General features: G+C 42.5%; 3 protein-coding genes across 3 annotated transcripts in view; all 3 read right to left on the minus strand.

The window, feature by feature from the left end:
- Window positions 1-5,100, minus strand: part of LOC125296403 (inactive all-trans-retinol 13,14-reductase-like) — a 16,611-nt gene extending 11,511 nt beyond the window's left edge. The window contains exon 1 of the mRNA XM_048246303.1: window positions 4,702-5,100. Coding sequence (XP_048102260.1) covers window positions 4,702-4,867 — 166 coding nt within the window. The 5' untranslated portion in view covers window positions 4,868-5,100. The remainder of the gene's footprint in view (window positions 1-4,701) is intronic.
- Window positions 5,101-7,935: 2,835 nt separating this feature from the next.
- On the minus strand, window positions 7,936-44,534 carry mpp2a (MAGUK p55 scaffold protein 2a). Its single transcript, XM_048246527.1, is given in 15 exon segments — window positions 7,936-11,528; window positions 11,738-11,866; window positions 12,143-12,345; window positions 12,667-12,828; window positions 13,139-13,207; window positions 14,200-14,299; window positions 14,721-14,852; window positions 17,026-17,211; window positions 17,213-17,254; window positions 19,526-19,684; window positions 22,100-22,221; window positions 28,212-28,238; window positions 33,506-33,613; window positions 37,451-37,499; window positions 44,472-44,534. Coding segments are annotated over 14 exon segments (1,647 nt in total). The 5' UTR covers window positions 37,482-37,499; window positions 44,472-44,534; the 3' UTR covers window positions 7,936-11,351.
- A 3,789-nt stretch (window positions 44,535-48,323) lies between these two features.
- pyya (peptide YYa) lies at window positions 48,324-55,144 on the minus strand. The gene is made up of 4 exons (XM_048247023.1): window positions 54,983-55,144; window positions 54,207-54,394; window positions 50,523-50,606; window positions 48,324-48,784 (listed from the first exon to the last, which is right to left on the minus strand). Exons 2-4 carry the CDS (start codon window positions 54,392-54,394, stop codon window positions 48,760-48,762), a joined length of 297 nt encoding a protein of 98 aa, XP_048102980.1. The 5' UTR covers window positions 54,983-55,144; the 3' UTR covers window positions 48,324-48,759.
- Window positions 55,145-72,089: the final 16,945 nt, after the last annotated feature.

Genomic DNA, 72,089 nt, shown 5'->3' on the forward strand with positions numbered 1-72,089 from the left:
AAACAAAAGCTGTATCGCCATTGAGATCACATAGAAAGGAGCTGGCTCAAGGGTTATAAAAGTATTTTGCCGTGTTGTATAACGAGAGCACAGTTTTTACGGCTATCCATGTCTTAATTTCTGGCTCCTTAGCTATCATTTTGCTATAACAAGCTAAAAAAAACACACACACTTACATCATCACTGTCATCACCTCTCATACATACATACAGCACACTGCTTGCTACAGTAAGCCTCCTCTACATACTTGCTGCACACTGCCCCCTACATACACACAGCACATTGTCTTCAGGGTCTTCTCCAACACACATCCTCTACATACTTACAGCACACTGCCCCCACCTACCTACCCACACACACACTACACACACACACACACACAGTCACTGCTCCACTCCCTCCCGCCCACACACACACACACATCTTCACTGTAATCACTCGCATACATCATACACACAGTCCTCTGCTTGCAATAGTAAGTCCCTTCACCATACTTGCAGTACACCCCCCCCCCCCCCCTCTCCCCTACATATACAGCACATTATTTCATCAGAAAGCTTCTCCAACACACATCCCCAACATACTTACAGCACACTCCCCAATACACAGCACATCGTCTCATGAGGAAGCTTCTCCAACACACATATTGCACACTGCCCTCTCCCCACATACACAGCACACTATCCCATCTCCCTTGTCATCCCCCCAACACACACACCAAGACCCCTGGCAGTTGGGTTAGCCCCTTGAGCCGTGGATCTGCCCAAGGTTTTCCTTGCCCCTGTTGCTCTTGGGTGCTCCTTCTTGGTGCCCCCCCACCCAATCCCATCCTCCCCCACCTTTCTTATGCAGCTCTTGCCACTTAATCTACTAAACCCCTCTTCTACTGCACTTTTTACCCCCCATAAATGCACAAATAGGCTGACACCAGACATAATTTCACTGCATTTCTTACATCCAGTAACTATATGCATGTGACAATAAACTTCCTTGTATCCCTTGTAAGCTATTTGACGTCTTTAGAACACTAAACATATCGGAAGTGCCTAATGCTGAGTTACTCCAGACAGTCTAGATGTTTTGACTTTAATCACTCCTATGATATTTGCTATTGTCTATCCAAAGCAAGGGGCCCGTTTCGAAGCTAACTGATGGTCAAAAACTCAGATACTCCCGATTGTTTGTGAAAATCATTCCCCTTGCATTTTGCGGTGAGGTCCATGGCATGGCACGTGCCACAGAAATATTACTTAATTTTGCGAGTGAGCGGTCACTCCCCCCACCTGCGATGTGTTGTCGTCCCCCCCACCCCCCGCCCCCCCCCAGTTTGAGAACCACTGCCTTAATAGATTCCCTTTCAATGTGCAATAGAAGTCTAAAGTGTCAGGCAGGAATGGAGTCACCTCACTCAGCTCAAGCTTATTCTGTTCAAAAGATGTGAACCATCAAATACATCTTGACCATTGTAATACATAATATTACATGTGACAACTAACCCCTTAGGCAGTGTGACAAGCAACCCTAACTGAGATGTTTTTGAGTTGAGAATAACAAACACACGTTGTAGTGTAGCTAAGAAAATACCAATCTAAATGGTAGGTCTCCCTTCATACTTTTGTTATGTTAAGAATGGTTTTGTTATATGGACCCTTTCAAGAGAGTTCCATTATCAGCATCATAGTTGGCCCCACAAGACTTCCTTTTTAACATTCCATATGTCATCATAGAGCAGAGGAAGTAGATTGGGGCCCAAATAGAACGTTCAAGCATTGTTTTTGTTTTTTATTGTTGAAAGGGTCTATACCCACTGTGTAAAAAAAAACTAGAAGAGACACCCCAAAGTGCTTCACATTTACATATTCATATGAAGAAAATTCAGATCCTCTCATCTCAATGTTATGCCTCTTCTTACTCCTGAAATATCCTTGTTAGACAAGTGCTATTTCAAGAAAAAGTCCTTGTATATGGCTCTAGAGGCATTTCAACAGGACTTTTTATCATATTTAACATGTGCTGAATCCAACTAGCCCTGTTCCCAAGCAGAATTTTGAGTTTTTGACCATCTAATTAGCATCAACAAAATGGCTGCCAAAATGGCGATTTTGGCCACTTTCTTCAGACGGGCATCATTATACCATGTAAATAAATTAATATTGTTCACATCTGTGCATCTCAGAAATCTCCCGTGGGCAATAAATAAAAAGTAAAGGCTATGAAAAATATAAAAATGCAAAAAAACTATTATGCTAATTAGCCTTATTATCACCTCATGAACCATACTCTTGACTATGTTTACGGTCCTCTTTAGCAAAGAGTTCCTTAACTAATCACGAACAACGGTTAACTAACAAGCTAGCATCATATCCTTGATTCCAAATGGGAAAGATGGGCAGCAGTCACATGTTTCATTTGATTAGATTATTTTAGATTATCTGGTGACATGCTCCACCTCAGTCCTGTTGATGAGGATGGGGCTTTGTGTGCTATTTGACTTCCTGAAGTCCACAATGAGGTCTTTGGCCCTCTTGTTGTTGAGAGCCAAGTTGTTATGTGCTGGACCTCCTCCCTGCAGGCGGTTTCATTAGTGTTGCTGATGAGAGCAATCACAGTAGTGTTGTCTGCAAACTTGACAATGGTGTTAGAGCCATATACAGGTATGCAGTTGTAGGTGAAGAGGGAGTAAAGGAGGGCTCAGCACACGCCGGTGTTCAGGGTGAGGGTTGAATAGGTGATGTTATCTAATCTAACAGACTGCGGTCTGTTGGTTAGGAAGTCCAGAATCTAGTTTCAGAGGGAGGTATTGATGCCCAGTTCACTGAGTTTGGTGATCAGTTTGGAGGGGATAATGGTGCTGAACTGAAGTCAATGAACAGCATTCTCACATACGTAGGTGTTGCTATTGTCAAGGAGGCGGAGTGAATGCAGTAAAGATGGCATCCTCTGTGCTCCTGTTCTGGCAAATTCTCTTGAAGCATTCTAAACTGCAAACAAAATCTACCTCTGGGTACAAATAAAGTAACTTGAACTTGCACTAGTTATGAAGTTATTCATCTAGCTATTAATTCACAGGACATTCAATCATTTTACTAACACAAAGGTTATGAAGAAATATGGGTAACACTTTATGGTAAAGGTACATGAATCATCATGATTTCATGCATTAATTAATTCATGATTTATGCATTACTTCATTCCTTTATATCCTACGAATCATCAGGAATTGACAGGAATTCATATACTCTCATTCATGATGACCTCATGTATGAACAACACATCAACTAAAGCATTAGGTGTGATGGGTATATCATTATGATTTATGATTTCTTAAGCATGATCATCATGATTACATGAATTTTAAGTCAATTGGTCATGCATTCATCATGTCTGTGGCCCCTCAACTAAAGTAGCGAATAATGGCATGTGTTTAGAGAACTCCAAAGTTATGTTCAAATCAGAATTTGAGCGATGACCACATTTTTGGCAGAAAAATAAATAGTTATGATCATGCTTAATACATCATAATTTATAATGATGTGCCCACCGTACCTAATACTTTAGTAATGTGTTCATGTATGAGGTCACACTCACAAATGACAAACTATGAACTCAGTAAAGTCCTGATGATTAATTAGATATTAATGAATGAAGTAATACATAAATCATGAATTAATTCATGCATGAATTTATGATAATTCATGTACCCTTACCGTAAAGTGTTACCGAAATGGGTAAAGGCCTATGTACTCCAAGACTACATACATTACCAACCTAATTCACTTCAATTATGTAAAATGTAATGTAAATCAGGTTTTATGGCCAAGTATACTTGCGTATACAAGAAATTTGGTCTCTGCATGTATCCCATCCGTGAATTAGTGAACACACAGGTCACACATTGAAGCACATATTTACCTGGAGCAGTGAGATGCCTTGCTACAGTGATGCTCGGGGAGCAGTGAGGGGTTAGGTGCCTTGCTCAAGGGCACTTTTTTCCCTACTGGTCGGGGATCGAACCGGCAACCCTTTGGTTTCAAGCCCGAAACCCTCAAAAAACATAAGTCTCATTCGTCAAATACCGTGTGCCTGCTCAGTTACACAATTTTAACAATTACATTTTTCAAAGTTTTTTTCAGGTAATTAACATAGGCATAATATAGATTGTTTTTCTTTTTTTCACAGCCTGTATCCTTGATCTATTGGCCAAGGGAGATTTCTGTGAACAATATGAATTAATTTACATGGTATAATGACATCCCCCCAAAGAAAGTGCCCAAAATCACCATTTTGGCAACCATTTTGTTTATGCTAATTAGATGGTCATAAACTCAAAATTCAGCTTGGGAACAGGGCTAGTTGGATTCAGCACACCTTAATTATGTTAAAAAGTCCTGTTCCCAACTTTTACTAAAAAATGCCTCTAGGAAGCACATATCTCAAAAATATATCCTGTCTATGTGGATGAACTGTGACCCCAATAGCCTACTGAACATTTCTGTATGGTTTGTAACAGCACCCTTTAGTAAGTGAGATCTGATGAGTGTGACAACCAACCTCGGTCTCCCCTACGGTAGGCTACAGATTTTGCTCCTAGTGCCTCTCCAATTTTGTAGTGGTGTTAGGCTTATAAATTGGGTATACCACATTAGGCTACATGCCACAATCAGAAACAGCAGACATCCTACAGTGCTCTCCTAGTCATACCTTTCTTCAGCACCTGGTCTCTCTGTTTCTGGTCCATCACAAGAGGGGCAGGCGGCCGAAGACACTCCTGAGTGAAGATGGGGGGCTTTTTGAATAACCTGTAAATGATAAGGGCCGCGCCAACAGCTACCACAGCGGTGAACGCGGCAAAGAAGAACAACCACATTCTCCACGCGCGGCAGGAATCGGTGATGTAAGAGTCAGCACGCTCACTTCTCCAGACCGGTCTTTGGTGAGGCCAGATGAACAGCAGCTGTAAGACTAATTAAATGTATTAACTAGATACACCCCCGATAAAGAGTGAATTTGAAGTGAAAATTGCAGTTTGTATGCAAGACGTAGACTAGTTTGCGAATTGATTTTCTAAATTCATACGTTTTCCCAGAGGCTCGGGTGAACGTGTTGAGTAGAAAGGGAATGAGAGAATATGCATGGGGTCCTTTTATGTCCCATCCACGAACACGGATGAAAGGCTCGTCTTACAACACTGAGGGAATTGTAACGATCACATTGGCGGGAGAGACGTCACGAATCCAATTCCTTCTCGACACAGTGGTTTCCGGCCGACTGGCTTAACGTATTGGAAGTCATGGTGGGGGGACAGAGGGGCTTTTTGGTTAGATGTGAATAATAAAAAATCAATGTTGAGTCTGTCGTTAGCCCAGTAGCCTAGGCCATTATACCGAGCAAAATCTGAATCATGCGTAGCACGTCCAAAAAGACCTAATTTAAACTTGGAAGTGTAGCATAAATGAGAAACTCATTGCCTCAACATGAAGGCTATATTATGCCTTTCTATGATGACATTTTTCATGGTATTTTAACACATTCAGGCATCAGAATGGACACCCCCCTACTATATTTATTTTACTGTGGTTGTATGCATTGATTGTATGATTCATATAGCCTAGGCCCTATGTCTATGGTTTTATGGAATGTCACCTGGGGCCTCAGGGCAGGTTGGGGAATCTGATACTAGGCTAGTGACAAATGGTCAGAAAGGGCTTTAGTTTTTGAGATACCCCTACCGGAGGTAGAACTAAACCCATCTCTAAGGTCTTTCATATATGAAATGGATTCTTGGCTAAAAATATTTTACTGCTAAGATTGTTAAATTAACAGATATTGTTATACACCCCAAAACCAAAAAAGGACTAAAATATAGCCTGTCCGTATTGGAGTTAAGGCATATAAATTAGTGCAGATCAATCACACAAGCTCTGAGAGCTTTGAAACTTGGCAAGTTCATTGTCAGGAAGTTGCTTTACCTACTAGAAAAGACTGGATGTGAATATCTTGATGTATGGAATGAATAGAGACATGTAAACATACACCTAAAATAAGCGGACATGCAAAAAATGAATATCTATGCAGAATGTTTTCATTTACTTTGTAGCTGCTTTACCAGGGATTATCATAGAAACACATATGATGGCTTGTTGGAAAGGTGGGGTTGTTCTGAATCCAACAATACCAAATATGTAAATATAGTATGACAAATCAGGGTGTTCTGTCACTCAATGTATGAGGTGTCCAAAATGAAAGAAAATGTTGACAAATTCATTGTTACTGCAAGGTAAGTGCTGCTCTATATTTACATTTAATAATGATACATTTCATATGTCCCAGTATTAAACAATTCATATGAAACACAGATCCAACTGAATCAGGTTAACATTGGAATGGAACACCTTTATTAAAATATTTATATTCACTTTGTTTTGGTCAAGTCATTACTGAATAATGGAAAATAATATTGTTAGCTTTTGTCTGTCCAGACCAGCAGTGGACACAGTGGCCTACAATGCTTACTTCACCCCTAAGTAGCTAAACAGTTAGTTGTAGAAACTACTTTCCCTAGCTATGAAAGTACTTAGCCCTCTGACCAATGTTGCACGTGTAATTCAACTTGATTTGCATTTCAATGAAAATTCTGAAATGTATATCATTTTTCCTTTTCACTAGTCTTTTGAATTATGGAGAATGTCTTACAGGCATTGGATCCAAAGCTTTGTATCATTTGTGGGAAACATTTTGAAAAGGGCAAGAAAAAAGATCCCTATGTCCAAAACTCTACAGTAGAAGGCCTCCAACGCATACTTACCCTTGCTCAGCAGAGAGACAGATGGTGATGTCCATAAAACTTTGGCTCCATATACAGATGATATTTCCTCCATTGGTCAGAGGGCTAAGTACTTTCTTAGCTAGGGAAAGTAGTTTCTACAACTAACGTTTAGCTACTTAGGTGTGAAGTATGCAGTGTAGGCTCTAATGTCCACTGCTGGTCTGGACAGACAAAAGCTAACAATATTATTTTCCATTATTCAGTAATGACCTGACCAAAACAAAATGCAAGTGAATGTAAATATTTTAATAAAGGCGTTCCATTCTAATTTTAACCTGATTCAATTAGATCTGTATGTTTTGCATGTCCGCTTATTTTAGGTGTATGTTTACATGTCTCTATTCATTCCATACATCAAGATATTCACATCCAGTCTTTTCTAGTAGGTAAAGCAACTTCCTGACTATACACATGCCAAGTTTCAAAGTTCTCAGAGCTTGTGTGATTGATCTTCACTAGTTTATATGCCTTAACTCCCATACGGACAGGCTATATTTTAGTCCTTTTTTGGTTTTGGAGTGTATAACAATATCTGTTAATTTAACAATCTTAGCAGTAAAATATTTTTAGCCAAGAATCCATTTCATATATGGAAGACCTTGTTGGGTTTAGTTCTACCTCCGGTAGGGGTATCTCAAAAATGTGGGGCCATTGTCACTAGCCTATACCTGATACCTCAGTTGTAGGAGTAAGGGCTAAGGAGTAAGACAGTAATGATGCTAATCCCCCAACATGTGTCCAGTAGGCCCAGGCTTTAGGATTTAGTCAATCCTATGAGCCAATCCTACTATTTTCTGACAAATGACAAACAAGCTGATGTTATTTTGTAGAGTTATAAATAAAGCTGCTCTATTTTGAAAGTCCTGCTTAAGCCTATCATTTCTCTGGTGTGAGAATAACGCAGTATGGTCTACTGGAGGGTCATGTGATCATTTCTTTAAAAATGTGTTTCATTAGAAAATGTCATATCTTATTATTAAATTAATAACAGATTAATAATAACTTAACTAAATAAGTAGCCTATAATCATTTATTCATTCATTCAGTCACGCCACATCAGGACTGTACAGAGCTGGAGATTATATCAGAAATGAGGATTCAAGAGTAAGTATGTTGAAACAGTTTATTTTTTAGACATCATGATCTGTACAGCTTGATCGCTTAAAATCACACACTGACAATATATCAGAGTAAAATCGTAGACTACACACGTATGTTATCTTCACTTTAGGTATACAAAATGTGAATGACTTAAATAAAGGCAATGTGTTTCTAGAAATGACCTCATTCAATCAATAGCTGCCAATATTCAAAAAATATGGTAATCAGTAGTAACTCGCGTACGGGGAATAGCCTCAGATGTTAAGGTATGTCCATTGTAATTGTAGGCAACCAAGGTGTTGAAATGTTGTGGATGGAACGAGAAGCTCACAATAACACTTCTCTAGTTATTTCTATCAAAAGGTTTGGACTAACTCTACTCTAAGCGAATGCGGAATGATCAACAAAGTCCCAGAAGAATATTAAACCGTGTGACGGTATAACGACTTCTGTGAGAACAGTCGGTGGATGACACAAAGAGAAGTAGATAATGAGACCCGTGCTGCATTAAAAAAGATGAAATGCTTCAGACACGTGCAAATGCACCAAAAGACACCAACGTAGGCTACAGTATATAGGGAGCCGACAAGCGGCCCACTGGAACCCATATTAGCACAGACATATGGCACTTTCTCTATGGCACTCTACATATATAGAACCTCTCATCCAAGTTAAATGAGGCCGATCTTAAACATGCCAGATATCATGTCACCATGAACATTCAGGCTCATGCCTTCTCTTCTTCATCTTGTAGAGCAATTCAGCGGGAGTGTCGCATATCAGCAATGGCCAAAATTAATACTGAATGATCTTTCACAGCATGCAGATTTTAAGCTAATGCCATACATTCAAATTGTGGGGATCCACAGAGATTACTGCTAGGAAAACCATATGTGACAGAAAAACAGCCACGTGTGATACACTGACAATACATTTCAATGTTCTGTTTCCAGACACCAAATGAAGAGTACTTGAGCATTCAACTTCAGACATACTGTACAACCTTTGTATATACCAAGCGCAAGATTCAACTAATTTAAACATGTGTCCATATAACTATGCCTATCTACACAAATGGTGTCAACTCTAAGCATCTAATCCAAAAACCTACAGTACTGTCCCCTGTCTTATGGCACCAAGCATGTGGTGAGCTAAGGTTTTCCAACCCCTCCTGAATAATAACCATAAAATATTCTATCTGGTGGCTGAACTGCCCTTGAGCTGATATAACCCACACAAAAACACCATTGTAAAAATAGAATCTGATTAACAGTTAGCGTAACGTATGTTCTTTTCCCCTCAGCAAGCCAACAAAGTCTCAATTCAAGCAATTTCAAATGCACTGCTTAAATCATCCAATCCCCAGATGCTGTTTCTATGAACGTATCACGATAACAAAATGTAAGAGTTATTGTGTATCGCATATAATATAGCACTGTTACTGTATGTGGCCATTCCCTATTATCGACTGCAGAAATCCTCGATTGTATTGAATAGTATAGTACAGTGTTGTAGTATTATATTACATGCCTACATTGAGTGGATACAAGCTACAGCCCCATAAGACTGAATTCCTATCTGGTTTCACAGCACTGTTTAAAAACCAAGGTGACTGAAAAAGAAAAGTGGCAGTGTTACTACGTGTTACTACGTAGCAGAACCGTTTAGGCCGAGAGAATACATCAGAGTTTACAAACCCAGGAAATGTGTGTGTTTACATTGGCCAGTGCTCAGAAAGTCGTGAGACTGGCTGTGTTAGGGTTAGGTTCTAACCAGTGCGGACGTTTCAGCCGTTTGCCAGAACATTCACTGATGCATCACCCCCATGATTGAGCTGGTTCGGTCGCCATTTGGGCCAGACTCCCTGTGCGACACTTGGGGACCCGTTAGATGAGGTGGTTATGTGCATCCACTGTGTCCCATTTGCAGGACATGAAAGGTAAGAGAGAGAGAGAGGGAGTGAGAGAGAGAGAGAGAGAGAGAGAGTGTGTATTCTGGCTCAGTGAGAGACGTAGTGTTTCGAGAGAAATAATGTGTGTTTTCTGAGAATCTGAGTTTTGTCCAAAGACGACAGACGGGAGCACAAAGGCGTCCAATCACAGCAATATCGTGATGATGACAGCAGCCTGTGGACATATAGGATGACTTTTGTCACTTCAGGGAAGGTCGAATGCTACTGAAAAGTGATGTGCTCCCTGTTACTAATAGTATTTTATTGATCAGCGGATTTGCAAAAAGGAGTGTGTGTGTGTGTGTGTTTGCCTGTCTGTGTGTGAGGGAAACCATATAAGGAGTAGCCTATTCTATTTTTGTGCATATTTTATGGCATCTCATCTACTCTCATCCCAAGAACTGTAAAACTATTGCAACTCCCATTTGAATATGGTAATATGCCCGTTTGGAAAATTTGGCCTCGTTCCTTTGTGATGTAATTTCACATTTCCCTGCTGTGCTGCCTATGCTTCTCACAGACACTGAAAAACATTTCAGGCCGAGACAATAATCTCAAACTCCTCTGCACTGTTTTAGGTTGGCCAGGCTGCACTTTGCTATGCCAACATGACTCAATGGCTCACTGTGACTCAAATGCTCAAACACCAACCATCAATCGTCAATGTAGACTGCAGTAAGAGTGTGTGTCTTCACACCACTCCACTTTCTCATTATCATCTGTGTGTCAACACACATCACCACTTCATCTGTCACAGGTGCAAGTGTGACTGTGAGGAGAAGATGGAAGGGAGGATGAGATTGTTTCGATGGGGGATGTATCAGGCAATATTCAGGCAAACATTGGTGTACCATCCTTTGTTAGAGCCAAATAAATACAATCATTCCTATACGTCATGAACACATTTCATATGTGGTTTGTGTTTTCACAGGTGCGTGCAAGAGTTGGCATTTTTGTTTTGTGTGTGGGAGAACATCAAGTATGGCACTAAGTGATCATATCCTTCTGGCATTTGTCAAAAACCTATATGCTTCAATCTAAACTATTTTCCAAAAATATGACAGTCAAAATATTGCCAGCATAAATAATACAAGTCTGTCATGTACACACATCATATCTCTCTTGCGCGCTCTCTCGCTCTTTCTTACTGACAAACACACACACACACACACACACACACACACACACCCTCACACTTTCTAAAATACACACATGCATACAGAGAGAAAAGGGGAGAGCGAGAGATAGAACATGAGAGAAAATACAAACAATTTGTTACATTGTTTCCTTTCTCTCACTTTCTTTATCCCTCCCTCCTCTCCTCCTCTCGCACTCTCTCTCTCTCATATACACAAATATCAGGGCTGGGAATGTTAAATATTTGGTCACCAAAAATAATAATGAAAATACCAAATAAATAACACACACTTACTCTCTCTCTCTCTCTCTCTCACTCTCACTCACACACACCCCTTAAAAGACCCATCCCACCGGAACCCACTGTTGAGTTCCATTCAGCTTCTGCAGCGAGGATTTGAGAGTGCGGTAGGTTTCGTCCAGGTTCTCGTTGACAATGGTGACATCGAAGAGGTGTCCGTATGCCTGCTTGAGCCGGGCACTCTCCTCCACAGTCCTCTTCAGCTCCAGATCCTGCAGAAAACACAGAAACAACCATCAGAAACAACCACTTAGCTAGCCCATGTCAAACGCACATACAAAATAGATGTGTACACATATATACAAATATAAAATTATATATATATATACATATACATATATATATATATATATATATATATATATATATATATATATATATATATATATATATATATATATAAAGACATGTGCTCTCTTACCGTCAGCTGCTTGGTCACCACACCGGCCTCAAGGGCTGACTTGTTCATGGCCTTGAGGACCTCGAAATCTGGGGCTTCGAAGAACACGACATATGGCAGAAACTCTGACGTCCTCAGAGCCTTTAAAGCCTGCAGCACACAGAGGCATGCAGAAGGTCATCTCTTAATGAATAGGTCAGCTTGGTCCCAATATAACAATTCAAAATATCCAAGCTATTGGCCTGAATGTATAATACAAAATGTAATTTCTGAGTCTAATGTGAACAAATAACTAGAGTATATCTCTGTTCTTCAGCATTGTATTGTTTTTGTCATTCACTTGGAGCACATTTTCACATTGTTTCGCAATCCACTTCAAAGCTTCCTACAGTACTCGTGCAATCCACCAGAGGGCATCCTGCTCACCTGTGGGTTGACGTCCAGGATGCAGATGCGGCCGGCCTCCACCACCTCGTGGATGGAGTCGATCTTGGTGCCGTAGAGGTTGCCGTCGTACTCGCCGTACTCCAGGTAGCGTCCATTCTTGATGTCGGCCTCCATCTTGCTGCGCGTGGTGAAGGCGTACATCAGGCTCTCCTTCTCGCCAGCCTTGGGTTTCCTGGACGTGTCTGTGGACAGAGACACGCAGAAAACATACAGTATTAAGTCATGCACAATGTGCATGTGTTTTTGTGTGTGTGTGTGTGTGTGTGTGTGTGTGTGTTGATTGTCTGTTGATTGTCATTTTGTTAAGTCCAGCCATACATGGCAATTCAGTAAAAATACCAAAAAAGCTGACAGCTCTGCTATATGTACAGTCTGATGGCTGATAGACGTTGTCTATTCTGACAGCTGTTACACACACACACACACCGGTGATGACGTGTGCATTGACACACAGTTGTGTGTGAGATGTTATGAGTGAGGCTGGTGGCATGTGTGTGACTCACGAGGGATGGTGGTGCCATAGTGCTGTGGGTCGGACACCAGCAGCTTGTTCTTGAGGCTGCGGCGACCCACCCCCTGTGCTCCAATCAGAACCAGCGTCTTCCTGCGGAACGGAGGCACCTTCGCCACCTCCTCATAAATCAGCAACTCATGCCTGTCAAACTCTGAGAGAGGGGGAGGCGGGGGGGGTTTGGAAGAGGAAGATGGAGATGAGGAGAGAGAGAGAGTGAGATGAGGGGAGAGAGAAAGAGTTTAGGGAATGGAGAAATGTCAGAAAAGTTTTAAAGATTAATAGGAAATCATAGAGAGCACAGAAGTGGGAGAGAGAGAGAGAGAGAGAGAGAGAGAGAGAGAGAGAGAGAGAGATCACAGCAGATTGACAGACAGACATAACGATTTGAGAGATCTAGAAGATTAAAGAGATTAGAGTGAAGTGAGGCATTCAAAGCGAATAGGAGCAGCACTAAAGTCCACCTGCGTTCCTGGTGGTCACATACATCATCTTCTTCTTCTTCCTCCCCCCTATCCCATGGCACAGCGCACCTGAGGGAGACAGGTGAGCTCCGTCAGAGACTTTCTAATGAGGAGACACAGCAGTCAAAGAATCTCCCATGGAAATGTGTGGGGTTAGTTCATAACGCGAACGTGTTTGTCGTCTACACGTATTCCGCACCTTCCGCCGACAAAAGTTGACATGTGAATATGTTGTGTCAATCATGCGGTATGTTGTGAATATGTTGTGTCAATCATGCGGTATGTTGTGAATATGTTGTGTCAATCATGCGGTATGTTGTGAATATGTTGTGTCAATCATGCGGTATGTTGTGAATACATCGTGCCAATCATGTGATCTCGCAGCTGGAGCGAGGTTGGTGTGTCGTGATTCATGAAGCATTGCGCACGCGCAGTTCTACCCAAAATAGATGCCAGATAAGTGCCCAAAAAGCATTGCAATATGGCCGCCGAGTGGAGGGACTTTGGGACTTTGGCTCCGTCAGCATCCACATGCACACCTGACCCCACCAGTGGCCTGTTACATCACCTAATCCATGTGGTTGTTGCAAGCATTATCCGCAAACAAAAAAAACTATTGCTTGTTTGCCGTCATTCTATTTAAACTTTTTGACTGTCAGCCTTTGTGAAACTTTTTATGAAACTAATGCTGGTTGTTTCTTCATTTGTTGTTTTGACAACATAACTTTAGCGCCAACACAGAATGCTTGCCTACTTCAACTAACTATTTAACAGGATTTTTCTCAATATAAAAAATAATTTCACTTTATTCTCCACTAGATGGCAGTATGTACAAGCCAGACGTTTACCAACACTCTTTATAAAACTAAAACTATAAAATGCTCATTAGCCTTTGGAGTACTGTACCTGTGCAGCCCTCTACTAACCCCATAAATGCACAAATAGGCTGACACCAGACATAATTTCACTGCATTTCTTACTTCCAGTAACTATATGCATGTGACAATAAACTTCCTTGTATCCTTGTATCCTTGTATCCTGTGTAAGGAGAGCACACTTACCTGCTGAGAGCGCCACGTCCGTCTTGACGAAGGCCTTTCTCTTCTCCTCCAGGAGCTGACTAGGGATCAGCCCTGTGCATCCTCCCTCCACACGCCGTGCCTGAATCGGATACAGCAAACACTGACATGAGCACAGCGTGGGACGTCCGAGAGCTCTTGACCCACTCAAACACTTAACCTCGGGAGAGTTATAATGGTGATGGTGATGATTCTGCTCTCACTTGCTCCAAATGGATATGTGCTCTCATTTTCAAATGAGCTCAAAGAGGGGTGAGAACCGTGCTGAGAGGATGAAGCAGACACATGTGAGGGAAACAGGAGGGAAGAGTTTTGTGTGTGAATGTACTTTTTTAAGTATAGTTTTTGGGCTTTTTGGCTTTATTTGTATAGGACAGTGAAGATTGACAGGAAGTGAGTGGGAGAGAGATAGATAGGGTGGGATCGGGAAATGGCCACAGGTTGGATTTGAACCTGAGAGGACTCTGAGAGGAACGAAAAAAAGATGAAAACAAACTCCCCACCTGCCACCAGTTCACATCTTCTTGATTGACGATCAGGAGGATTTCACCGCAGTCAAACTTGAGGCCGGCCTCCTTACAGGGGATCAGGTTGTCATTGGCCGGGTCATAGTCATAGTGGCACTTCACAAAGACCTGGGGGGATAAGCACAGTGGACCAGGTCATGTTAAACACAACTGCATATTTCCTGACGGGTCGTACTCATGAAAGCACTGGATGTTGATACTGAAAACACCTTACAAATAACAAACAACCTATGAGCATTGAAGGTTTTTATTTTCTCCTGAATAGCAACAGCTTCCATTCACAGAATCATAAAGAAACAGAAATGGAACGCAGATTATAACGTCATGAAATGAAATGGGGATATTTTGAGAGAGGCATCATGGCAGGGAAGGGTGAGCATTTTTTCTCCTCACGTTCTGATTTAACATAATCCCTCTGGACCACACCACCTCTGGAGGCACGGAGCTCACGCACATCTTCTGACGTCTTCATCTTTCTCTCTTTCCCTCCTTTTTTCTCTCTCTCTCTCCCTCTCTCTCTCTCTCTCTCTCTCCCCTTCCTATGTGCAGATATCCGCCCGAAGAGCAAACGGAAAGCCCAAAAAGGAAAACTGGGATTGCTCAGCTCCCAGAACTGGTATCCATGACAACAGAGGAGAGAAAGTGAGATGGAGTGAGACGGAGAAGTGCGCTGATGCGTTCAGTGACATCACAAACCGTATCCGTGGGGATAAGAGCTGGGAGCTCTTGGCTTTAACCTCACGATTCTCAAGGTCTTCAGACTGTTAAATCATTAAGGTCTGTGCCAAAAACTAGAGTAAACAAGAGCGTTTAATTTAGGTTGGATGTGAATCACGGGCATCCTGTTCTCAGAGAGAATACCTCTCTTTAACCCTTAGAACCCTAAGCTGTTTTTAGGGCATTTTCACTACCTTATTCATAAAGATTTATTCTGGTCATTGTGAGTGCCACACACACATATTATATATTGTTTTTTTCAGCAGAGTCTAGGCTATCCAGATCTGCCATCATGTTATGTATTAGTACTAGCATTGATTTTATTTTGATTTTTAAAGAATTAAAATATAAAAAGTGTATTATAAAAAATCTTATATTTCGACATGTATCTCACCACAGCAAGCTCATAGCTCTAAATGCATTTCATGTTTGTGTAGGGCTGACTGTCCTGAATTGGGCAATATAATTGCCATGTTGGAGGGATACTCTGGGGCTGAGCAATTTACAGAAATATGTGGTGTGTGATTTAAGGAAATAAATGCCATTTTTTATTTAGTGATGAAAAATGACTTTTCTGCGCTCCATATCTGTGACACGAACTGATCTGACCTGACTTGACCCGAGTTTACATGTTTTAGCCTGTGTGTGCCTATGGTGTCTGCACTCATGATTCTCTACAACTTTTTACTGCATTGCCATGAACAAAGTAAAGGCAAAAAGGTGTTTCTTTGTTAAACAAATTGGGATGCAATGTGAGCCTTGAATTGAATGCCATGCAGGAATTTGCTAGGATCTCAAAACCGGATAATGAACATGCTTTTTTCCATAGAGAAACACACGATAGCGCTGGATTATAAACATGTTTTGCTACAAAAACAGACAAAAACGTGGGGTAAGTCCAGCTATATGAAGTTATTATTTCGCTGTCACTTCGTCTGTTTTATAACCCAGAAGGATGTATTTGGTATCAAATGATAGCTCTGTGTCTCCTCTTTCATTTGACATGCGTAGCATATCTATCCGATCACGGGTCCGCGAGTAATTCAAACGAGAGTAATGGATGTGCAGCGTTGGTTTGTGTACCTGACGTTATTATTTTGCAGTCACTTCGTCTGTTTTCATAAGCCAGAAGGATCGATATAAATGGTACCAATGGATAGCCGGGAGTCTCCTCTTTCATCTGATATGCTTGCCATATCTATGCGATCACGGGTTTTGCGTCAATCGGGTTCTAAGGGTTAAATGGCCAGGGGACAACATAACACATGGAAGCCTGTGTGAAGTGCTCACAGCATCCTTACATTAAACATTAAACACAAAAAGTTTAGAACTTCACTCCTGAGTGGCCAGGTGGGACCACAATCTCCTGTAGGATCACCTGTTAAGTGCATTTGTGTGTGCATGTGTGTATGTGTGTGTGTGTGTAGTACTAATTTATTTGCACAATGTGGTTTCCTGGTAGCTGGGCAGGACATTGAGCACCACGCTGGTGTGTGTGTGTGTGTGTGTGTGTGTGTGTGTGTGTGTGTGTGTGTGTGTGTGTGTGTGTGTGTGTTCGGGTCACCTGACGCGGTGGGTGGGCCTCCTGGTAGCTGGGCAGGATCTTGAGCACCACGCTGCCACTGGCCTCCTGCAGCATCTCCTGCAGCACACGCGGATCGTTGTCCACCTCGCGCCCGTTCACCTCCTTGATGATGTCGCCCGTGTGCAGCAGGCCCTGCTGGTCGATCATGCCCCCGTGGAGGATCCGTCGCGATCACCAGCTCGCCCTTCTCCACGCGGAACGTCACGCCCTGAGGAGGAGGTAAACAAACAAACAAACAAATAAACAAACACATCAACACACACGGGCCACCATCCTGCTGGTCTCTACGTGGGAGTCAGCCGATACAGAGATTATATGTACACACAAACACACACACACACACACACACACAAACACATATACAAATATGAAGAAAACACATAATACACACACATACTGTACACAAATATAAAGAACACACACAGACACACACACACACGTCACACTCAGCAGGAAGTGAGGAAAATAACGCACATGAGTGGCAGATCAGTTGGATAACGATGCCTGACAGCACAATGCATGATGGGATACCTGTGTGAGATGCCTGTTTGTGTGCATCCTTAAAGGACTTCACTGAATCCCCAGGGTAAAATGGCCTGTCTCACTTTCAAGGCAAGTTTGACTTGCACTCCAAACTCTGCAGGCTCTCAACACGCTCTCCAGGTCGTGACAGTTTTGTGGATATAGAATGTAAGAAAGATTCTATTCAAGTATATTTTGAGGGTGTTTAAAAAAAAATGGAAAGAGACCTCCTGTGAGTTTTTCTGAAAGTTTTCCTACTGTTTAGAATAAAGAGAGTTTATTTTGAAATTGCTGAAAGTCACAATGGTACCCATTAGAGTTATCATTCAACAATCATTATTTATCCGAGCGAGTCAAGTGGGGAGCCAAATAAATTGGCAGGTACCGGCCTCTGATGCCGCCTGATGCGTGTGAGCATAATGCCTAACTTTAATGAACGAAGCCTGGCGTTAGAGCCTTTGTGGTTTTCATCAGGGCTAATTTCTCCAAACAAAAGCCTAGTTCCTCATAAACACACATGGCATTTGACACACCAGCAGCCACTGAAGTACCCACCTGCAATCACCTCACCTGCAATAACGGACGACTAGACTAGACCAGACTTCTGCTTTATAACCACCTTACCTGTCAGTGAAGCTAGGTGTGCAGGTGCCTGTCCCAGCTTAAGTTAAGTTTTAAAGCAATGTCCCCTTTGAGTCTTTGGATATCACAAATTCAAGATAATTGCATCATTATTTATTTTCTACGCATAAACATATCTTGCATAACGGCCCTGTTAGTTGTTGATGTAATGATCACACACTGACTAGAGATATTGATCTCCAGACATTCCACATAGACCAGAAGAATGTGGGTTACTGACAAAATATTACAACACTGAAAATGAGCCATCAAATAACAGATGGTCTGATGCACAGTTAGGTATATTAGGTATAAAACAGATGGTCTGATGCACAGGTAGGTAGATTAGGTATAAAACAGATGGTCTGATGCACAGTTAGGTATATTAGGTACAGTATAAAGATATAATGACAGAGCAGTCTCTACTTTTTTGTGATGATGACATTTCACTTCCGATTCAGTAAGTGTGACTTTACTTAACTTACAAAATTACTTTATGTTTTACTAAAGTATTTTATATTTATTTAGCTGATGGCTTTATGCAAAGCGACTCAGAGAGATCAGTTGCAGAGACAGTACCCTGCCTAGAGCAACTTAGTGGGGGGTCAGACTCTCCTCTGTTTCTTAACTACTACATCATCAGATGGGTTCTTGGGTGACTTGGGTTGCACTTCATTTGGGACAGCATGACCTACTCCTACATGGTAAAAGTTCTACCTTACAGCAGGAGTATTATTTTCATTTTCAAGCCAAATGTATAGATGTGCCACACACACACACACACACACACACACACACACACACACACACACACACACACACACACACACACACACACACACACACTAGACTTGACTCGTTGTCAACTAATAAATTAATCACAAACTATTTTGGTAATTGGGTAATATCTTAAAATTCTCTGATTGCAGCATTGAATATTTTCAGCTTTACTTGCTCTTCTATGACAGTGAACTAAATATGTTTGGGGTGTGGACAAAACAAGGTGTTTGAGGACATAATCTTGGGTTTCTTCGACCAACGTTTTTTCACCATTTTCTAGCATTGTATAGATCAAACAACTACCGTAATCAATTAATTAAGAAAATAACCAAAAATGAAAACAATCGATAGTTGCAGCCCTAAGACATAAACACACACACACAGACACACACACACACACAGACAGACACACATACACACAGACACACACACACACACACACACACACACACACAGACACACACACACACTCGCACCACACAAAGAGACAATCGTAGAGAAACTGACACACACCTCAGGCAAAGCACTCTTTAAATAAAATAGATCCCAGCCTCACCAGGTGTTCTCCTGCCACCTTGCGGATGCCCACCATCCTGATGGCGTCGGCGGGCACCGGGGGCAACGTGGTGACGGGCGCCTCGATGAAGGCACACGGGCTGGACGGCGGCGTCTCACACGTCTGGGCTGCCACCGAGTCGTGAGTCTCCAGCAGGGACTGCCAATCAAACACCACACCACACACAGTCAGCAAGGACAAGGCCAAGTGGTCAACATGGGGAAGTACACTACTAACTGGCCATAGGCAGCAAGCACAAGGCGGGGAAGTGCACTACTAGATATAGATAGATAGCAGTGGCGCAAAAAGTATGCTTATATGCGATAGGCAGCATAATAATTTCAAAGCCATGAAAAAATAATAATAATAATAATAATAATAATATATTTGTATATTCTATATGTAGCTACTGTTGTAATTTTTAAATTATTTCTGCATTTCCTCAATGTTAAATAACATTTTAGAGGACTAACAGGCTAGAGTAGGTTTCTATCTCATAAGATTCCATCATAGAATTTATAGGAAAGGGGGGGTCGTGGAGCTTGAGTGAGCAGATATGAGTAGTGAGTTTTCGTCTCATGGAAAAAAATGGATACAGCAAAAAAGCTCATACTGAACTTTTAATGGCAAACTGCCAACGGAAATGTCACGCTAGCAACAACTCATTACATGTTTCCATTTCCTAACAAATCTAATATTAATAGCTTAATATTGTGCTGATAATGTGGCAAACAAAGGCTAGAGTTGGATCAGCCTTACCCTTTTATTTGTGAACAGCTGGCAAAAGGACGTTAGGAGAACCGTTTAGACTCTCTTAAAGTGACAATGCACCATTTAACAATACTCAAGTTGAATTTGGCGGAATTTTTGTTTTACTCTTTAGTTGTTTTGTTTTTTTTTGGGGGGCTAATTTGTTGTTGTATACCCCTCAAAATGGGTAGAAGCTGATAGCCTGATAGATAGATAGATAGATAGATAGATAGATACTTTATTGATCCCCAAGGGGAAATTCAAGGTCTCAGTAGCATACAGACATCACACACAACATGCACTTACAGCAGAAAGGGTAAATATAAGTATATACATATAACAAGACTCCACTGTACAATAGAGACAGTAGAAGATAAGAAAAACTAACAAAACCAAATACTATATAAATAAAATCAAAAAAATCCACAGTGTGCTTTGAGGATGATCAAGCATGAGACCCTTGCAGTGACAGGGCCGGGACTGGCCTTCTGTGTGCATGGTAAGGTGCTCAAGAGAGTGAGTGTCATGGTGAAGGTGCAAAAAGTAGTCCAAGTGTGCAACAGTGCAAGAATAAGGTCTAGAGGGGGGAGCTGGTGACTACACGAGTATAAAGACTTGAGATCTTTTCCATATTGTATGTCCAATGTCTGTACTTAAACGAGGACACTAGGTTTTGAATGAATTTAATAACTACAAATAGCAGAGAAAGCTAAAAAGTGAGCTAAATATAGCATGTGGCATATCTGTGTGGACTATAGCAAAGTGAGCTAAATATAGCATGTGGCATATCTGTTAGCAAAGTGAGCTAAATATAGCATGTGGCATATCTGTTAGCAAAGTGAGCTAAATATAGCATGTGGCATATCTGTGTGGACTATGTCCTATGTAGAGCAGCTGACCACATCTGAAAAGATTTTGAAGATGCTTTTATCCACAACAAAGTATTCAAGCTTCAACTCAAGCTCTCTACATTCATGTCCTCACACTCACTGTGTGTGAGTGTGTGTGTGAATGTGTACGTGTGTGCACACGCACGCACTGTGTAGTACTTGGGCATCAGCTGCTTGGTGTGTGTGTGTTGTTTGGTACCACACCTGTGTGTGTGTGTGTGTGTGTGTGTGTGTGTGTGTGTGTGTGTGTGTGTGTGTGTGTGTGTGTGTGTGTGTGTGCATGCATGTGGCAAGGCAGCTGCAGGTGTGTGCGCATGCGGCGGCAATCGTTCGTGCGTAAGGGTCCTCCAAGTGGGTAAGTGCGTGCGTGCGTGCGTGCGTGCGTGCGTGCGTGCGTGCGTGCGTGCGTGCGTGCGTGCGTGCGTGCGTGCGTGCGTGCGTGCGTGCGTGCGTGCGTGCGTGCGTGCGTGCGTGCGTGCGTGCGTGCGTGCGTGCGTGCGTGCGTGCGTGCGTGCGTGCGTGCGTGCGTGCGTGCGTGCGTGCGTGCGTGCGTGCGTGCGTGCGTGCGTGCGTGCGTGCGTGCGTGCGTGCGTGCGTGCGTGCGTGCGTGCGTGCGTGCGTGCGTGCGTGCGTGCGTGCGTGCGTGCGTGCGTGCGTGCGTGCGTGCGTGCGTGCGTGCGTGCGTGCGTGCGTGCGTGCGTGCGTGCGTGCGTGCGTGCGTGCGTGCGTGCGTGCGTGCGTGCGTGCGTGCGTGCGTGCGTGCGTGCGTGCGTGCGTGTGTGCGTGTGTGCGTGCGTGCGTGCGTGCGTGCGTGCGTGGGTGCGTGCGTGCGTGCGTGCGTGCGTGCGTGCGTGCGTGCGTAAGCAGGCAGCAGGTAAGCGGCAGGTATGCAGGCAGGCAATCAAGGTGAAACGTTCAGGCGGCGCGGTGGTACCTGGAAGTGTGGCTCGTTGAGGATGCTGGCGAGCTCGGCCACTGTGTTGCTGCGGTGGGTGAAGGGGCTCAGGTCCCGCAGGATGTCCTGCACCAGCTCCATCGGATTCTCCGGCAGTGTGTGTCCCAAACGCTCCAGACACAGGCCCAACATACGATTCACAGACATAGTTTCACACACCCCCAAATATGTGTGTGTCCAAACACACACACACACACACACCCAACATATACACACAGACATAGACACACACCCCAACATATACACACAGACACAGACACACACACACACACAGACACAGACACACACACACACCCAACATATACACACAGACACACACACACAGACACAAACACACACACACACACACACACACACAGCATATACACACAGACACACACACAGACACAAACACACACACACACACACACACACACACACACACACAGACAGCAATATACACACAGACACACACACACACACACAACATACACACACACACACACACACACACACAAACACACACACACACACACACACAAATATGTGCTTATTTAAAAACGGGTCCCTGTTATAGCTCCACTCCACCATGCAGTACTTTGCCAGTCCAGTTCTGTGCTGTGACAGCGTTTGATGTTCTAATTGAGCAACTGGGGCACGGGACCCTTTGGAACAGATGGGTCTTCACACTGACGGAGACACACTGATGTGCCAGATCACTGTCTGGGCCTTGTTTCCTCTATGTGATTATGGCGGAGCGCCAACACTCTGAAGTGCACTCTCAGACAATTAACGGACTCTAAGGGCCTGATGCAAAACATCAGGAGCGGCGCACGGAAGAGAGACGTTAAACAGAGCTACGCTTTCAGAGCTGCTGAGCTGCGCTTACTGTTTTCATTAAACGGATGACTGTTCTAAGTGACCGAGAGTACGGTATGCTTACGTTTAGCTTTGTAAACTTTACTCAATGTGGCGTACGGTGCAGGGAGTCTGTGGTGTGGGAACGGTTATGTGAATTCCAGGGAAGTCAATACACATTTTGTTATGCTAATGGTTTGCGCTACTGTTTTTGTTTTTGCTACACAGCATTGAGGCTGAAGTTCAGATTAACCTCATCACAAGACATCACGTGTCATCAGGTGTTGTCAAATGTGTCACAACTTCAGCTTAAGACTAACTTCATCTAAGGTGATCATCAGACTTTATACTGTGATAGGTCCTTCCATCCAGCAATCAACAAAATAGAAATAATTTAGTCACAAGGCATTAGTAAAATGTTCTGTGATAGATACTCGCTAATCGCTTATTTAAATTTGAAGCACAGAGAGCTGCAGACTACTGTGTCATTCATGGGGCCATGTAACTGTTGCTCCTGTAGATGCTGTTTGATAGAAGTTTTGGAGTCCTGCATGCAAACTGATCTTCTGTTCCTCATTTTTAGAGGCTATATTTAACTCCAACTGTCACTTCTGATCTGCCCAGAGGGAAGTGGATCTGACATGGAGACACTTGCTGCAGGATGGAGAGTGGCCAAGCTTGAATGTTTGTGTGCTGATGAGCGAGTAATTGGTTGTGCGTGTGTATGTGAGTTCAAAAGCTGGTTGCTAAATAACATTGATTGCTTCTGTCTGTTTCAAGCTTTTTTTCCCAGTAATTTTTAACATTTCCCCAACACACTTTAAAACTTTTGTGAATATAGGTGTATTTGTTTTGGCTAATATCTGAAACGTATTTCCTTATACATACAAACACAGTGGACATATCTGAAACCTATATCGAATGCCTAAATATTAGGATATATGTCACTTACTGGCTGCGATCAGACAGGACTCAGTTTTTGCAATGAGATCTGCCTTTTTTAAATTGGCAGTAAATGTTTTTGCAGAGACGCCCTAAGTGCCTTGAATTGAAAAAAAAATCGTGGCTACCGTATTTTCCGGACTATAAGTCACACTTTTTTTCATAGTTTGGCTGGTCCTGCGACTTATAGTCAGGTGCGACTTTTATATGAAAAAATTATATAATTGAACATGTTTTTAAATGTTAATTTATATGAAATGATAGCTTCAGCGAAAGTTCTACTAGGAAGACTCGTAGTGTAGCTTACTCCTCCCATGCTTACACCTAATCATGCCAATCTTAGCTTTGCCTACGGGAAAGCCCTGCAATCTGATCATTCACTCATTCAATCAGCCTAGCCTATAGGAATTCAGTGGGCTCTTTAAATATGTACCACCTAACACTGCTTCTGCTTCTCAGTGCAGCTGACTTTGGCGTCCTAGCTCAGGCTTCCACGTGGACCTGGGCTCTCTGTGCATTTTACATTCGCCCCTTCTGCCCCTCCAGTGGCGTATATTTGTTACAATCCTACAGCGCTCGTTTGCTGCGCTGTTCAGACTCAATAGGCCCTTCAGTCAGGGCCACTGCATGTCGCTTCATCGCTAATCTCTGCCTATCGGAGCCAGTCACGCTCACGCTGTTGCAGCCTTCAATTCCACGATAGCCTACTGCCGGGTTAGCCGTCCTCGCGAACTTTGTTCCAGGCCCATGTCGTTTCGGCAACAATTTCTCAAAGCTTCAGCGCCTGGTTGGTAAGGTTATCGTGCTCTCTTCCCAAGCTCCTCGAGCTGGGCTACACTCTACCCACTGTCATGCAACCTGCTTGCCAGCGATATTCGGTGGGCAGCAAACAAACTGACTTGTCTGACGCGGTTTAACTTTCACTTAAGCCTCCTTACATAATTCCTGCTGATTTTTATAATCCTTGCGATTTGTGCTGTAAATTGCTGGCCTGCACCACGCTGCCGTTGAACCCAACCCTGTATTAAGACCTGTTTAATTGATGTTCTACACTCACTGTGGTTATCTCGATGTCTACCTTGGTTAAGCGTTGTCAAACCAGTTGTCTTTTTGCGTAGCCTCTTAATTTGCCTCGCTGTTCGTTGGGCTGCATAGGCACGCCGGCCCATGGTCATCAATTGCCAGTATGTCACACAAGCTATTATCTAGGCAATAATAGGTGTTTTCTTTTCAATGCCCGTATTATGTCAGTGTTCATGAGCTGACACCACAGTGTGGGCTCATGCCCACATGGTTGAGCTTTTAATTAAGAAGCTGTGTCATTTGTGTATGCAACATATCCTTCTAGCGTCTTTTGTATGTTTAAAATGTCTTTTCTGATTCCGTATCGTGTGTTGGGTTCCTAGGAATTCTATGGCAGGCCTCACTTTGCTCACTGCCCACCAGTGGGTCGCTTCCAGCACTCCATATATTGGTTTTAATGGTTACCGGCTGTTCATGATTATGTCGGCAATTTTACATTTTGCTACTTGTGGTTTAAATGGTGGCCTATGCTGGAAGTTAGTTGATCGACTACCAAGCGTGGCCGTTGGCTGGTTGTTTTACCGATGACGATGCTACATGTAAAGCCTGTCTAACCACTCCTTCCTTCTCGCAGGTCAAACGGAGCGGTCCATCATCACTGGCAGACTCAAGTCTCCTTCAGGCCAACGCCCGGCCCTTCATGCACTCTCTTTAGACACAACGGGTCTCTGCGTGTCCACGTGATTTCAGCCCATCTAGTCATGCCATCAGTCACATTGATTGCTGTTATTTCGAATTACCGTTTTAGCAGGATCTCTGCAAATGTGTACTCTAATTTCCATTCTCCTATTTTGCCTTGGCTGTTTTGTTTTTGGCAGATATGCTCACCCGGTGATCGCGCCAGGGAGGGCGTGCAAGTTCCTTTTACATTCTCCTCCCAATCTTTAATTGCTAACCCTGCAGGTGCATCATGCCTCCCTCTTCCGTTGAGGGGATGCAGTTAGATCAATGGAGAAGCAGTTCCACATATCACACTAACATCTACTTTCTTACAGGGATGGCAGTGCCGGTTAACAGAATCACGCAATCGTGTGGATCATGTTTCCAGTTCATACTGGAGGGGGTCATCCCTCCGTCTTCTTCACAAATCTCCCGAAGGCCAGCTTTTCGAGGATATCTCCTCTTGTAGCACGGCTTAAAAACTAGCCTTCCTAATCCCAGCACTTATCACCTGTCTAGAACTGACTCTTGACTGTGTAAAACCCGCACTCACTGATGCACTTTTCGCTATTGTGCTCTACCTTCTAAATTGTTTTAATTGCACTGGCATTGTGGGAGAATTGTTTTAGCTTTAACCTGTTTGCCGTCACGTTGGTCTAGGTTGCCCTAGGCGCTGGTTGCCCAGCTCACTGTCCAGGTTGCCTTGGACGCCGGTTGTTCCGGCTCATGGCCTGCGTCTAGGTTGCCCTAGACGCTGGTTGCCCAGTTTGGTCCAGGTGGCCCTGGATGCGGTTGCCCGCCATCATGTCTGTCTGGGTTGCCCTAGACACTGGTTGCCCAGCTCATGGTTCAGGATACCGCTATACGGTCAATGTTAACTGCCTGATTCCGACATCGACGCAATTGGATGACACTACGCCTGTCATCTGTTTAGATCGCCTCTGGCCCGCTTATATCAGCTACACAGATATTGGTTCCCCGCGATGCAAGGGGGGCAAAGTTACGTGCATCATACTCCTTGCCAGACTCGAGTCTCTCCCTGAGCAAAACGCTTCATTGAGAACTCTGGATTCCCAGGGTACATTGTCAGCGGCTTTGATTAAAAATGTCCTGGCCACATGGAATGTCACGTGAATGCACACCCCTCCACTCACTCAGGGCCAGTGCTTGGCGATGACTAATATAATTTCTGCATCCAGTTGGGCGATATGTATCGCTTATTCTCTCCTCATTGCTACCTTTACTCATTGTCTCTCCAGCAGCCAGTTCTAAACTGTACTATCCTGCCACAGTGGTGCAGCTGGTATAGCAAGCTCGCGTTAAGTCATTCTCAGAGCTCCTCTGCCCACTGAGATGCATAAGCACCATGATGGTACCCCAGCACTCATCTGTTCGTTGTCTCGTCATATTTCAGTTACATGTTTCTTCCTCCTGTCACATACAGGCATGAATTGTCCTGAAGTCCTTTGTCTCATTAAGGTCATGCTTTCCTCGCATTACTGATGCTGCTCATCTTATTTTGGGGGCTTTCCAAGAGCAGGTGCTAAGGTGTAGCTCACACGCATCCATCTTGGCCTTGGGTCTGCAGCTCAATGCATTCATCTCACTCTAGCCGCTACAGGTGAGCTATCGAACCAGAACACACATCTGGCTTCACAAGCACTAGTCTTCTACAAAACTAGTCATAATGCTTATTTATCCTAAATATTAAACCACATGACCCCGGGGTAATATGCTCAAGCACCCATATCAACTAACTCATTGCTCCGGTCCCAAGCATCTGCAACCACAAGCTCTATTCCCCTGCATTGATCCTGAGTACATCATGTTTAACCTTTTAACCCTAACCATGTTTTTGCTTCCCCTGGTCCACTTCATTGGTAGACTTCAGGGGCCCTGACATTTTAAAAGCGGACATTGAGAACTTTGAAAAAGCACTGGTAGTTTACTTACAAGGCGATTTATACAGACAGTATCTTCCGCGAAGTTTAGCGTTTGCAGCCATCTTGAATTTAGTCACAATAAGTCGAGTTAGCAGTAAGAATGAACAGGTATGATATAGGGATCAGATTCCAAAAATAATTCGAGTGGAAATGCATGGATTCCAGTTTCTTCCAGTAGCAGCAACTGAATCCATGGAATCCATGAATTATTTTGGAATCTGATCCCTTTATCATACCTGTTCATTCTTACTTTACCATTCAAGATGGCTGCAAAGCTAAACTTCGTGAAGATACTGTCTGTATAAATCGTCTTGTAAGTAAACTACCAGTGCTTTTTCAAAGTTCTCAATGTCTCGTTTTAAATGTCAGGGCCCTCGAAGTCTACCAATGAAGTGTGGAGATACATTGAGCCTAAGTAAATGGGTGTAAAACGGTGATTTATTTGCATGGCTAGCCCGATGCGAGGAAGCACCACTATTGAAAAAGCTGTTGGTAACATCGGCTAACTAGCCAGATTTTTGGAGTGCAGGGGACAAGCTGAGATGGGCTATGAGACATGCGTTCTCTTTTCGGTATCATGTTTCAATACACTTTAGGTCAATATCACACCGAATTCTCCTTTAAATGTAACCTCTCTTCAAAGAGGTTCACTTCTCACTCATTTCATCGGGTAGCAAGACTGCCGGCCAAAAGGGCTATCCCGCCATCCATCAGGATGCATCAAACTAACTCCTCTTGACATTTTCGATGCTCAGAAGTTGCTCTCCCATGTTAACTCAGGTACCTCATTTTACCTTCGCCAAATCCTGGTGGCGGTGGTTAAATTCTGGCATTCGCCTTGCACTAATCGCTGAAACATATTGGGGCCCAGCATGCCGGTAGCTTGTGGTGATTTAGTCTCAGCCATGGGCATATTGCCCTTTTCACTGGTTGCCCAGCTTCGTTCGGCGACATTATGGTTCAGGTCACTTCTGCCGATTAAGCCCGGCTCGCGGATGCACGTCTAGGTTGCCCTAGACACTGGTTGCCCAGTTTGGTCCAGGTTGCCCTGGATGCCGGTCGCCCGGCCATCACATCGGTCTAGGTTGCCCTATACGCTGGTTGACCAGCTCATGGTTCAGGTCGCACCGTATGCCGGTTGCCCGGCTCGTGACGTTCGTCTAGGTTGCCCTAGACGCTGGTTGCCCAGTTCGGTCCAGGTTGCCCTGGATGCCGATTCGCCGGCCGTCCACGTTGGTCTAGGGTTGCCCTAGACACTGGTTGCCCAGCTCATGGTTCAGGTCGTCGTCGCCCGGTTGCCGGCTCGTGGCGCTTCGTCTAGGTTGCCCTAGACGCTGGTTGCCCAGTTAGGTCCAGGTTGCCCTGGATGCGGTCGCCGCCGTCCACGTTGGTCTAGGTTGCCCTAGATGCTGGTTGCCCAGCTAATGGTCCAGGTTGCCTTGGGCGCCGGTAGCCGGCACGCCTCGGTGGTCTAGGGGTTGCCCTAGACACTGGTTGCCCAGCTTCGCATAAGCACTAAAGTCTAGGTTGCTCTGGATGCGGTGGCCTGGGCTCGCCGCGATGTACTAGCTTGCTAGTCACTGAAGCCCAGATCGTGAAGTGCTTATGGTCCAGGGTTGCCCTGGGCCCGGTTGCCGCCGCCCACTAAATTCTAAATCCCACTAAAGCATGCTGTGGGCCCCACTACAACCCTAGGTTTATGGTTAACACCTAGCTACTTTAAAATTCTGTCGGCGCCCTGGCACAGCCGTCTTCACCCCGCCCAGTCATGCTGTTTAATTCATCTTGTATGTATACTAATGTCTCTGCTCCTCTCAGAACCAGATTACTGAGTCACCGCCCTGGCGTGGCATCACTCATCCTTTTGGGGTAGGCTCCCGCCCTGCCTTCATCCATCGGCGGGAGGCGAGATCCGTTCATCGCTGGGCCGGATCGAGGCGGGCCTACGCCAAAGACTGTTACCTATTCAGGACTCTTTCATGCTTGCATCCAAGCCATTCCTTTACTAATTAAATTGTTAACTGATTCTATTCTGTCTACTGAGTCTTTCTGGTAGAACTGACATGAACCCTACATGAAACATTAGAGAGAGCGCTCTCAAATGCACAAGTCCTGTGCACTTTCAGTCAGAGATTAGTGCTTGCACTATGCCTGAAACACACGTGCATACTTAAATGCTCAAATTATGGCCGGGATTCTATTCATAGCCGGGCCTCAGATTCGGACAAATAAAAGCCAGTATAATTTTGCTTCAATTTAACTCATAAAAGAGCTCTTCTTAATAATGTATATTGTTGGTTGGTTTAATATTGTTGCCAATGAAAAGCTAGCAGTCACGCACGCAGCCCCTTTCTGAGCTAGAGGCTGAAGCATTAACCTACATTTAAACACAATTGTTGCTGCCAGGTATCAGCCTACGAATTTTATATATAAAAAAGTAAATCATGCATAATTTATAAAATAATTAAATTTAGTCTAAGACCTCTTTGGCTATATGGAATAAGGTTTCCCTTGCAGCACAGCACACGTTCCATGAATGAATGAAAGCGGATGCCTCTTCTCGCAATAAGCGGATGGAAATCCCGACACTCTTTCATACATGAAACTTAATGAACCATTGCCATTGATAGCCTGGTATGCCGCTCCTATAACGAAAAGTATAGGCATATGTCTCACAGTAAAACGCAAGAAATAAAGGCCTATAGCTGACTCGAATAGCCTACAAGCCATGGTCCAAATAAAGGTGCTGTGCTTTGCCCAGACATAATTTGAGGATTTACGATAGTCTGTCCCCTAAACATTCCTCACCCGTTATCTAGACATGCATGAAAACATTTGAAAACTAAACTCACTGCCATGTAATATTTGATCGCTGTTTTGCTACCAATTATCTTTCACGTGAATATGCACAGAAAGTGAAAGTAGGCCTACTATGCTCTCCGTGTCTGTAGCTGTCTGTTCACGTCCGCAATCGATTATAACGTTCCTCAAATGGAGAACACATCCATGTTCTCTCGCGTTATATTATATGCTGTCATGCATCTGTGTTTGCAAAATTCATGACGGTTCCTGATCGCTAAACGTTTGTTTTCCTTTCCTGTCGATAGCGGTTGGTGTAGAAGCACCTATAGGCTAGGCTATAATTTGACTTTAGCGGTGACAAATCCTGCTGAGAGAGAGAGAGAGAGAGATAGGCACCTCCAAAGTGGTCCTGCGCGCGCGCGTGTGTGTCTCTGTATGGGGTTCAATTGAAGTCAGAGTTGGTCTGTCCAGTCAATAGTCCCGCATTCAGGCCGCTCCATTATTAGATTAACATCAGACAGCGCTGTAAAATGTGTGGGAATTTTTCGTGGCTAGAGTTGCGGGACTTTTATTAGTATGCTCAATACTTAGTAATAATTTATGCGCAATACCCTGCAATCCCGCGCTGAAATTTAGGCCCTGGTTTTAAATGTGCATCTTTTTTTCTCACGCTCCCTCGGAGGTGGCCAGCGAGTATTCGTTCTGTTGCCAGCTTGTGCCAAAATATCGTCCAACATGCTTGATTGCATTGCATTTTCATGTACCACATCAGCATTTTCACATCAGCAGCCTTCGGCTTGCCTCTTGCCACTATTCACTCTTTCATCTTCAACATTCCCTGTAGAATTCTCAATATTTTGGCCTCAATGTGTCCAGTTACATAGTCTGTCTGTTCTTAGTCTTGGATTTTGTGAAATAAATTTCTAAATATCACCTGCTTGCTGCACGTCCTTTTAAAACGCATTTATTCTGCTGCCGGCTTGTATCTCCACGTCGTCCAAAATGCTTGATTGCATTACATTCTCCACATTTTTAGCTAAATTTTCATGTACCACATCAGCATTTTTGTTCAGTGAATCTTTTGTAAATTGCTTTACAATTACCGTCGGGCCTATAGGCCTATTGCCTGGCTTGCCTTAGCTCGTCATCGTCCTTTTAAAACCGCTTCTTTTCTCTATTATGAGTATTTAATCTGCTGCCAGCTTGTGACTCCATATCGCCCAAAATGCTTGATTGCATTGCATTCTCCACATTTTTAGCTAAATTTTCATGTATCATATCAGCATTTTTGTTCAGTGAATCTTTTGTAAATTGCTTTACAATTACCATCGGGCCTAGGCCTATGCCTGGCTTGCTTCAGTCACGTCTAAAACTGCATCTTTTTCTCTCTCATGAGCATTTAATCTGCTGCCAGCTTGTGACTCCACATTGCCCAAAATGCTTGATTGCATGTATTCTCCGCATTTTAAATACATTTTGGTGTACCACATTGCATTTTCTTTCAGTGAATTTTTTGCTTTGCAATTACCTTGCCCTCCTCTTGGCTGCCTTCACTCCTTTGTCTTCATTAACATTAATCTTTTTGGCCTCAATAATCCAGTTACATAGTCTCTGTTTTTGGTTTTGTATTTTGTGAAATACTTTTCTAAAGACATAGTCCGGTGCGACTTATATATGTTTTTTTCCTGTTCATGATGCATTTTTTGACTGATGCGACTTATACTCAGGAGCGACTTATAGTCCGGAAAATATGGTACTTTGTTTTTCCCACGGTAAGTGTTCATGTGCTTTGCCGTCGGAATGTGTGACAAACACGGATGCCACAACAAAGGTTTAAACATACGCTCACTAATCCTAAATAAACAACTTTATTTGCTTAAAATATAGTGTAAAGACTCTTGTGAAAGAAAGATGTGCAGCTTTCAAGTGACAAAAACGGCAAATTCCCAAGTTCACATTAAAACTGTTGGACATGATTGACTACATTGACTACAAACGAACTACAAAGTGACGACAAAAGTGATGACGATCCCCTAACTGGGCAATTCTGTTAGCAAAATCTAGCCCTAGCTTCCGACCTCGGACTCACACATTACATGACTTGAATGATGCGGAATGATGATGTTTTCACTGGGAAAAAGGTTTTTCCGATGCCCATGAACGCTAGGTCAGGTTGTCTGACGAGAAGCGTTCTCGTACAAATCAGAGGACCTCCAGTTTACAACGAGCTCTGACTACTTCAAAACCAAAGATGGCCACGCCCTGTGTTTACTGTAATTAGTGGTGATCTTTTACTCTTCTTTTTACTGCTTAGCAAATTTGAGTCCATTTGAATTGCTAGTACACATTGCAATGCCTCATGCTGTCTTGTTGTGCATGGAATATCATGTATATCATGTATATCATCGAATATTCGATCGGCTCGTTGTGTTGTGAAGAACGTAAACGCAAACCAGAATGCATACAGCTCGGTCCCACAAGGAACTGACATCATTTCAATAGTTACGAGTTGTCACAAGTTGGCAGCACGTACCATCGGAACGCACGATTAGTGTGGCTGACATGACCAGTTGGGTGTGAATGGGGCATACTTGTGTTAGTGTGGCTGACATGACCAGTTTGGTGTGAATGGGGCATACTTGTGTTAGTGTGGCTGACGTGACCAGTTTGGTGTAGATGGGGGTAGATTGTGTTTGTGTGGGTGAAGGGGTGTGTGTGTGTGGATGTGGTGTCTTGTGTTTGTGTGGGTAATGGGGCTGTGTGTGTGTGTGGATGGGGTGTCTTGTGTTTGAGTGGGTGAAGGGGTGTGTGTGTGTGTGGGGATGGGGTGTCTTGTGTTTGTGTGGGTGATGGGGTGTATGTGTGGGGGGATGGGGTGTCTAGTGTTTGTGTGGGTAATAGGGCTGTGTATGTGTGTGTGTGTGGGTGGGGTGTCTTGTGTTTGTGTGGGTGAAGGGGTGTGTGTGGATGGGGTGTCTTTTGTTTGTGTGGGAAATGGGGCTGTGTGTGTGTGTGTGTGTGTGTGTGTGTGTGTGTGTGTGTGTGTGTGTGTGTGTGTGTGTGTGTGTGTGTGGGTAATGGAGCTGTGTGTGGATGGGGGGCCCTGGGAAGGATAAACTCACCACGGGGCTCTCCATGATGCCCTTGAGGAAGATGAGGTCGAGGTCATTGGCAGTGGTGGAGCTGTTGCTATCGCTCAGGGTGTCTAGAACCTGAGGCACAGCCGCTGAGAGAGAGAACACAGAGAGTCAGAGAGAAAGAGAAAGAGAGAGAGAGATAAAGTAAGAGACAGAGAGTGAGAAAGTGAAGCATGAAGTATAATAATGCAATATGTCTCGTTCTTTGAGCTTCCATGATGGCATTGACATACAATAAACTATTCAAGTTTTGTATAAATATAGCAGGCTTATGGAATTTAGAGCATAGCAACAGAGGTGACAATATGACATATAATTATGATATTTGGGGTATGATGCCATATTATTGCAATTTTTACATTTTAGAATTCATAGGGTATTCAATCGATTCTGCGATACATGGTTACATTTTTGTATGGAGTCTCTGCAGCCATCTTGGCCCAGTAAAATTGTCCTTTACGGACTTTCTTACCATTTTCCGCTCTGACACAAGAGAAGAATAAGGTCTTGTACCATATTGTAGACTGCAGAGGACTATCAAATCAGGATATTAAATACAATACTGTACATATTGCAATATTTGGTGCCACGTGGATATTATATATTGTGCTGAAAATCTCACAATGCTATTACACTAAAAAGTAAAAATACTACTACATGCCATTTACCTGCTGTAATGGAAATGTCTTGCAATTACAAAAAACAGCAGAGTTGGCAATGATAAAAAGTTAGCTAGCTTGCAAATCAATGCAAGTGTTTCAAATGTCTACAGTATGACAAAGATGATACAAAATGTAATTACCTATAACATACTATCTAAAAAGGTGGCAGAGTTCACATACTGTAGCTTTAAAAACAGTGACGCATGAAACCCAACACTAACTTTAGACACTGCAAAGTAAAACGCTACAACTGCAGAATAATCTAACACACTTGCACTGTTTTTTATGCTGAGTTGAGTGCATTCAAAATAACATTCATTAGGCAAAACCCAAAAAGCCACAAACAGACAGGCTCTGACAGAACCACATACACTGTTCCACTCCTGTAAGCAAGCCCAAGCCCACCATGTTTTACTGGGTACTGCTGCCGCACTGTGGGATGCAATGAAACCGATAAATCATTCTTTATCATCATTTTCCACCTGTTCCACTAGTCCACCATAGACTGTGAGATTCACATAAAACACACTTATGCCTCCCAGCTGTGACTTCCTTTAGTATCAGTTCTGTGTTTTAAAACATCTAGTCTAGTGTCATTGAATCAGCATTTAATGTGTTTTTTTTTCTCCAAAGTGGAAAGTAGAACCCTCATTTATAAAGCAGCAACTCAGTTCTTCCGTCTACCATTTTATCAGTGTATAAATTCCCTTTGACTGAGCTTCCAGCAGGTTCATTAGAGTGAATACCAAGAACCATACATGAGAAAAGTCAATATTCTGCCCCAAGCATAAATGATCTCGAGTCGGCATGAAAAAATGATGACCAGAGGATCATCAAGGACCGCTGAAGTGAACCGAGGGTTTTAGACGGCTCTCTGTGACTTAGAAATGGTTAAGGGACGCTCATATGAAATATCTATTCATTTACAGATGTGAAATGGTTAAGGGGCGCTGTAAATGGTTAAGGGGCGCTCATATGAAATATCTATTCATTTACAGATGTGAAATGGTTAAGGGACGCTCATATGAAATATCTATTCATTTACAGATGTGAAAGAAAGGAAAGTGATACCCCAGGGCTGTTGATGGTTGAAGGGAGATGATAGTGTCCTAAGAGCCTACTATGCTAAGCTACTATGCTAAGCTACTATGCTAAGCTACTATGCTAAGCTTTATAAAGTTAGGAGTCCATGTAGCAGTTAATTTTCAGTGTGTGTACTATGTGTATACTCTGTGTGTGTGTGTGTTTGTGTGTGTGTGTGTGTGTGTGTGTGTGTGTGTGTGTGTGTGTGTGTGTCTCGTCTGTGTTTGATCCTCTTAATCGATTATTCGAGATCAAGACCGACGGCCGATGGCCGCCTCTAATACACACACTCCAGGTTCTGGGGCCAGGGACGGGTCAGATCAGAGTGCTGGTGATTGAGCCTCTGGGGTCTGCCTGCCACGTGACCCATGCCACCAGCGGTGTGATAACACAAACGACCACACTGTGGCTTTTACTCTCATCCCCTGTCCTCTAATCTCTGTGTGGACTGATAACACTGAGCCACTGGGAGCTCTAAGTAGCAGCACTTCAGCAACTATCAGGAGAGGATTAAATCCAATACAAAAGCTTCCTCATGGTGAGATTGGCGGGTAAATAACAAAATATAGCCCTAAACAGCCTAAAACTACAGATTCCTTAAGGACAGCCTTTAGAGACCTGGGAAATAATGGTAGTAACAAATTCATAATGGGAAGTACCTACAGTACATGCTACTTTTGCTCACCTGGGAAATAAAGTGGTTAATAATATGTACAGTGTATTAATAAAGCTGATGTTTGGGTTCTGCTTCAGGATCAGCTATAATTAGGACATTACTGTCATGACGTGCCTTTAGTGCATGCAATCAAGTGACAGCTAACCGCTAGGCTAACTAATACAGTAAGATATACGTTTTTTTAATACTGTAAATGATTAAAGCAACAGCTAACCGCTAGGCTAACTAATACAGTTAAATATATGTTGTGTTAATATTGTAAAGGATTAAAAGAATGTTCCGGAGCAAAAACAACCTAGTCTATTTTCAGAAGCTAACAGGTTCAAAATGTTGTTTGAGAGCATAATTACATTAATTGGTAGAGTTTTGAGCAAGAACAATGAACGCTGCATTCCTTAATCGACTTGTTATGCCTTCCTTAAAGGTGGCCGTGATAAGAAGAAAGCTAAGGTAGCCTAAAACACACCCTTTATAAAATATTTTTTTATAACATTTTGAAACACTTACAACATTTACAATACTTAAATTTGTCTGTAGACAAACCTTACCACACTACCACAGAAGTGTCATTCTATTTTGAACATTGTCAGTGGTGTAAAATATTTTGTTTGTGACGTGAGCATATGCCCGGTTCGCTTTTACTGTAAGCCAATTTCGTGTTAATGCAAATGACATTCTTGCTCAAAACTTCACCAATCATTATAATTATGGTCTCAAACAACATTTTGAACTTGCTAGCTTCTGAAAATAGACCCTAGGTTGTTTTTGCTCCGGAACTTTCCTTTAAAGGAGCAGTAGTGATCTCGTTGTAAAAGACATGCTGGGGGCGCTGTGGTGCAACTGGCACACCCGTACCACACTCAGGTCCAAGTGGCCATGGGGACCCGGGTTCAAGTTAAACCTGAGTCTTTTTCCAATCCCACCCCATCTCTCTCTCCCACTTGCCTCCTGTCAGTCTCTTGACTCTTGACATGCTTTAAAGTCCGGTTTGGGTCTAGTGCAACAATAATGTAGTTCTGAAAAAGAGTTCCTGTTTCTTCTGTCGTTATTCTTATATTGTATGGTATTTTCATGCTTGTGTGTAGACAATTTAATGGGACCTTAAACATTAACTAATACATTAATCTTTTATCATTCTTCTAGACCTATAAAATATTTAGAGACATTTTATATTTTGACAACCAAAATATCTTACTCTACATTTAAATAATGTTGAATCTGAATGAATTAATTAATACTGACATAGCCCATTCATACCCAGTGTAGTTGTCATGGTAGATTAGTTGAAGGAGCTTTTAAAGGAGAGAGAGAGAGAGAGACATTATGCTTATCATATTTCTGTATTGGGTTTACTATATTTCTGTATGTTCTATGCTTTGGTAACACTTTTTCCCTTTAAACTGCTTGTCAATAAAGCCTACTGAATATAAGGGAATTGAGAGAGAGAGAGAGAGAGAGCAAGACAGTAATGGTTAGATGTTGAGTCACGACTGAATCCAACTCACCAGGCTCCGTGCCGGTTGATGCCACAGGCATGTTGACTGAATCCCTGGACTGGACAGGTTGAGGGAAGCAGGAAGAGAGAGAGAGGAGGGAGACAGAGACAACTGATCAAGGGCTTGTTTCAACAACATTTTTGAGTTCTTGCTGTATGTAGGATCATAAGATTCTGCCACAGATGCACTAGCGGGGTACACACAAGAAAAGGGCACATAATCTATGCAGAGAGAGAGAGGGGAGGGGTAGATAGAGAAAGGGAGAAAGGGAGAAAGAGAGAGGGAGAGAAGGGGGTTGATAGAGAGAGAAATAAAGAGAGAGGGAAAGGGGAGAGAGAGAGGGAGGATTGGGTAGATAGAGAGAGAAAGGGAGAGGGAGAGAGGAGGGGGTAGATAGAGAGAAAGGAGAGAGGGAAAGAGAGGGAGAGAGAGAGAGGGAGGATGGGGGTAGATAGAGAGAGAAAGGGAGGGGGAGAGAAAAAGAAAGGGGGGGGGTGAAACGAGCAGGAGGGAGCATCTGGGCATGTTAATCTGTGGTTGCTATGACTACATATAGCCTGGTCTATACATGAGAAATGGTGTGTGTGTGTGTGTGTGTGTGTGTGTTGTGTTGGGGTGCAGGGCTTGAGGGGGCGTTGAGAAAACAAAAGGCCACAACATGCCCCAACCATTCTAATGGTAGATGTGCACAATAAGACCAAAGGAGCCTCAGAAACAGTGGCAGGTGCAGACTGGAGAGGAGGTGGAGGACGGCAAAATAACACACACACACACACACACACACACACACACACACACACACACACACACACACACACAGACACACCCCCTTCCCACTCTAATAGTTCCTGTGTTTGAATAAATGGCACACCACAGAGAGTGTACATGCACTAGGTATTGGAATTAAGAGTATAAATAGTGAGACAGCTAGAGAGCTAGCTTGAGAGAGTGGAGAGATGACAGAGGAAGTCTCGGCTCACTAGGCCAACATTAACACAGTCTCTCACATACCAAGCAGCCAAGCCAAGCCACAATCCTCCAATATCTCCAGGCTGTCAAATATTCTCACTTAGTGGGCCCATTGATTCTGACATAAGATCTAAAAGAGCGTCTAAATTTAAAAAATCCAATATTAAGACAATTTTTTTAGCAGTTGATTTTTACACTACGGAGGCCTTTAATTAACTCTTCAGCCTTGTCAGTTTCATAATGAAATCAGCTCAAATGGATTCCAACATTTACAGCAATGAAATCCATTTAAACAGAAATCCCCAAGTAAATAACACATCGATTACCCTGGACACACTCATGATGCTGACACAGATACACACATTTTTTTTTAATGACCAAGCCTGTTGCTATGGTGACACTGATGTTAGCCGTGCTGTTAGAAGCACTGCACATCCAGTGCGATATACACACCCCTCACTGTGATAGAAAACATCGGAATCATCTGAACAGCGGATTGATGCTGTTTCATTCAGACCCAATGACTATCCGGTAAAGATTACCATTAATGTTTCGTCCAAACCGCCTAAAACTAACATTCCTGACCAAAGAAACTCCTAAAACTTTCAATGGAATTTTACCACTTGTACACTTCAACTAGTTAAGGATATCATCTGAATATGATAGGACTATAGATATGCATGGTATGATAATACATTACCAGATCTCCACCTACTTATCAGAGGGCTCTACTAGAAAGGCTACTACACCTTTCTGGATGCCCTACTTCCTTGAGGGACTTTAGGTAATGCATACCAATAACCACTCTGGGTCACTATGGATTCCCGGTTTCCTGGTCTCTGAGGAAGTGAATCTCAGTCATCCATTAGGATGTGTTAAGAGGCCCAGAAGGTCATCTCTCGCTCCTCACCTTCTCGTGCGTGTTAACAACCTGACATTTGCCTCTGCGCGTGCGGAATGTTGATGAGGAGGATAGGGACAATGTCAATTAGGAAATGTAATTGCTTGTTTGATGCACAGGTGAATCACTCAGAGAGCCTCTGGACTGACAGGCTGGCTTGGCTTGGCTTGGCTTGGCTCTCTCTTAGTCAAACATACATGAATATTTATGCTTGTTTGTCAGTGAGAGTGAGACAGCACACGTTTTCTGATTTGAGGAAGATACTGTGTGCAGACATCATGGCTTTGGGCCTACTCTCAAAAGTAAGTGATTTGTATTTATTTTGTTTCATTGTCTTTACAGTCCTCCACATCTAGGAAAACATTTGAAGCAAAAACAAACAAACAAATAAATAGCCTGAAAAATAAATATTATGCATTCAGGAGCAGGGATGCCTCTCAGTCACTCATTATCTCATTCAGTCAGCACACAGAATCCCCCAAACAACCCTCCTGGGACGAAGAGGGCAAGTGGACTTTGATGGATGGGAAATCCCAGCTCTATATTCAGACAGCATGGAGGAGGCTACTCAATGACGTGCCAGAACCTTAACTTACAACTTGAATTGGAACTTGGATAGGGTTAGAACAGAATGTCTGAACACAAAATCTGCACCCACTTTTCTCTTAGTGGTTATGGGTAGATTATGAATAGATCCTACATGACTTATATTCACAGTTCAGAGATTATTAAGACTGCTGAGGCATTGCCGTGGTGATGATTCATCTAACAGAAGAGGATTTTAGTCCCTAGCCCTTTGGTGAAGCCTCAGTTTATATAAATATGTATGAAATAAAGGCTTGAGTATCCAGGAGTTTAGTGGATTTGAGGTCAGTGCTGATTAGCATTTCTACCCAAGAGTTGATTTATTTATTTACACAGCTCTAGCCAACACATCCCCAAAGCTAAAGACAAAGGGCTTCTCTGGATCTTGGAGAAAAGGGGAACAAACACTTAAGAAATTAAGTAAGAAATCACTGCTAATTTGGTCTGTCAACGATGACAAAACAACCTCATTAGACACTAAAAGTACCTTTTAAAAAATATCCAATGAAAAAGAACAAACAAGATATGAATATACAACCTCCCAAACTCCACAAAGAAAACATAATTATGCACACCGTAATTGCTCATCATTTGCGGAAACAAACAAAAACAAATGTCTTATGCAGCTGTATCAGTGTGAGGAGTTGTTATTGTTGTTATTGTTCTCTGACACAACGTGGTTCCAGTCAGGTCCTGTCATGGGCTGGCTCTCACCATTAGGTAGACTAGACTCGCTCCAGTGGTGGCATACACACACAGACTGCAAGCTCAGCATCAGTGGCATCCCCCTCTGGGACTGGATATGGGGGGCTACCCCCCCGGCCCCTCTACCTACCCACACGCCTCCCTAAAGTGGCAGCTGAGGACGTGTAATTAGGCTGGCTGGCTATCTGAACACCAGCCATCTCCCAAATGACTAGCTCCTTCCTCATTTCCCTCACCTGCGTACTATCACTTCATTCCTCCAATAAACATCCATTTCTTCCTTATTCCTCCTCTCCTTCATTTCAACATTTCATTCCAAACTATTCTCTGGTCTCAAACAACCACTCCTGTTTCCCATCACTCAAGCCTAGTCTGCTTCCTGGTTTCAACAGTCCCTTGTGCACATATACGGGTCCTTCCTTGTGGTCATTTTATGACATTGTGCTAACAACAGGCCACTCCTACGACATCACACACACACCCCTGACTCACCATCTGCTGTATCAACCCCCATGGTGTGGACTGAGGCCGAGACCCGCCCAATGTGTGTGTGTGTGTGTGTATGTGTGTATAGTCTGTGTGTATGTGTGTGGTATGTATATGCGTGGTATGTGTGCCAGTGTGTGTGTGTGTGTGTGTATGCGTGTTGTATGGTGTGCGTGTGTGTGTGTGTGTGTGTGTGTGTGTGTGTGTGTGTGTGTGTATTTGTGTGCATGTGAGTGGTGTGTGTGTCTGTGTGTGTGTATATGCATATTCGTGCATGTGTGTGTGTCTATGTGTGTGTATATATGTGTGTGTGTGTGTGTGTGTGTGTGTCAGTGCAGAGTCTGCCTCCTGCCTTATGCCTCTTGCCTCGCCAGGGACCTAACACGGACATCTTCACAGCATATCGGAGCCACGCTCCTGTCATCTTCATATCACAGTTAACACTCATTGTCAATGGCCAGCCAACTGCCCAGCCTCCTCACTCTCCAGGCTGTGTCTGAATGAGGGGTGTCCACAACACCATGGCAGAGAGCAGGATGGATAGAGAGGTTCCGGTTGCAGTTGATGTATCAAACTGCATCCTCCTTATTTCGGATGTAAAACATGCAAGAGATCAATTTAAATGGACATTTTTAAACACTATTTTCCTCAAAAAAGGTGCATAAACATTTGTCATTCTAGCGTCTTTCTCCACTATTCTGTTCAGTCCAGAGATTGCCAATTGTCTATTTATAAATATAAAAACTCAGTAACTCAGTTACTCAATCTTTAATTTTTGAACCAGTCATCTCCCACTCTTGTTTTGGTCTTGGCAATGCTATTAAGATGCAATCACTTGTTGCCTCTCGTTCATATATTTATTAATTTCACTTTACAGCCTATCACACCAATAGGCTACATAGCCTTGACACAGACAAGCATAATTTTAACTCGAGGGGAAAGTGCTGATTTGACTTTCCAAATAAAGAAACCTTCACACATACAGTAACGAGTTATTAGATAGATAGATAGATTAGATAGATAAATAGAGTTATTTGCACTATTTGGGCTACATCAGAATTGACGTCTACAGTGCTATGGAATCCATTTGTCTGCAACTACAACAAAACATCTCTCTGTAGAAAGGAACAGCTTGTTGACCTGAAGAGTGACAACAGGGTGAAAAACCACAACCCCCTGTGTAGCATTCGAGAATATCCCCAAACTCTCGGAATGCGCATTAAAACATATAATTTCAGTAGGCTAGATCAGTCACTTGCACAGCAATTGCTTTTCCAAACTGACGCTGGGTAAAACAATGCAATACAAGGTTGTGTGTTTATATTCAACACTGAGCTGAAAAATTAACAGCTTTGAAAAAATACTTAACATTTTGTTTCACATTGAGCTGAGTCTTACCATTCACGTAGCCAACAGAATGATGTCAATAATAATAGTGGCCTACTATTACTACTACTACTCATAACACGGCTACTAATAATAATATATGCAATAATTATTATAAAATAATAATAAATATTAATAAATATTGCTGCTAGCGACAATGAACAGGGTCCAATCATTTTTTAGAGCATGGGGATAGGCCTACTGGCTGTTTGGGCATTGAGATTATAGAATTGCGGAAAAACTGAGGAAGAGTAGAATTGAAATTGCAGAATGTAGGAGGCCTACATACCGGTACATGTAGGTTCCAGTGATGACTATGGCTTTCTATTTGGCTTGGCAAATCTCGGGACACTGTCAACTTTAAAAGTAGATTGTGGTTCAAAAAAGGTTGGGCACCCCTGCCCTACTGTCTGAGAACAGCGTGCTAATCACGCTCCACAACAGCACATTACTCTCTGACATGGAAAAATAAGGGACCAACAGGGATGGGCGATAGCCTATAGACTGTAAACTTGGCTATAACACAACATTTCATCCTGGGTATAAAGTTTGCACAAGGTCTCCTCCTAAAGCATTGTAACATGAATGATATTCCTCTTTTTTAAGTCGCTCGCTTTCAATAAAAGTGTCGGGTAAGTGAATAAATTTAAATGTAAACGATGATATGAAAATAGCAGCCTACCATTCAATAACCTACTATCTTGCCACAAGTCACATCAGCCAAAGACATTACATCACAGCAATCTCTGTTTCAGTTTCCTGCTGTATTTTGATGAACTAATGCACAACCACTTTCACTGACAGTTTTGGGATCTCACAAATAGAATGCCAATTGGAAAGCATGTTGTACAATACCACTACTTTCATACTTGGCTTCAGTGGTCAAACGCCAAATATTCCAACTCAGAGGCATCTCAGCTGTTTTTGAGCGCAGTGTTTTCAGGAGATTGATGGAGATGTTGGGAGAATAAAGCAAAGTAGGTTAAGAATTTTCTAGAAAACAGACTACTATTTATACACCTGACGTGAGTTTGCTCCAGTGGCTTGGAGTCAGTCAAATGGACTAACAGGGAGGAAATGCCTCTTCGCTGTCAGAAAGGTTGTCTGTTGTTTACATATGACTAGATAGTGTTGGTACAGAACGATGTTACATAGAAGTATTTTGTGTGTGTGTGTGTGTGTGTGTGTGTGTGTGTGAATGTGCAGAGGTTCATAGTGGCTATAAATTGGACAAGAAGATCCATACACAGAGATCAGCTGTAGGATAGACTTGACAGACACACAGGATGGAGTAACAAAAAAGGGTTTGAAATTAATCAAATGTAAATAGTAAATGTTAATAGTTTAAACTTCTAGTCAATTTCATGTCAAATACAGTTATTTCATGTTATCTCAATATCCATGTCTTTGTTGCCCAACCACATTTCTTTACCCTCTCCAGTCAAATGTTCTGGCCTAAATTATGCCACTGTCATCAGAAATTGTCATAGGTTTGTTATTATATGTTGATTAACTACAGTAAGAATCCTGTGCTGTTGTGCCTCCATGCATAATAAGCCAACAAGGGCTACACGTTTATTAGATCATGCTCTGATTTTGGCCTTGTGGCAGCAGGAGCAGCAATAAAGAGTAGACACATTGCCGGGCCACCAAACATACATTATTAATTTGCACCCTACACTAAAGAACGAACATTGAATATGTTTTTCAATGGAAACTTCTACGTAGCACGGCATTTTGGTTCTCTAAACATTATCATTCTCATTTACGAACCGCTCCGCACTAAGATAAACAATGCGATGCATGCACAATGGCAATGTTTCGTCCTGGTAGTAGGTCTGTCTGTCTGACTGACTGGGAGGAAAACATATGGCTGCGTTGACTAGGATGAGGAACATGAAATAACACGTGAGCATATAACGTCAGCAAATCAACCAAATGCTCTATTTACAGGTAACGAAGACGTTATTATAGCACATTTCTATTATCAACACTAACCTGTGCTCTCGTGGTCGCGTCGTTGTCTGTGTTTAATTTGATGTAGCCTCCCTGGTCCGCCACCAATCATCAAATCACAGTCCAGCCGACGCGTACCCTTAAAGGGGAAACGCATTGATGTGGGCCTCACCAATCTCGCGGCACTGATCTCTGATGCCATTTTCAGTCACGAAACGTGTTACTTTAAGAGGCACCACGTCCGTGCTCGGATGCTTTTTATTGTTTACTCATTGATCTTCATTTATTCGATTGATGTGTTCTTTTCTTCTAAGCTAGGCCTACTTTGTCCAAGTGTAGATTTACGTGTGGAAAATGTAGGCTCGTTTTTCAGTAGGCTACATAACTTGTCAAACCTTTGATCTTAAAATGATGAAGTCTTCATTAGGTTTCCACGTTTCTATATGTTTCATTTCACAGATTAATTCATTGGTATCCTAATCTATCAAAGGTTGTTTTCAGGGTAAGTGACAGTCTGTCTGGAAATCACGTGTAAGATCTGTGACCAGACTACTCCAGGCTATCAAAATTAAGTTCACTGTAGGCCTATAGGCAGCGTCCATGGCATCATGGTTTAGGCTATCAACATATCAGACAAGCCACAGTAAGGCGCTGTACAAACGTTTCTTGCACGTTTGTATGGGTTTGTATTTTGTAAAGTCAGGATGGTTTTTAAAATGATATGAATTCCCTCGTAGGCTAACTATAGCTTAATCATAGTAAACAAGAATAGCTGATTAGGGACCGTTCGGTATTTATGGAATGGACCACCGGAGGAAAATAGGGGAGGGTCATGTATTTTTATTCTTTGTTGAGGGGAGGGTCACCCAACTTTTTTTAGTCTAGGAGGGAGGGTCACCCAACTTTTGTATTCATGAAAACAGCAAAATGTGGGCTCGCGTCTGGCCCTGGCACCTGGCCAAAGATGACATAAGCGTTTATTCTTCATTAACGCCTATTGTAGCCTTAAGCTTAACGTCCCAAAACAACGATCAATGATCATCAAAATCATCTCTCATATTGCTCCTCATTACCACCCGGCACGTCCGAATCCCAGGACATAACGCATTGGACCTCATAATAGGCTCGAGATACAATTCCAAAGGGGACAGATAGGCTACTGCATTTAAAACTTAAAAAGAGTGAACAAACCTTCTCGATCTTTGAAATTGCAATCAGTGACTGGCATCGGGTGAACGAAGCTTTTCGAAGTTGAATAGGCTATTAAAAACTATTTGCGCACCTCCATGTCACAAGAGAGACTAGTGGGCTCGCCCTTCTATGAATTGAAAAAGACCATTATAGGCTACCTGCAAGCTGGCCTATGACTTCATTGCTGAGTTTGCGGCAAGGTAAGCAAGAAAATGTTTTTTTTTTTTTTCTGAGTCAGGATATGGCGAGTCAATGTCATTTATTTGTCCAATGTTAGCCTCAGACCATAGTGCACATCTTATCAATAGTTTGAATGTCGTGTGTGTTTCTGCTCATTGACAAATAGCGTTCAGCACAGTGTTCGCCTTTGTTACACTATTTGGTTTCGTGACGTAGGCCTGATAAAGGGCTTATCCGGATGCCAAATATTTGACTCAGCTAATGTTATAGGCTATACAATTTCCCCTCTTAAAGACAAGCTGGTATAGCCTATTAGCCTACTTAAAATTCACCGACAGTAGGCTACGTGTAAAGTATGATTTTATGCATGTACGTGAAAAGGGCCTCGCACCTGTCAAGTTCGCACAGGGCTTCGCACAGGGCCTCCCCTTGCGACGGCCCTGCAGCATCTCCTAAGACAGCGGGTGAAAAAGTTAAAGATATGTGATAAACCCGGAAAAGGTATGTTTAGGTCCCGGTGATTATTTGTGAAATTGTGCAAACGACAGCCTTTTCAAGACATTTGAAGGAAGTAGTGGTAGCATGCAAGCTCCCAAATTGACCCAGTACAGAAGGCATCAATAAATTGTTGGGGAGGGTCATGCGTTTTTTCTCAATCACTTTGGAGGGTCATATAAAACATTCTTGCTGGCGAGGGAGGGTCACGTCTTTTTTGACGTGTATAAATAACGAACAGTCCATTATCATTAATAATAGGACTATCACCATGGACCCATTGAGAAGTTAGTGTGGCATTGTCCAATGCCATGATGCAGACTCCCAGCATAATTAAACCAAATGACTAGGAGGATTTTCAGTTTGTTAAATATTTCTTGAGCAAGATATTAAGCAATATCTGTGCAGTTCTCCTAGACAACAGAGATGTTTCAGTGCAATGAGACTCTTACAGACACTTTTGTATGGAGCAGATTATAATAAGAAGTCACAAACTCGCAACTCACTCATTCAGAGATAAGAACCTCATAAACTAAAAATAATCTTTAGAGAGATCAACCTGTAGTTCAGAGATATTCTGTGAATATTTCCCTAGTATTGGTGTAACCCAAATGTGATTTAAAGTAGTGGAAAGGTTTCCCAAGGTCTGTGAAGCGTTAATATGGTGTATGAAATCTTGGCTGCTATCTCCACATTCATTAGGCTTTAGCGTCCATACTTATCTGGATGTGCTCTTTTTTCAGTATATATAGTCAAAGCCAGTGTCTCTCTTCATGCTTTGTAGAATGTATAAAATGCTAATACTAGGTTTATGACTCTATGGAGATATTAGTAGCACTGCTTTGATCTGTGGCTTCTGTGTTAGGTTAGTTCAATTAGTCAGAATTGTTTTTTAGGTACCTGCTGACTACTTCTCACGTAATAACAACTGGCCCTCTATCAATCAAATAGATAGATAGATAGATAGATAGATAGATAGATAGATAGATAGATAGATATTAATTGGCTCTATGAGTCATTGTCTCCTCTCTTTCTATTTCATGACCACAGCAACTAGGTCATACATTAAGATATTCTACTACGACACTAAAATGGGCATCCGACATCAAATGCAACAAGACTGCCATCTTCTGGTGATGAGAGGAAATAGAGGCTCAAACAAACTTATTATGATGAGCCCATCAGGAGAGGCAAAGCCAGAGTGGAGAAGAGGGGAGGTGAGAATGAATAGATGAGGGAAGGCAGGACAACACAAGCATCAAGAGAGCCAGGGGGGTTCCATTCTCCCTAGATCCGATCTAAGATTGTTTTTGGTATGTTTTTTTTTGTTGTTGTTGAAAAAGACCATACCTATGTTCAATGTGATAATGTTGTTGCATCTCTCTTAAGTATTCAAAGGCAGAGAGATATAGATGAGAAACAGAGGTGGTTATGTTTTCATATTTGAGTGCCTCAGCAAGCCAGCTCTCAATCTGGCAAAAGCCAATCCCCGAACCATAAAATCACGACCCTGTAATTGCCAGTTCTCCAGCCTACATTTCTGTTCAATAGCACCTCTTTACACCTCGTGGGTTGCAGAGTGCTGCAGTGTGAAGAACAGGATAAAAAGCTCAGCTATTAAAATGGCCATTACAATGGAGAAGAAACAGCAACCGTCCATTTAATCATCTTATTTAATTTCAGTCCAAATTATTTGCTTTCAGATGTGTATGGATTGTGATACAGCACACATGTGGAATGCAGAATGTGTTTGTGTCTGTGGACACACTCTCTGTGATATCCGTTTAGTCTGTCACACCACACCAATAATATTATATTACTTTAATCTGACTGTGCAATCAATCTATTAGTGTTTCCCATTAGTTTTGTTGTATAGTTCTGTCATTTGTCACAGACAACACCGTCACCGTCCCTAATAGTCCATTACTGTTAGCAGCCACAGAGAATTCTCTTTAAAAATGTTGGATTTTATATGTATATGTTATGCTATGGTGTTGTGTTAAAAGAACACTAATGTACAAACTTAAGCCAGTTCGACTCATCCAATAAACTTTAATTCACATACAATATAGTAATTTTGTACAGTACAAACAAAAAAGATTACATGTCAGACATAGAGATGTTGACAGATACAGTTACATTATTTGTTTTAATTCTCTATATTCAATAATAAATTATGTACAATTTTCTATGTGAAAGAAATGAAATGGAATGGCATGAAGATATTTAAAGAATATGATACCAAGAGAGATAGAAAAGACAAAAGGAGGAGGAAGGGCAGGAGGAGAGGGAGATAGAGAGAGAGAGAAGAGAGAGAGAGGTTTTTGTTGTAAAACTCCAGGACGAATGTTCTCAGACAGCCATGTGTTGTTGGACAGCAGTGGAGGGTTGCGGTGTGAGGCACAGGTGGACTTCACTCATCGTCATGGTGAAGATCAGTCGACAGAACGATGGAATGGGGGAGTCACCACATGTTGGAGTCTTCGTATCTGGAACACAGACAACAAACATCCAACCAGGGGTTGAAAAAAAGAAGCCGTATCAACTGGCTCTATAGACCCTTTCAAGAGAGTTCCATTATCAGCATCATAGTTGGCCCCACAATACTTCCTTTTTAACATTCCTATGTTATCTTAATGCAGAGGAAGTAGATTGGGAACCAAATAGAATGTTCAAGCATTGTTTTTGTTTTTATTTTTGAAAGGCTCTATACTTGGCAGGTGGTAGTGGCTAAGGAGCTGGACGAGTGTACAGTAGTCAGAGAAGTTGTAGGTTCGATTCAGGGCTGCTATAATTGAGCCCTTGAGCAAGGCACTTAAAGGTGTTCTAAGCGATGCCACACGTTTTTTAGGCTAAAACATTTTATGTCACCTACTGCAAACATCACCTAACCAAACGCTGGCTTTCTGTGTCCTGAATACACTGTAAAAAAACGTGATCTCTGTGGACAGCCCAGGCTCCAAAAACGGCAACAAAAACAACCTGGGCAAACCTAGCCCATAAAAAACATAACAAACTGTTCCAGCAAATCACAGACAATATGTTTGAAAGTTTCAATTGCACGGGAGCAGAACGGGTCTCTGTTTTGTTTGAAAGTCAACAGAAGTGACGTTACCCAGCATTGTTTAGAGCACCTTTAACCCAGAGTTGCTCTGGAGAGACTGGCCCTGGTAATGATCGACATATGTCTGTCGCTTTGGGTAAAAGCGTCAGTCGAATGAATTAAGTAAGGGACTGTATAGTCAGATTTGGACAATGTCTGGACTGTTTTGCATGGGTCATTCAGGTGTAGCTGGGTTATGGCCAAGGGATGTGGCCAACCTCCACCATGTGAATGCTCATTAAGGATTCTCTCCTACTGTATATATCTTACAAGGTCTGAGGGTAGAGTTCAAAGGTTGTCATTCTAGCTGAATGAGAACGTAAGCCTTTAGCGTGTGCTTTCATTTTCTTCAATGCTTTCTTCAACATGTTCTCCAAGTCAGTTCCAAGTGATTTATGGAAATGTAGGTGTCTATTTATGCCTTCACTCAAACTTTTTAAAAGGCTATATGCCTGCCTCTCTGAGGACAGGTAGACGGTGGAATGTTGTGCACGTTTAGATATTCTGAATGAATCATGTGCCAGCTGCACACATCTCTCCCCAGACGTGAAGTGAGCAAGGTTGGGATGCTGTCTATCCCCAGCATCCTCCGAAAGTGTGAAACATTCATGAGCTACTCTGGTTTTCCCATTAACAGTGGGAGCGGTATGGCAGATCCCCTGGCAATGAGCAAACTTGACATGTTCTCCTACCAGCTTGAATCGTGCACGGAAAAAGAGTGGGAGGCGTAGATGTGCCTTTTTTGGAATATGGGAGCTGGGAGGTCGAAAAAGTGGGATTATTTTAAATGTCACTATGAAGAGACATTTGAGGGTGTTTGAGTGTCTGATTTTCCCAATAAGTTACTCTGAGTTCTGCGTTCTCACCGAACCTCCATCAACACTTCTTTGTTGTTGTTTTTACCATTGTGATGCTTAAGCACTTATTCTGTCCCCTCTTCCATAAACAACATAATGAAATATTGGCTCTCCAAAACGAATTACAGCAGGGTGCTCCAACACACATTTTCATCGACACCCGCATTTTTATTGCAAAACACTTTTTGCTTTTTATGTAAACCAATTTTTGAAAGGAAAATGCAATTTTGAGTTTTCATCTTAAAGTTTGAGTTTTTCTCCGCTCACCTTGATCTCTGGTTGTGCTCCGTGCTGTCTCCAAACAGAAGCTCTGAGAGCACGCCCTCAGCTGGTGTCGACCGCTTGCCATACCTGGAGAAGGAGACACCAAAGGAATGCGCTGTGATTCTTTGAAGCGACTCTATCTGTAGATCAAGTTGTGAGCAACACTGTGACAAACAATGGGGTTTGATTCCCACGCTGAGACTTTGCCCAGCTTCCCTGCCCTTCCCTTCCTGTCCCTGTGCTGTCTTTGATAAACATGTCTCACTGACAAGTCAACGGCAGCACATCGAGCCATCTGGTAGGCTTCTCAGAATCCCCACCCTGCCAGGCTTCTCTTCATCCTTTCTGTGTGCTTTTGAATGCCAAATAGACAACATGGGATCCTTTGACAGGGAAGATAACCTGCAGGCCGCACAGCACACCAGGGCGATAAGGAAAGGAATTACACGCTTCTTGTACACATAACTCATGTCTCTCTCATGACATTTGCTGTGTGATTTTCTGATTGTTTTGCTTATAACACACAAGAGGGTCAAAAATGTTTTTTAAAGGAAAATGTTTACTAATTGAGTGCCTTCCTTCTTCTTCTTGAGTGTGTGTGTGTATGTGTGTGTGTGTGTGTGTGTGTGTCGTGTGTTTGCGCGGGTGTGTATGTGTGTGTATAAGAGTGTGTGTGTCTCCTATTGATATGCATTATCTATTTATCCAGTAACTTCTATTTGACAGATCACGTTTTTCTTGCAGATGCCATGGATAAAGGAAATTAGACCCCCCCCCCCATCAGTTCTCAGGCTGTTCTCTGATCTTCATAGATGGTAATCTAACAACACCAGATCCACAACACTCCTCTGCTCTGCTCGCTTAGCTGAGGAACACATGTATTTCATATGCTTGTTCTGCCATTCCTAACTTCAAAGTCGGGTAAATACAAGAGTCTTTAATTTGGCAGGGGCCTGTGCCACTATAAGGTAGCTTTGTCATGGAAATGAGTCATGGAGAGGGGTGTGCCAAATCGCCCATTAGAACTCATTTCCCCCCTTTCAATCAATCATATGCCATTATTTTCATTATTACAGAATGTCTTTGTTGGGTAGTGTCGGACAAAGACACACACACATACACACACACACACACACACACACACACACACACACACACACACACACACAAACACAACATTTTTGTTTTATAATACACAGACATATCCCTGACACTGACACGTGATGCTGGGAGATAAATAGATATCTTACAAAATCAGATACTCTGTGTATATATGTGTGTTTCACTAATTGACGGATTGGGATAAATGCAGAGACCAAATTTCCCTCACGGGATCAAAAGAGTATATATACTTATACTTATACTAAACCTGTTTGTTCCACACAACGGCAAATTCATTACAACTCTGGTAGGGAGAGAAAACTAAAATTCAGTTTTACTGTTGAGATTGAAAAGTTTCATAACATCATATAAAAGACCTGCAGTGGAGTGCCACAGTTAGTTCAGGTAGAGGTTTTGTTAGTAATGAGGACGCAAACTCTCACTAAGCAGCATTAATAAGAAACACCAGGGCAATTTCTGTAGCCAGAGGAACATATTAGTGTCACAGGGTTTGCAATTAACCCCAAGTGTAACTGCCAGCTCCATACTCCACTTAACCCTTGTCTGAAAGAAATAATTCCTGGTGGGATACCGCTGCATCTGTCAACAGAGCCTTGTAGAGCCTTGCAATCCTCTCCTCTATTCTGTGTAATTAACTGGGTGGGTGGCATTCACTTCTGTATTTTAAATGCTTTTTCTCACTGCCACATCTGACCCCATGACTGGGAAGTGGAGCATGCAGACGCTGGACTCTTTCTTGTAATCTTTTAATGCAAATTATTATGAATGCGCTAGTGGTTACATCTGACCTTTTTAACAGCTTGGTGCAAAGTAAAGCCTTTTTGTCGACATTAAATTTGAAACAGGTCAATGACATGCATCTTAAATGCTAGAAAAGTTCATGTTTAATTTATCTGACCCAATGGCCAGTTAAATGCCTTGAAAGGTGAACTGCTAACATATGCATCTGTCTGGAATAAAATGAGCGTAACTGTTCTGACAGTCTGCTGTAGTCTGTATCTTTTCTGTTTCTTTCTGTCCCAAAAACAAGTAACACATTAGGAACTGTTGATTTAAATCTCTTGCCTCAGTATAGCCATATTTAGCTAAAAGTGCACAGCTAGTATATGAAAAGATGGACCCTGTGAGGAGGCGTTGGGTGCTTTGGGTTACATTGGACAAGTGTTTATTACAGTGAAAGTTAATACTTGAAAACTGGATGGTTTTAGAGCACCTATCAGCAGGCTAGCACCACAGAATGTAATTGTGTAATATACCCCCCTAATCCAATCGGTTGGTAGAAATTAGAACATATATGCAGCACCCAAATTGTGCATAATTGTTCAGAAATACTTTAACGCGCTGTGAGCACTTGACTTTCAGCCTGATTACCACTCAACCAGTAGTTGCATAAAAGGGGGCAGCAACTAATACAGAACATTGCACTCCGACAACCATCACTGGCTCCACTTACAGACCAACTCAGATTTCCATTCGAGCGTGTCCTTTAGCCTTTCCTAAATTGCCATATCTCCTACTGGAATTGCCTTGCTAGATAGGGCGCCGCGCGGCGCGCCACTCCGCATGTGTCCATGCGGCGCTCCCAGTGGCTAGACAATTTACCGCTTTCCGTTTGCGCTTGAGCGCCTGACCGGTTATAGCGATGAAAGACGTTGCTTGCACCTGCTACCTGGGAGTATCACATCGTATAGAAGCATCATACTTTGTTACTCTGATCACGATTCACTGATGACCCTCCACGGCGAGCGTAAATGTCAATTTAGAATCCATATTTCTGGATGAGTTCATTTGTTTCTTTCATGCTGTGACCCAGCTGTAGTGTTCTTTTCTAGGTAAAAAAAAAACTGCTTCATTTTTTGCTTTCATGACAGATGCGTCATTCTGTAAGGTATCTCAGCAGCCACACGAGACTATTCGGGACATATAACCCTGTTAAAAATAATAACGGAATCAGATCCTCAACCCGACATCAAAATGTCTATACAGATCATCATATGAGTCTTTGAAGAGGCCACTCCATTATAAAAGTAATTTTAGACACCAAATTACAAGAAAGCCTACACTTGAAGTGTCAAAATGGCGATCTCTAAATGTTTCACGGATAGGCTAGTCTACCATTTGGAAGTCCGTTGTAGTTTTACTTGAACATCGGAGAGAGCACAAAATAACTATACATAATTTCAACTAAGATGAGCGTCCCACGCAAATTTCACCAAACCCACTAAGGGCCCCAGGATGCACCGGCTAGAACACATTTTGGAGTCTTCATCACTACAAGTCCGAGTCTCCTCTTACGCATTTAACTTAAGAGCTTGTGATTCTGTGAGTGAGGGTCTTTATAGTCTCTTTGTCTGATTTAATTACAGTTCAAATTGTTTTTAGGAAGAATGAAGCTTCAGTTATAAGTGTTTGGTTAAATCGCCGTTGCTACAGTAGTTCCAAGTTATTTAGTTATTTAGTACGAGACACACATAAGAAAGTTATGGTTTTCACAAAAAAAGTCAGTCAGTTTCCAAAAAATGGAGTGAGTGAAATCTTCAATCTATTATGAACGCCGGCGCTTACCGTTGCCTTGTGATAAGGTTGATGTAATGCCTCAGTGCCGTGTAGTACTTGGCCAATTCCTCGGGTGGCGCGTCCTCGCCGGGGTTCTCTGGCTTGGGTGGATACGCGTCCACAAAGGTACCGAGACAGATTAATACGCACAGGACAACTGCGACCAGGACTGTCCAGGGCTTCAGGATTATGGCCATCTGCGAGTTAATTCAGAGGTTATGGTTAACACATATCGACAGATAACATACATTCTGAAATTAAACATTTTTAGCTATTTGGGTTTGTTAAGAGATTTGATGAGGAAAAGCTATCCATACCAATTCACATTTGTGAAATTAGCAAAACTTTGCACTCTCTTTCTGGAACCAACTAGACTGAAGAGGCAGAAACTGACAGAAATTGTTTAACATATATCTAATAGCAAAGCGTCAAAAGTGGGGCATTTCCAAACAGTCGCTCTCCTTGGTGCTGAATCTGAATGCGCACAGCCAACCACACTTTGAACTTTTTACTCCAAAGAGTAAAAGCGAGAAAGCGAGTTGAACATCTTATGTCAGGTATATTTAAACAGTGGGTAGATTCAGACATCAGTTTTTACTCGAATTAGATTGTCCGACTGCTGTCTGATACAAGGGTCCGATTACACCAACAAAACCGACATAAATAGCTAAATAGATATTTGTAAATTATTGTCATCCTAGATGTCTGTTAAATTATACGTACGTTGTTAATCCCATAACAACGTTGCCATACATTTGCACATTTTAAACACATGCATCACTTACTTTTCTAAATGAAGCGTCTCAAGTTGTTGTTCAAAGTTGCGTTAGGTGTTGTCTCCCCGGTAAGGTTGTCTGACGGCTCTGCCACTCGTCTATAGGGATGTTGTCCAACTTGGATTTGTTTGCCAAGTGTTGGTATGTCTTCTTCCACCTGCCGCTTAAGAGGTATATATAGGCAGAAGTGTCTGGGGGGACCACTATCCGTGGCAGAGGTGCGCACAGACGACGCAACTCCGCCTCCAAATGAGTTTCACGTCACCTGATGATTAAGTCAGTGGTGGTACAAACGAAACCTTCCTTGCTGACAGTAAATCGCATTCCAATTTGATGGGGTCTTTAATGGACCGTGACACTTTGGCCTATGACGACCTGTAACTTCGCAGACTTTTGGACGGCACGATGACTCACTGCCTCTCTTGTGGATTGATTTCCTTTGTGAAGCCACTCTTGCGTCGTGACGAAGCTGGCAACACAGTGCAACAAAACTTCGGCAACTGGTTGTACGTGCACTTTACGCATTATCATCCACTAGCGCAATTAGAATGAGCTTCACGATCTGTCGGACATTTGTTGTGCACAGCACAAATCCCGCAGATTTCCGTCAGTTAGCCTGTACTTTGTTTCCTTCTTTTTTTATATATATAAGTACGTATCATTGTAAGTTAAGCGAGACCAGGGGCGGAGCCAGACATTTGAAACATTGGGGGCTTAGCCCAGTGTCACACACAGGAAGGCTAGGGGGGTCCGTGGGCATGCACCCCCAGCAGAACATTTTGAAAAATAACCCCTTAAATAATGACTTCTAGTGAATTCTGTGTAAACTAATGGACACATTGAGACTTTACAAATGTGAGACTCAAGGTATATCTGACTGGTACTTTTGGTCTTTAAAGAGGGCTCTATAGGCATAGCCTATCTGATCAGAAGGCACTTAGTTAATTAAGCGTTTTTTATAAGTTATGGTTTGTATATTATAGGCTAGTATACTACGCTGAGATAACCCTGATGGGATGCTACCTTGTCTCAATACATTTTTACTTTGAACTCTGGCAAAAGTAGCCTTATGGTCAGGTTTAGCACAGCCCCACATTGTGAACCCACTTGTTGTAATGTACAATGGAACACATGAAGCTAAGTTTAATTCTGGTCTTAAAGTTCATTTTTCAAAATATGGGGGGGGGGGGATTCTCCCCTTCAGTGCTTCACATAGGTGAACTAATTCAGTTGGGGGGGGGGGATACATTTTACAAACTGAAATCGCATTTTCCTTATAGGCGTCAATGAGAGAACATTACATTACATTTGGCTGACGCATTTTTAGCCAATGTCAACTATATTACAAGGGATTACATTGTCCCCGGAGCAACTTGGGGTTAAGTGCCTTGCTCAAGGGCACAACGGTGGAAGCCAGGAATTGAACCGACAACTTTCAAGCTACTGCACGCTAGCCCAGTTCCTTAACCGCTACACTACCACCGCCCCTGAACACTTACACACTGATTTTCTAATTGGAGTGAGTCTTTGTGACAACACGTCATGATACATTTGATAATGTTTGATCGTTGTTTTGGTATGAAGGAAGCATCTTTTACGTAATTAATGCGCACTCTAGAAAGTGAAAGTAGCCTAACCTAGGCCTATGCGCTCTGTGTCTGAGCTGCACGTCCGCAATTGATTACGTTCCTCAAACGGAGAACACGTCAATCTCATGGTATTGTTTGCCCTAAAATGCATGAAACATGCAAGTTCAAAATCCCGCCGGTAGCCACGTTACATCTCCATTTCATATTTGCCTAGGCTACTAGCCTACAATAAATAAATTGAACAAACTCAACTGACAACAGGTAAATCTACTGAGTCGGTCATTGAGACTCTATGAATACAGTAGGCTACAAGAAACTTTCTGTCTTTCTGAAGTTTATTTTTGTATTCCGGGGTACAGTAGCCTAATTGCCTAATGTCTTGACAATAGTTTTTCTTACCGGCTTGCTATTTAAACTGACTGCGCCGCTCTGAACTTTCCTGCCAGGTTTATGACGTAAACCACTACATCTCGGCTCTGGGATTGCCTAAACTCATCGTGTGGGAAATCAGATTATCTGTCAATAGGCTATTGGGCTTTGAAAATAAGGGATAGCCTATTTGCTCAGTAATAGTAGCCTACATTTTGTAACATTTATAGAGAAACCAAGGGGAAGTTAAATTAGAAACGTTGGAAATTGAAAACACATAGGCTACAAAAAAGATTCGGGGCTTTTGATAAAAGATTCGGTGCTTGAGCCCCCGAAGCCACCCCCTTGCTCCGCCAATGAACGAGACTTCAGCTCATATAAACACATTTGCTACTGGAGATGTTCTTCCCCTGTGTGCACTGTGCAGTGAAGTCGAATGGAAGTAATCAGCTACCTTTTTGTCAAGTATGAAAACGACTTCTTTCAAGTCTTCAAGCCAAACTGAAGCCAACGCCAAAGACAAAAAGAGCCCATTAAAGAAAACACTTCAATAAACAAGCACTTGTGCGTAACGGAAGCTTCCAAAAAATCTAGTTTGCATTCAACGCGATCATCATTGTAACTATTGCATGTTATGTGAAGGTGGATATCCCATGCACGGATGCTCTTTGGTTGTCCCGTGTCCTGAAGCCTATAGTGTTTACTGTGGAAGGTTACCTGCTAGTGCCTAGACGCACTATGTAAAGTCTCACAATCGAGCGTGACAGCTAATTACAGGCCAACAGCTTGAACATCCGATTAATTTAAGCGACTTTGCAACGACACAACATGGTCTGATTAGACATTGATATGCGTACATAAATGTAATACAAGACAAATATATAGATACATAAAAAACACAAAATAGGGCCTGTGTGACGGGGGCCCGAGGCGCATGCAAATATTGTTCTTCTCTTTGGGCTAGCTGGCATGATGACCACATCTTAGCGGTGGGCATATGTTATTGCCCCGATGATTCAGATGTGAGACTGATATTTTAGATAAGGACAATTATTTTGAAATGTCATGCAGATGACAATCATCCGATGTAGACCAAGTTTTAATCCACATGTCATTTTCAGTGAACCGAAAAAACAAGTAAAATGGCAAGCCTAAATGGGCGTTTCATTGAGTCGTCCGGCATGTTTGGCAAGAGAACTGCAGAGATATCAGGTAGTCTAAAGGTTTCTCTCATTTGCATCATTAATTACTTGGCTTGGATTTGGACACGTCTCAGGTGACATGCACGCGAATAAATTATTAGGCGGAAGTCAAGATTGAGTATAGGTTCAGTTACATGGTACCGAATCCTATAAATTCCACGTGGAATATTTGGAACCGCTTGAATTCAATAAAATGTGCACAATACAATTAAGATTATCCGAAGACGGCAAATTAAGTCACTGAGAAATATCTGGACGTCTGGAGCATATTTGATTCATGATCGGAGACATGACTGTTTGCAACGCAAGGTAGAATTACACCAGATATGCGACAGTGGACACCACCACTTGAAAGAAAGTCAAGTCTGATCTGACCTAAGGTAGCCATGCAGTCAACATTGTATTATATGTACAAATTCATGAACACATGGGGTGATATGTTTATCCCTTTATGATATGGTAGCCTAATTTAGCTTGTTTAAACAAAATGAAACAACCATTTGATTGGATAATTCTTCAGCAGGGGTGGGAACTACAGTACTATCCAATGCAACTGCAAGAAAGAAGTCACATGACTCACAGGCAGTCATTCTGCTTCCTCATTTAGGGACTGTGCAGGTGTCTTGCGACGCCATATTTTTGAAATTTTGAAATTGCTTTTCTCAGTACTTTACTTCCAGGAAGTCATCAAGACATAATATGAGCAAGCTTTATTGATAAGTAAAATGTATTATCAACAACTTTTCATAATATATCAATGTAGGTGTCATAGGAAATTACAAAAAACTGCATGTTGCCTGTGAGGCAACATTGTACCATAACGGACTCGCAAATGACCATACCCATTATGCTAAATTGGGAAGCAAGTGAATTATATTTGCAAGTAAATTGGCAAGGCAAAAAGAAAATATATTGCCTATACCTGTAAACTGGCACATGTACAGTATTGTCTGTATTTGTTAGAAACAGTTATAAATATGTAATACTCAACAAAAATAAAGAAGAGCCTGTTTTTTTCGTGTTGCGATCAGAGTGCAGGATTTGTACTGGGGTTTGAGGCCAGGTGGGGTGACTGCTTTCTCCTTTTTCTACATAATGGCAGAAGTGAAAGACCTTGCTGTGATTCTGAAGGAAGTGTGCTCAAAGTAAGAGCTGTATGAGGGACCCATAGGTCAGGTTGACCCCTGTATGAGGGACCCCATGGAAAGGCGATGCATTAGTGAGGCACCCTGTGATGTACAGTGGATGGATGAATGTACGAGGGGCACCTGTATGTGTGAAGTGCATGAGTGTGCTTAATGAAGTTTTACAGAATGCCAGCACTATGGTTGAGGTATGTGCCCTGACTACCATACCAACATCCATGGCTTTTTGGTGTTGCCATCAAGCTGCAGACTTGCTACCCCGTAGCCCCAAGTTTGAGGCCTGACTGCTCCCTTTATTTGCTGCAGTGTAGAGTTACCCCCTGTGTTTCTCTTTGGAAACAAATTGCTTACTAAACTTTCAAAAAGTCAGATGTAGGTCTCAGGGAAAGTGGATGTTCTCTGTGTGTGTGCATCAGTATGCATAGGCCTACATGGGTGTACGTGCATAAACTCATGGAAGTGTGTGGGTGCTTGTGTGTATGTGTATACCTGAAAATGTTTGGGGAGATTTATGAAGCTTTTAACTAGTAAATAACAGTGATGATTTCATATAATTTGTATGTTTTAATCATAACTTCATATTTGTAAAATCTGCAATGGTACAAGAGAGCAACAACGGAATTTAAAATTAGATTTTTGTTGACTTGTAATGCATCATCAGATACATATTTTTGTTCTAGTGTAAAGATAGGTTTTAAGTGAATAGGTTGGCTTTAATTCTTAAAAATAGGAATTATTTTACTTTTTAAGCCTGTTATGGTAGACTACAATGTTGCCTTGAGGCAACAAATCTTAAAAACAATATTAAAATTAAAAAATATTACCAAGACAGAAGGCTTCCAAGACCCTGTTTACACGCATAGTAGGAGAAATGCATATATTTCCATGCAGCTTGGCCTTTCATTTACAACGAAAATGGAGGTTGTATCACTGAAATTACATAGTAAAAGAAGACAAATGCATCAAGCTTACAGGGTAAACCAGACAAATCTCCTACCCAGATATTTCCCCAACACTTACAGCAAAACTAGCACTCCTATATATCAAATCTCTTTCCAACAAATCATTCTTAATTAATGATCTGATTTGCACTCACAACCTCGATTTTTTACTTTTAACTGAGACATGGTTATATCTAGCAAACAGTGCTACAGTACTAGTCTCAACGAATCAGCCCCCCCATATTTCAGTTTTTTGAGTGCAAATAAAAGAGGTGGTGGGATAGCCACTATTTTCAAGATGTCATTTCAGTGCAATCAGTCATCATTCGGTGACTTAACTTCATTTGAATATCTGTGCACACATTACGTTTTTCTTGAAGAGCTAGGTGAACTGCTATCAGTCATTTGCATAAACTTTGACTGTCTTATTATATCAGGGGATCTAAACTTGCTTGTGGCTAATCATGAAAGCAATTATACCAAGGAATTAATTGCACAGGGGCCAACACACTCTCTCGGCCATAACCTCGACCTTGTTATCACAAAGGTTCTCAATGTCTCTACAGCTGTTAAAGACCTGGCCTTATCTGATCATTTCTGCGTGTTCTTTGATGTGTCTATGTCCCCACACACTCAAAACACAGCTATGATGGTAAAAAGGAGAATCATAAATGTTCATACAAGTGCTCTCTTACTCCAATTCTTAAGTCCCTGCACTGGCTTCCAGTAAGTCACAGAATTGACTTCACTTCATGTGAGTTACACATTCTGAATCTGCCTTGAAAAATATTCTACAGTACCTTGTCTTTTATTACTTTTATTACTTTTTTACTACTTTTGCTTTTTTGTCTTATTAATTATTCTTTATTTTTAAATGATTTCACCTTGTGCGTTTGATGTTTTCTTTTTTATTATGATCTTTACCTTTTGAACTATTCTTTGACTATATTGCCCTTCTATGCTTTTATTTGTTATTATGACTGCCGCGCAGCAAAGCTGCGCCCAAATTCGCATGCCCAAATTTCCGTCAATGATTCCCGGGACACTGAAAGACCGGGGTACACACAACTTGGTGGGCATGTAACCCCACATGGATAGCATGGAACCATTGTTTTTCGTTTTGATCTGTAGCCCCCCCGCTGGACTGGACCCCCCCAAAAGGAGGGTAGGGCAGACACAGTTTTCTGTGAATATCTCGAAAACCGTAGGGTTTAGGAGGACCATTTTGTTTTGTATGTTGATCTCAAGGGGCCATGTCAACCTATTCCATAACCACTCATTTCATGTATAAGCCACCTAGTTAAACACAAAAAGTAAAAATGAGGTGTTGTAATTGAAGGTATCTGTGACCTAACATAGTCAAAACTGCACGAAATTGGAAGTGTAGGATCATTATGACACCCTCTTTATGCACGCCAAGTTTTGTGGAATTCCGTTCATGGGGGGCCACACAATAAATTAATTTATGTTACTATACACCAACTGGCCTGTAGGTGGCGGAGACAGTTTTCTGTGAATATCTCGAGAACCGTAGGGCCTAAGAGGTCCACCTTTTTATGTATGTTGGTCTTAAGGGGCATGTCAACCCATCCCATTACCACTTATTTCATGTATAGCGCCACCTAGTTAAAAATTAAAAAAGCAAAAAAATTAGGTGTTTTCATCACAATATCTCTGGCTGACAAGGTCAAAACTGCACGAAATTAAAAGTGTAGGATCATTATGACACCCTCCGAATGCATGCCAAGTTTTGTGTACTTTCGTTCCTGGGGGGCCTTACAATAAAATCATTTCTGTGTACATTTAGTGACGTACACCAACAAGGATTCCCGGGACACTAAAAGACCGGGTACACAAAACTTGGTGGGCATGTACCCACATGGATAGCATGGAACGATCATTTTTCGTTTTGATCTGTAGCCCCCTGCTGGACTGGACCCCCGAAAGGAGGGGTGGGGCAGACACAGTTCTCTGTGAATATCTTGAAAACTGTAGGGCCTAGGATGACCATTTTTTTTCAGTATGTTTGCCTCCAGGGTCATGTTAACCCATTTCATGTGCACACATGTGCACAAACAGATACACACACACACACACACACACACACACATATTCACAGTAATCAGAATGTGACACATACTCACACAGTAGACATATGTACGGCTTACATGCACAGGCACACACACGCAGGCACACACACAAGGCACATACACACACACACACACACACACACACACACACACACACACCCACACACATAACATAACACAAACAATCAAGAATTTCTCAGAATTATGAACAGGCAAGATGGAGGTGGGGTTGTATAAAATGAATTTTACATGTGAAATCTATGAACTAATCATGTTTTGGTACTTGTTGTCTAGCAGATACCAGTGAGAATTGAGTGTGGATAATGCAATTTAGTGAGACAGTTAGAATCTAATAGGCCTTTCAGCGTGATTTCTTTTTGTGGAAAAAATGTGCTGGACTGGGCGGCGGTCATATTTTGTACCGCTCTGCGGTACATCTAGTTACTGTTTGCTGTTGTTTATGTAAAGCACATTGAATGACCGATGTGTATGAAATGCGCTATATGAATAAACTTGACTTGACTTGACTTGACCTTTAGTTAAACAATTACACAATTAGTTCTGAAAACAAAGTGGATATGTGGGAAGACTCCAGTTTCACAGTCATCAAGGGAAAACACTGTGATACTGCTGTAGCATAAAGATGTATGTAACCCAAGTTAACTAATAGCCCCAAAAAGCCCAATGTATGATTCAGACAGTGATTCAGACAGTCCATTAGTACGATTCAGACAGTCACCTCTCAGAATTGCCCACCAAACAAGCTGCAGACTTGGCAGTGAAGCTGGTCCTTGAAAGTGAGATTGAAATATACTGATTTGAAATAATACAAATGAGCAACTTCAAGCAAATAAGAAGTGAGTGAGAAAGTGAAAGTCAACATGACTATTATTAGCCATTAGCCATATTGATCTGCATACTAAGTGAGGAACAAGTGGGAGGAACTCTCCTCCAAATTTGGACATTCCAACCTGCGTGTCCAAAGGCACTGTCTTGGTCAGTCAAAATGTAGGAAAAGTGTATAAGCTAGAGTCAAACACGTATCAGTGTGAATCCTCATGGTAGACAAAAATGTTGTCCTTTGAACAGTATTATTCAGAAAAAGAATCATATGTTTAGGAGTGGCTGAGAATACTCAGACTTCTTGAACAATTGAATTTGGGTTAAGATAAACATGTAGTTATTGTCACCCTTAAGCCATGTGCTAATTTTTTTGTGCTTGCTGATCCTTATACATCCAAAGTGTGTGTCGCACAGTTTCCCCTGCGAAGCAAGAAAGCCACACAATGCACTCTTCACTCTGGCAGACGGGTAGACACTTTGTCAGCAATCAAAAACCTTCTGTGACATCGTAGAATAACCATTCACAATAGAGGTCACGGCCGTACGTGAAATAGCCATTCACAATAGAGGTCACGGCTGTGCTTGCTTGTCAAAACAACAGCTGCCTTTGTCCAGGCACCCTCGGTGTTTGTGAGCGGATACACTGACGTTCAGTAGTGCAGTAGGCCAATGCCTCCTTTAGAAACCCCCCCCCCCCCTCACTCTCAGAGTGGTGTCCCTTTGTAAATCAAAATATTGTTATAGTTATGGTTTTGGTCCTTGGCAGACATTTTTGATTTTTGTCCAAAGCCTACATGATAAAAGATGAGATGCATCACAGACTGTAATAAATTAACAACAACAGCAGCAGCAGCAACGAGAACAACAACAACAACAACAACAATACATTTAATGAGTGATGCATTTCGATTGGTGTAAACCACTTCCGATTCATAGCAGCCCCCATCTCTTGTCACCTGTCCTGGTTCCAGCGTTCTCCAATCAGCCCACATCACCGGAGGCTGCAGAGTCATCAGTGTGTTTTTGTCAGTGGCCTCTCCTCATATCGGGCTTTAGCCGATGCCATTTCAGGCCGTCCCACGAGCATGGCCACGTCAAACGTTTAGAAATAGCTGCAGGGTGACACTGACGTTGTCTCTTCACCTCTCTCACACATGGACCCCCCAAACAAAAACATGGTGAGAGAGAGAAAGGGAGAGAGAGAGAGTGTGTGTACTGTGGGAGACGTCACCAGCTTTGCTCACTCATTCCTCCCAGGACACTGCAGGCTGGGTGACGAGGCGTAGTGTGTGTGCCCCCATACACCCCCCAACTTCCTCTGGGTGTGATCGAATCACTGGGCCTGATACACCTCCAGGCACATATGCCTCAAACAAACACAAAACATCTGCACAGCTTATGGACATGGTGTCTTAGCTAATTTGCTAATAATGTTATAATATATATAAAAATCTTCAGTTAAAGTCTACCATAGTTTATATATATATATAAACTATGGTAGACTTTAACTGAAGATTTTTTGGAACACGAGTTAACCTTTCCTTTGCTTTCCAGATTTTATTAGTATATAGTATATAAGTATAGTATATATACTCTTTTGATCCCTTGAGGGAAATTTGGTCTCTACATACGTGAAATAGCCATTCACAATAGAGGTCACGGCTGTGCTTGCTTGTCAAAACAACAGCTGCCTTTGTCCAGGCACCCTCGGTGTTTGTGAGCGGATACACTGACGTTCAGTAGTGCAGTAGGCCAATGCCTCCTTTAGATACCCCCCTCACTCTCAGAGTTCAGTAGTATATTTTATTAGTATTTGGTATATAAGTATAGTATATATACTCTTTTGATCCCTTGAGGGAAATTTGGTCTCTACATACGTGAAATAGCCATTCACAATAGAGGTCACGGCTGTGCTTGCTTGTCAAAACAACATTTATCCCAATCCGTGAATTAGTGAAACACACACAGCACACAGTGGTCACACAGTGAGGTTAAGCACACACTAATCCCAGCGCAGTGAGCTGCCTGCTTCAACAGCGGCGCTCAGGGAGCAGTGAAGGGTTAGGTGCCTTGCTCAAGGGCCGTGCCTACTGGTCGGGGTTCGAACCGGCAACCTTCCGGTTACAGGTCCAAAGTGCTAACCAGTAGGCCACGGCTGCCTACAACACCTACAATTATGCCATTGTCCTTATTGCTACTCTAGGATCTTTGAGAAATTAACTATGGAATGTTTTGATTAGATTTCATTAATTTGTTTATATTTTGTCTCTTTTATTGAGCATCCCATTAAAGCTGTGCCCTGTAATTAAAGGATAATTAAACAAGCGTAGACATCACTGTGGTTTTAATAGGGATAGACTATTGACCTCAGAAACACTTAACATATTACGCAGCCTTCCCTCAGATGCGACTTAAAAAAAAAAAAACCTGTTGCCTAGTTACTTTTACATCGTCTACTCAGTGTTCTATAGCAAGATAATGTTTCCACAGTGTAACTCCCGGAGCCCTTCACTGTTGGCAAACTCTCCGATGGTTTAGCTATGGATGTTGATTCATCCATCCCTTTGAAATAGCACAGGGACACAGATGCTCACCTCCCTCGCACACTCAAGCAAGCAGTGTCTCCGCTCCTCCCCAGGAGCAAGCCTCACCAAAGAGAGCCAGCAGAGATCATAAACCCCCTATGTTGTTGAGATTTCTTCCCTGCACTAAAGCTAGCCAGGCTGAAAATGCAGCTGGATAAAAAGCTGTCAGAGCTTATCGGTTCACAAAAGGAGATTTACAAAGAAAACTGACCTAGGAGGTCTACACAACACGTATTGATGGATGGGGGAGACGCGAGGTGTGGTGTAGGGTTTTACGGGAAAATCTCAGACACTGGGGGATCAAGAAGGTCTCATCTCATAGATATGATGTTCTATTTACGGAACCCCCTTCTTGTTGTTTAGCTGTAAATTGACCAAATACATTCTGTCACCTCAGTCACCTCAACCAGCTTTGTAAATACAATGTGACATACTGAAGAAAGCCTTCTTGTGTGGTACTGATGCAGTACCACTGATGCATTTGTCTCTATTATGCCGAGGTCATCATCACAGTGAAGTCTTTCTATTTCAAATCCTGAATGCACAACATGTAGTACACAACATCTATAAGCTGCAATTCAGGATGTGCAATTCACCACTGGCAAACTCAACAGATTGCTTGCAGAGTGTTTTAGTGACAGCAGCATATGGCGCTGATGCCAGGAGCAGAAACACTGTTTCCCCCCCCCCCTTTTTTGCGCATGCGTGTTCGCCGGGGACAGTGTTGTCCTCCAGACATTCTCACGTCACTTCCAGAATATTGCATCCGCAGCCACTGGGATCCTCTAACTAATCTCTGCAGGGGATCGGCGCCATGAGGAAACACAATTTGCCGCGCTCGCTCTCTGAGTGCGTTCGGGCAGGCAGGCTGGCAGCAGCAGGCTGGACGGCGAGGCCGATGATTCCTGCGTGTAATATTCTGTAATTTCAGCTCCGCAGACGGCCCACTGAGGCAGCTCCTCACTAACCTGATTGTAGCCCCATTACGGTGGCAGAGATGTTTTATGGTTTTTTTTTACGCCTCTGGCACTATGCTGGATTCCACAGCAGTTATCGTAAGCACTTAATGAGGAGGGTGATGCCTCATAGAAGGGACACAGAGGGAAGAGGGCTGGATGCTTTTGTGATAGATGTACAATACAGTCCTGCAGTCAGAGGGCACGTTCAGGCACTTGGCAAGGCCTTGTTCCTATGCACATACATATATACAGATAATTATGCTTAAACCAACCTATAAACAGAGAGGAAGAGTCCTGGAAGGATAAATAGAGCCCAGAGTGTATGGATGGTATACAGCTGTCACCTGATGCCATAGTGAAACAGACGTGTTAAAAAACATCAATATTGACAATAATGATAAGCCTTATAAACAGACCTAAAGACCTTGAGTTCAATTTAACATCTATTCAGAGATGGAATGGAGAAGACAGGACACAGACAGTTTTTTTGTAATGCAAAGCAGCAGGGACACTGTAGATGTTTTCCTACTAGTCTCTGACACAATAAAACTGAATATTAAATGTTCTGAGTAAATGATACCTATAAAGAAAAAGGCGCGTCAAATTCATAGATGTTATGATCAGACAAACATTATCCTGCAGAAAAATCCAATTATATGCTGACTGAATTATCCATTGAATCATCCTCAGGTGTAAGCACATACTGAAAAGAAGAGTGAAAGTGATTAATAGGATCTTATCAGATCACCATAATTCCTGTATTTCCTGTATTAAAAACACTAAGAGATTATTACAATAACACATCAATTTTATAATATTTCAGAATGCAAACTCTTATGCATTAACAAAAAACCCTCACAAAGAAAAAGATTTATTTGAGAATCTAGCATAATCTTAATGTTATAACATTGGCTTAATTCGCTAAACCTCAAAAGCACCGTTATAGGGCTATTTCGTTGTTTTGTAATGTCTGTTCCCAACTGCTTCATACAGGTTCTTGGTTGTCTAATATCCAGGAAATGTGCTTTCCCAATGCAAATAAATACATCAACCAAAAAAAAGTGTTAGTGTGTGTGTTTGAGTATATTAAGTGGTGTGTGTGTGTGTGTGTGTGTGTGTGTGTGTGTGTTTGTGTGTGTGACGGAGAGAGATTTTAGTTTAGTGCAGATAGTTAGTGCAAAACATTTGCAACAGCAAATGTTTGCGTGTGAGGGAAACAGCTGTAAAAGAGATCAGAATGTCAGTTTAAAGTGTGTCTGTGTTAGCCTTTGTGTTTGTGTATGAGTGTATGAGAGAGAAGAGACAGGGAGAGATTGATACTTAAATTCTTGTGTGTGTGTGTGTGTGTGTTCTGGATGGTCTGGGTTGAGTCTATGCTGTCAGTTTAAAGTGTATCTGTGTTAGCCTTTGTGTTTGTGTATGAGTGTATGAGAGAGAAGAGACAGGGAGAGATTGATACTTAAATTCTTGTGTGTGTGTGTGTGTGTGTGTGTGTGTGTTCTGGATGGTCTGGGTTGAGTCTATGCGGGGGCTTCTTCTTGTTCTGCGTCATGGAGTTCGCTGCTCAGGCGCACTTTGTCAGTCACCCGGTGAGATACAGTCTGTGGGCGCAGGAGAGAGAGTGGAGGGACCCCATGGCCTGCAACCACAGACATTACTAAACGATCCCCGCTTGCCAACCGGATTCTGGAGGTAGCCGTTTCTATGAGAGGTCTTAAAAGCTGAACCTGCAATTCAAAGTGTGTGGCGACTTTTTCAGATAGATCTAGAAAAGAAGGTCAATGTCAAGTAAGTGGGCTTTCCCTTTCTTTATCTCTCTCCCCCTCTCCCTCTCTCTCCCTCTCAAGCAGAAAGACACACACACACACACACACACACACACACACACACACACAGTAAGATAAACATACTCGAATGCCAACTGCTATCACATCAAGGCCCCATCTTACACATGGCCATAAACACTACAGTGAACACGGGCAGCTGTCACGCATTAGCTGTGAAAGCATTTACGTCACTGTCCTATCAACACAACATATCCGAGACGCTATGGAACATCTGAAACAGGAGCATGTAGCCTCGTCCTTGTAAAGATCTAACATGACTAACACTGAATATTCAGGACTGATTAATAAGCCATGCGCCCAAATATTTTAAAAACATGGTCTTTCAATCAATTTACCCCTCCCCCCCGACCCTGAAACAAACAAAAAAACAAACATCCCTGCCATAAATATAGCATCTCCCGCTTCCCCCTATACTGTGACTAACTGAACCCCCATCTATTTGCACTTCAGCTACAAAGCAGAGGAACTGAGGCAGCAGTTGTGCGCTGTGTGGTGTTAACACTGCCTTTGGTATATATATATATATATATATATATGAGCAAACAGCAGAGCACTGCGGAGTGCCACGGGAGCTGGGGGGGGGTGTTTGGATCAGCCTCCGTGCTCTTTGCCCACCTCTGTTCAAACACTAGCACGCTGCGCTAATGCGCCCGCTGAAAGGGCAATTACCAGAACTCCGGGGTGACTGGACAGGAGCTCGCTCCATTCCGCCTGATCAAATGTTCCGGCACTTTCCGCCGGAGTTGTTTATTGAGGGGGGGAGGGCGCTAGCGTTTGGCTGACCCACTGGCCAATCTCTGGTCTCCATCATCGCTCACCCTGGGCCCTTCTGAGTTGGCTTATTGCCATACTCTGTTATCACTTTGTTGAGCGCTCCACAGGCTTTTAAAGAAAATGTGGATTCCTCTCCTCAGAGAATACATTGGAGGCATAAAGGTTTGGAGGAGAAATTCTAAGATGAGGTTGTAGAATCTTTTTCCCCAAACAATCTCTTGCAATCTTTTTGTCAACAATCAATTTTTTTAGGGCACTGCAGCTCATTATAACAGCACATTTATGATGTTAAAACCATTCTGTCCATATATGAAACATATATCTATTTCCTTCTTGAACCTCCTTTATGTTGCTCGCCTTTCATAAAAGTATTGTCAGTTAATTTCACACAACATAAACATTGCAGTGAATTAAGTCACTTTTCACTCATTATCTTCTCAAATGGCCATTCAATACAATTTATGGTCATTTAGTTGCAGTACTGAATTTGCTGTTAAAAGTTGCATTAATCTTTCGATGCTGTTTAAAGCCATACTTTCGTGTACTTTCCTGTGTATTGGTGGAAAAAAACTCTTCCATGTCACCATGTCAGCGTGGTGTCTGGCGTGTCACACCTCTGGTTTTTCCGATAACACACTTCATATCTCTCTGGAGACCCCCCCCCAAACACTTCACTACAGGTACAGACCTCACAAGCGGATAGCGACGACACGCCACGGCCCCCTTCGGCCACCCCCCGGGCCGAGAGCATGGCGTCACGACGCCCCTGAGCCTCGCCTGGCACCAGAGCGAGGGCTAATCGGAGCTGACAGGCCCCACCGAGGGCCACTGCTCCCCAGCCTCCTCCAGCACCTGCTACCTACTCCCACGGTCCCTCCCAGGTCACTATCCATCTCCTCTTATACCCGTGCGCCGGGTGAACTCAACCATGCAGCAGGGGTGAGGGGTAGTGGTGGAGGATGGCCAGGCAGTACAGAAACCTATGGTGACCACGTCTGAAATAAGCACTGGCGCCAAAATGTTGTCTGGATTTCTTGGTCGTGGTATTTGCACACTGAAAAAAATGACTTGCTATCCGTTGGATCAGACTTTTCACTTGCAAGTACCAGTTTGTTTGTATGTTGTAATCATGGCACACCTAGGCCTTGTGTGTCACAGCAGGATCATGGTATTAAATAAAAACGACTGCAATGATTGAGATATGTAAGAAAGAAAGACGGAACTCAAGCTGTCATAAATGCGAAGTGAAACAGCATTTTCTTTCTTTCTGTCTCTTTCTTGCTTGCTTGCGTTCTTTCTTTCCTTCTTTTTTCTACTTCTTCTTGACCATTGCTCGTCTCACAGGTGTCCACTGATTATTTGAGAGTGCCAAGATATGAATGGCAAGTAGAAATGAAATGGTTGCATGAAAGTACAAGGCTTCATAAAGCAGCCTGGATGGTTGTTTAACCTGAGAAACAAAACCGCAGACAAATTGCTTAGGCAGAACTGTGAGGACATAATCTGATACTGCACATCACTTTAGAGGGGGAACACCAGTAGGGATTTGAAATGCTTCACGTCATACACAGCTGCTGTAAGTGCTTACACTGGAACCCAACCAAATCCCAGAGAACTCATGAAAGGTCTGTGTGGTAGGTGTTGGGCTATGAAAACACTTCCCCTTTCCAAAGCTACGCACGAGACGGAGCAGCACACAGTCCAGAGATGACCAGTGGTTAGAACTGTAAGCTGGGAAAGATGTTCAATCTTTGCATATTGCCTGAAGACGGGATGTTCTGCCAATTAAGTTACGCAAAAAGACTGACTGCTTCGGAATAGAACCAGTCAAAACAGTTTGACATGACGCATATGACGGTGGCAAAAAGTATCGGCCGCGCTCAGGTGATATTTAATAATCCTTCCATCTCCTGTCGGCAAACTTTATTTTGACAGGACCAGTCATCTGTCTCCATTCAGAGATCATGACAAGAGACATTGTGTTGCTTGCTGTCATGGAAATATGTCTTGCTGCGCTGCTCTGCGATGTGCTGTATTTTGAGCTGTGGTTCGTCAGAAACTTGTGGTGGTGAGAGAAGGTCAAACAGACTGAAAGACTGACAATCAGGCGCCGTCACTTCTTAATTAACTCCCCTCCCTATTTCATAGCTCCCAGATGGAATCTAGTGCACACACACACAAGGAACACTCTCAGACGAGCCTCTTTGACAGCTCACGTGGGATAAAAATCAGTTGTGTAACAAGAAAATAGGACAGTCAATAAACATTTAGTAGCATTTACATTACAGAGGTGGCATGTTAGCCTACATCATCTGTGTACACACACCTGATGAGTCACAGCTTCATGCTGATACGTCCTTAAAAGGGTACAGGCAGGGACAGGGAAGTGATTGTATAAGTATGTCAATCATTCAAATGGCTAAGTACTACACATTTATCACACTCTAAATCTGGAAACATTGACACATTTGGCAGACAGCCAAATTCAACACATTGTTATGTTAATTTGGCCAGTGTTGTTGATTTCAGAGGACAGTGACAACTATAGGAATGTTTACATTAGATCTTAAAGGAACACCATAAACACAAAGGTGGGTCACCTTGGCATCAGAAAATACGTAACACAGGTGATTTCGCTAATTTGCTGGTCTACCTGGCTAAAGAGTTGTACGTGCTAATTAAAATCAGCTGATATAGTGAATCTGATATCTGAAACACTCCAGAACATATCTGAAACACTCCAGAACATAACTAATAACACTCCAGAACATA

The sequence above is a fragment of the Alosa alosa genome, chromosome 6 (genome assembly GCF_017589495.1).
Source record: "Alosa alosa isolate M-15738 ecotype Scorff River chromosome 6, AALO_Geno_1.1, whole genome shotgun sequence".
Classification (NCBI taxonomy): Eukaryota; Metazoa; Chordata; class Actinopteri; order Clupeiformes; family Clupeidae; genus Alosa; species Alosa alosa.

Coding starts and splice junctions, on each gene's coding strand:
- pyya (XM_048247023.1), bottom strand. CDS start 54,394: ATGGCCATAATCCTGAAGCCCTGGACAGTCCTGGTCGCAGTTGTCCTG. Junction 50,607..54,206: donor AACCTTATCACAAGGCAACG/GTAAGCGCCGGC, acceptor CTCCTTCTCCAG/GTATGGCAAGCGGTCGACAC. Junction 48,785..50,522: donor GAGCACAACCAGAGATCAAG/GTGAGCGGAGAA, acceptor TCTGTGTTCCAG/ATACGAAGACTCCAACATGT.